This window comes from Haliaeetus leucocephalus, unplaced genomic scaffold (genome assembly GCF_000737465.1).
Source record: "Haliaeetus leucocephalus isolate CR32 unplaced genomic scaffold, Haliaeetus_leucocephalus-4.0 Scaffold668, whole genome shotgun sequence".
Lineage (NCBI taxonomy): Eukaryota > Metazoa > Chordata > Aves > Accipitriformes > Accipitridae > Haliaeetus > Haliaeetus leucocephalus.
In genome coordinates, this window is record NW_010973104.1 from 3,030,985 (window position 1) to 3,098,818 (window position 67,834).

General features: G+C 52.0%; 4 protein-coding genes across 10 annotated transcripts; 3 read left to right on the plus strand and 1 right to left on the minus strand.

Moving 5' to 3' along the window:
• Positions 1-3,937: 3,937 nt before the first annotated feature.
• EMC8 (ER membrane protein complex subunit 8) lies at positions 3,938-14,097 on the minus strand. Of its 3 annotated transcripts, none has more exons than XM_010579629.1 (6): positions 13,790-14,097; positions 8,923-8,999; positions 7,433-7,502; positions 6,815-6,909; positions 5,720-6,521; positions 3,938-4,125 (listed from the first exon to the last, which is right to left on the minus strand). In XM_010579629.1, the coding sequence occupies exons 1-5, from the start codon at positions 13,997-13,999 to the stop codon at positions 6,362-6,364; spliced, it is 612 nt and encodes a 203-aa protein (XP_010577931.1). In that variant the 5' UTR covers positions 14,000-14,097; the 3' UTR covers positions 3,938-4,125; positions 5,720-6,361. The 3 variants fall into 3 exon arrangements, with proteins under 3 accessions (XP_010577931.1, XP_010577930.1, XP_010577932.1); XM_010579628.1 differs by having other exon boundaries at positions 3,938-4,232; XM_010579630.1 differs by lacking the exon at positions 3,938-4,125 and having other exon boundaries at positions 5,821-5,838; positions 6,066-6,521.
• A 65-nt stretch (positions 14,098-14,162) lies between these two features.
• LOC104839358 lies at positions 14,163-18,162 on the plus strand. Of its 4 annotated transcripts, none has more exons than XM_010579625.1 (5): positions 14,163-14,264; positions 15,175-15,254; positions 15,853-16,020; positions 16,981-17,112; positions 17,896-18,162. In XM_010579625.1, the coding sequence occupies exons 2-5, from the start codon at positions 15,176-15,178 to the stop codon at positions 18,030-18,032; spliced, it is 516 nt and encodes a 171-aa protein (XP_010577927.1). In that variant the 5' UTR covers positions 14,163-14,264; position 15,175; the 3' UTR covers positions 18,033-18,162. The 4 variants fall into 4 exon arrangements, with proteins under 4 accessions (XP_010577927.1, XP_010577926.1, XP_010577928.1 ...); XM_010579624.1 differs by having other exon boundaries at positions 14,164-14,303; XM_010579626.1 differs by having other exon boundaries at positions 14,186-14,272.
• A 1,862-nt stretch (positions 18,163-20,024) lies between these two features.
• On the plus strand, positions 20,025-33,666 carry LOC104839357 (dual specificity protein phosphatase 22-A-like). The gene is made up of 7 exons (XM_010579622.1): positions 20,025-20,045; positions 21,683-21,716; positions 22,384-22,466; positions 24,988-25,037; positions 28,203-28,277; positions 28,735-28,906; positions 33,475-33,666. The coding sequence occupies exons 1-7, from the start codon at positions 20,025-20,027 to the stop codon at positions 33,664-33,666; spliced, it is 627 nt and encodes a 208-aa protein (XP_010577924.1).
• A 3,805-nt stretch (positions 33,667-37,471) lies between these two features.
• Positions 37,472-45,941, plus strand: IRF8 (interferon regulatory factor 8). 2 transcript variants are annotated; one of them, XM_010579631.1, is made up of 9 exons: positions 37,472-37,490; positions 39,357-39,531; positions 40,720-40,903; positions 41,928-42,016; positions 42,494-42,605; positions 42,945-42,992; positions 43,519-43,905; positions 44,215-44,330; positions 45,437-45,941. In XM_010579631.1, exons 2-9 carry the CDS (start codon positions 39,358-39,360, stop codon positions 45,611-45,613), a joined length of 1,287 nt encoding a protein of 428 aa, XP_010577933.1. In that variant the 5' UTR covers positions 37,472-37,490; position 39,357; the 3' UTR covers positions 45,614-45,941. The 2 variants fall into 2 exon arrangements, with proteins under 2 accessions (XP_010577933.1, XP_010577934.1); XM_010579632.1 differs by lacking the exon at positions 42,945-42,992.
• Positions 45,942-67,834: the final 21,893 nt, after the last annotated feature.

Here is a 67,834-nt window from a genome sequence, read left to right on the forward strand (position 1 = left end):
GAGGTAAACATAAACATCAGCCTGCTAAAATAACTGTGGTTAGCTCTGCGGGCTGCAGCACTGCTCCAGCTGGTGTGGTGACACCCGATAGGAACAAACACAGCATTGCACACCCCTTCCTCTCCTCCCCACAGCCTGGGAAGCAAAAACACCCTTGGGCAGGTTTCCAGGGGCACTGTGAGACCACCCCCCCACGCAGCCTCGTCTCTGGTCCGCATCCCTCCCAGGAGCTCCCGATGCTTGGGGCTGTGACTTGCCGAGCATCGCGTCAGGGCAACTGGCCAAACCCCGGCAAGAGCCAGATGGCCAGGGGGAGGAAGAGGATGGGCTCACAAAGCTTCCTTGGTGGGTCAGAGACCTCTCCCGGGTGAAGGCTCGTCCCTCCAGCCCAGGCAACCATCCTGGGCGGTCCTTTGATGTGGCCAGTGAACTGGTTTCCAGTTCTGGCCATGGCTCTTCGGCAGCTGGGCTGTTCCTCTCCCCAGGCTCAGCACTCCCCAACCCACCGGCCCCATCCTGCCCTGGTGCGGAGGAAGGCAGAGGTGGCTGAAGGACCGCTGAGGGGGCGAGGATGGAGAGCGGCCTCATAACTTCACTGGAAGGGGACGGGCAGGGCGAGCTCACGGCTTCCCAGATGCCACAGGAACCACAGGGAGGGGGATGTATTTTGCAAACACCGGCCACAAGAATAGCGTCGGATGAGAGCCTGGTGGAGCAGAGCCCGGAGAGGGCTGCTCTGCTGGCTCCCTTCGAAGGAGTTGCTCCTGCAAACACCAGCTGGGCTTGTTTTAGAAAAGAGGGAGGGGAAGCAGCTTTCTGGGTCACGGCGTCCCAGGATCTGCTAACGCAGGGGACACGTCACCCTGGTTCCGTGCTAACGGAGCGAGGAGGCTGCCTGCTCCAGGTCTTTTCTGACCTGTGCAGGGGAAAGGACCGGTCCCAGCCTGGCTCAGAAATTGCCCTAGAAAGGGGGAGCAGGGCCATCGCATGGGACTTGCTGAAGCTGGAGGTGCTGGGAGAGGAAAAGAAACGCTCCCAGCCCCGGAACCCCACGCCGGGGGAGGCTCGCAGCCATCCAGGGCAGGCGAGCAGTACCCGGAGGGGATGCCAGGCGTGGGAAGGGAGGAGGATGTCACGAGGAGGCAGCTGAAGATGCAGGCTCCGGGGAAACTGGAGCAGTTCCAGCATTCCCCAAGCACAGGCTCTTGGCAGGACCGGCAGACCAAACAACCGGCAGGAACCGTGCAGGCAGAAAATACCCCCGGAGAAAATCCACCGGGCTGTGGCAGCAGCTCTCACGAGCAAGCCAGGAGCTGCTGTGGCAGGTCAGGGAGGAAGCAAAGCGGAAAGCGAGCACGTACCTGAAGCACAAAACCAGAGCGTGCCGGGCTCTCCTGCCAGACCTGCATCCAGAGCAAACCACCTCCCTGCCGGGCATGGATTCAGTGGGCGGCTGGGAGGCCGTGGCTGGGAATTGGCTTAGGGACCTGGCCGCGGCTGCTGTGCTTCTCGGCTCGACTGAGCTCCAGGTTAATCTCAGCCCAGCTTTTCCCTTTTATCCCCTGGTACAACTTCAATACATTTTTTCAATTAGGTCCATCTTTTAAGCTCCAGAGCGCATTTCTAGGAAGGGCTGCATTGTTTCTCTTGGCCCTCGTGGGTTGATGCTGCGCAGACCGGGACATGCCTGGCACCGGTCCTGCCCGCATCCAGCTAAAGTGCTGCCACGCTGCAGCCGGTGCGGCGCTGCCTGGAAGCACTCAAGGAGTTACCCGTTACCCCCAGCCCACCTACCGGGTATCTTTAAGAGCAGCGTTGTTCCCTGTCTGCCTCATCACAGCTCCGGCAGGTTGCAAAGCGCCAAGCTCACCGCGCAGCCACGCAGGAGCACGGACCGCTTTCGCCTTTCGTGCGGTCCCGTTATTGGAAAGCCTCACCGGCAACCTGCCTCCGTCCTCTCCCAATCCGCATCTGCCGCCTTTCACAGGGCGACGGCTGAAAACCAAAGGGAAATAAGCTGCTAGGGTGTACTTTTGGATGAGAAGGCTGGGTGAAAATGTGGTCTAAAAGTGACAGTTAAAAAAAAAAAAAAAAAAATCGATAAAGTCCTCAGTGGATACTTCAGCAGTGAAATCGCTGCCTGCTGCGGGAAGACTGGTCGCAGGGCAATGGGTAAAGCAAAGGAGGAGTTTGCAGCGCAGCAGTACGATGCATTGAGATGTTTAACTCAAGTTGGGAGTAACGGAGCCCGGGCAGGATGGGAAGAAAGCAGCTCGCCCAGCCCAGTCTGCCTGATCCGGACCAGCTCACTACAGCTCCTATGGGCAAGGGTGGGCGACCCAGCTCCGCTCCAGGAGCCGAACTAAATCACGAACTAGAAGCACAGCTCACAAATGCATGCTGAGCGCATTTCCCCTTGAGGCCATTTTCCAAGCTGCAGTCAACCGCAAGTCCACCCCACTAACAGCCTCCTCCATTAGCATTCGCGAGCTCTTTCCGTATCGGTAATGCCCTCCACCCGAGCATCTTGAGACATTTTACAAATAGCAGCAGCAGCAGAGTGCAAGCGATTAGGCCTCTAGCCAGGGAGCAAAGAGACCTGGGTTTGCTTCCTGCATCTGTCACTGTCACCTCTCCTCGGTGTGCATCTCTGCCGCTTAGATAAGAAATTCTTGGGGGCAGGGGGTCATCTCTCACAGTGCATCTCTGCAGCGCCGTGCAGAGTGGGGCTGGGCTCTGCACATCTGTCTGCCCCCGGCTCCAGCTGTGCCAGGCGAGGAGGTTGCGGCTCCTCCATCCTGCCAGCTGAACTGCTCGTCTGCTTCCCTCACCCACGTCAGCTCTAATGAGCTGAAACAGGTTACGCGGCCGGTCTTTGCTCGTTTTCACGCTGACATAGGCTAGGGAACATCCCATGAGCGGCTCAGCCGGCAGATGGGAGGAGGGAAGGGGGAAAAACTCCAGTGGCAGACTGCTTCACTTGCTGAATGAAGAACAAAAACAACCCAAAGTCCTCATGTATACACGCAGTGATGAGCTCAGAGAGACCATGGCACCAGCATGTTCCCTGGGAACGGGTATCTCACTTGTGTGCATGAGCAGCTGATCAAAGACACCCCTTGGCTCTTGCCACCCATCTGCTCTTCTCACTCATGACACTGCATAAGCCAGGAGGAGTAGAGACCATTCCCAATGTGCATCTAGCCCCAACCAGCTGCTGATTCTCCAAGCAATTTTAGGGTGGTCTCACTTCTTGGTGAAAATAATGCCTACAGGTCCCCCAGACTCTCTGCTTCCTTCTGGCTTTCTCAAGCTGGATCTGTACATGGAGTTTTTGACCACAGCTGGAAGTGCCCTGGGCCATCAGCTGGTGGTACACCTGGGGCCGTGCCTGGTGGCTGTCTGGGTCTCGGCTCACTCTGATCCTTAATTTCAAACTGAATGGGCACTTGAAGCAATGCATACTTAAAGCTCTTCCTTCTCCCCTTGTGACTAAAGGATTCACAGTTAGTACTCACGTGGATCCAGCAAAGAGTAGTGTGCATCCTCCCACTCAGAAACCCAAGCACTTTATACTGGCATTTTCAGATACTTGCGGGGTCTGTTTATTACTGTTTTGAAATATTAGGGTTGAGAGTGGAAAAAAGAATCCCACGTGGGAATAATTTTGCATTTCCAAGTGCCTGAGGTCCTATGGATGAGGTAAAGAGCTGGGAGTTAAACATCTGGGCAGGCAAATCTCCAAATCTTGGTGAACACCGGTGGGGAAGGGAATAAAAAAAAGCTGCATGTAATTAATTGCTAACAAAACAAAAAAAGAGTAAGACACCCATGCCCAGTGCTGTCTTCCCAGCTATCAGGAGGACTTCAGCAATGGAGATGCAGACACCTTCCCCAAGATTTCTTCCCCAGCAGTTTTAAAAGGAGTTACCTTGAATTCCTCCAATGAATGCAGCTGATCCACCAGCCAGGAAACCAGCATTTGCTCCTGCAGAAAGGTTTGGTACATTAGCAGGAAAGGGGAACACAGCCTTCGCTGAGCCCCGCAGTTTCCTCATTCTTTCACATGAGCCACAGTGGCTGCAGGCTGCCTTGCCTTTATGAAATTGCTGCCTTTTGTCCAGCCTTCAATGCAAATAGGACAGGTGAGATAAGATCTGAGCACAGCAACGCTTGTCCTTTTTGCTTAAAGCCAGCCTGGGCTTCTACTGGTGGCAAAACACTCAAAGGACCTCATTTAAAAGCAAACAGAAGATAAAAAGAGGGAAAGACAAAGCATTAAAAGCTGCTCCCCTTCCAGCAACATGTCTCAACGGTTTGTCACAGGGAGTGTTTCCATCAGGTTACAGACTGATGACATACATTTTGCTTTGTCTTACGAGGGTGAGGGGGGAGTACTGCGAGATTAGACTGTATTAGCATATATACGATCAAAGCTTGATTATGACATCTAGTTACAAAGAATAAGAAATACGTTTCCTGTGGCTCAGGAGACATACCGGCTTATATGGCAGCGTTGGCTGACAATCTCACATAACTAATGGAACCCGTCTTGCTAAGATAACATCTGCCTCTGGAACAATAGGTTAGATTTCATGAGGTGTTTGTACAAAGTAAGACAACAGTCCTCTTCCTGCAGCATGTGCTATTTGTGGAGCCTACTCCAAATATACGTTGCCAGAGCATTGCCATTTCTTTTCATCCAGCTGTGGATGTGTAGTAAACAGCCATGGAACATGTTTATCTCGCTGTTTGTGAGCTAGACACACGTTTTCGCTCAACAAGTGAAAACATTTTCCTTTCCTGCAAGCCTATCTGACTCATGCTTAGGAAAGGCTACTGACTTAAGTGCCAATCCCTTTTGTAATGCCCATCACACCTTACTACTGCATAGTAGGGAGACAAACCGAACCTTTCAGTTCAAACCTTCATCTCCTCCTTGGACAGGAAGCTGAATCTCAGACCTCGCCTCATGGCTTTGTGGAATCTGAACTGCAGGGAACTCCACAGCAGGACCTGACTGGAGGGATCCTGGTTCTATCACTGCCTCAGAACAGGATTTCAGCCTTGCTCCATCTCTTGCTAAGGCCAAGAGTAAAACTTGTGCTTATTTAAATAGAAGCAGAGGTAGACCAAGAGGTTTTGACAATCCCACTCCCCATGTTTTAAAATAAGAACGCAAAGGAAAAAGCAGGAACTTGGAGAGAGGTGGATCATTTGGATCTTCCTTGTAAAAAGATTTTTGGGTAGGAAGAAAAGGAAATGTAGAGAAACTGTTGCAGGTTGAGGCTATGTTTAACTACACTTTCACAAACAACCATGAGGAGCAAGGCAACTTACTTACAAAGAACTGTACTAGCCCGAGATAAAGCTTCACTGTCCAGCAAGCTGCTTCTTAGAAACAAACATTAATTAGAATGACAGACAGAAGCTGAACTAGACTATATCTAGGCTCCTTGATTCGATGTACTTGGATCGCTTGCCTTGAACTTGGAGGGATACATTTTAGACCCACTTAAACGGACACCATAGGAACCAGTTGAAAATGAGATCTGTTTATAAAACCCCAAAAGACTGCATAAAATTAATAATAATAATTAATAATAAAATTAATTTCACTCTTCTTTTGTGGACTCAAACTGGTTTAGAACTGTCATTCAAACTCATTAGTGCACTTCCAGTCCTTTTTACAAATTGTTAGGTGAATATTTGTTTTTACCTTGGGTTTAACATATTCAAGCAATAACTGTGGTTGTATGCCCACGGAGAGCAGGAATCACCATGGCGTTTGGGAATACTGCTTTAACACGTTCTCTGTAGCTGTGTCATGCTAAACCACTGCAAAACAGGTGACACGTGAGCATGGTTCATCGTCCTTAGCAGCTGGCATTTTACTGTGCCGACAGAAATACGTTTCCAAGCCAGGTCAAAAGAAACCGTTAACCTTACATTGTATGTATTTGACCTTAAAATTTCTCATCTGAGGACAAGGTATTTCTGTAAATCATTAAAAAGTAACCTCTCTAAAGATTAGAAAAACTTAGTCAAAACTTTGTAATACGAACAGTAGGGACAAGCAGAAGTAGTTCTGGTTTTGAAGGAATAGCAACATTTGCTACAACTGGGAAGGCATCCACGAGGACAGCTGTAACTGACAGTTTGCAGTTCTTCCAAGGAATCTCACAAAAAAGAGTCAACGGCTTACGGACACATCACTCTGCCATGTGACGTGCCACTCCTTTTTAATCAGTCGGGTTTCCACACAAGGTACTGAATATTATTCTATTTACATTCAAAAATAGCATTTTTGTCTCTTCAGTACATAGTGGGAATGCCCATAAATTAGTCAGTAGAAACCCTTCTAACACAGGTGGAGGACAGCTTTGTTGATCTCTGGGTTTGTCCAGTCGTTCCGGATATCATCCAGGTGATTATCAAAATCTACAAGCGTCTCGTAGGACTTGCTGTCCAAGAGAGATGCAGCGATTCTCTGGGCTTCGGTCCAATCTTCACAAAAATCACTAGGACGTAAAATAACCAGGAATTAAAAGTAATCACAAAGAAAATCTCCACTACCTCCTCCACTCCGGAAATTAAGCCACACTCTCTGACACATGGTCATGGTGGTCATACCACTGCCTAGCTGCACAAGCCTTCCATCTCTTTCACTATAGCAAAAACCAGCTTTAAAAGCACTGTCAGCTACACCCACCGCCCTTACAGTGTCACTGATCACAGTCCAAGTTTTGCCCTTAACCAGGCAACCCCTTTTTCCTTACTACCTGAACACAAACAAACTCTGAAGTTTACTCACACGTGGGGGTCCTTGCACCTCCACTTGTTCTCATGAAGCTCATACACATGAATGGCAGGCTCTACGCACTCCATCGTAAACTTGGTGTTATCAACCTGTTGTGCAACAGGAAAACACCACCTTAGTCTCTTCCTCAAGATCCCAAGTAAAGAGATGATATAAAAAACAAAGTCAGTTTTTACAAACAGGGCACCTTACACTAACTTATCCACTGTTCTACTTTCGAGTGAGCCAAATTTTACATGTTTAAACTGCCAACATCCTTTGTCACTGCAGCAAGGACGCAAAGCACTGTTTGTTTCATAAAAGACCAGAGTTTAAGTCACAGAAGGGGATCTGAAGTCATGAAATACACTGCCTTCCCTCAAGCCTCGCAAGCAGAGAAGGCCTTCACTTCCTTTGAGACAGCAGAGAACTAACCGCAGTCTCTCTGTAGACCAAGAACTTCACTGGCTACAGGTCATTGCATCTCTTCCCCAGAGCATTTGGAGGGAAAGAGGAAATTAGTTACTTCACTATTAGAGGACCCAGAGAAGAGCATTTAAATGGCTAGTCCAACACCACGGTCATAACATTAACAATACAGAAAGGGGGGGGGGGAGCAATGAAGTAATTTACCATTATGAGCGCTGTATCGTTAAAGCCCTCTGCAATTCTGGAGGCCACTTTTTCCGCAACCTGGTTTGGACTGCAGCAGAAGGTAAAAGTAACTGTGTTATGTGAACCATGACATTTCAGCTGACACCAGCAGGAAATATGCTTAAAGAGATGTGAAAACTACACTGCGTGCTTACAAACAGGAACAAGATATCGAGCTGATGCTACACTTGATTGAAGTCAGAAGGCCAAGAAAACCCCAGCTCCTCTCTTCAGCACATGATCTCGATCTCAGCTATGCTTAGGCAAAGGGTTTTTGAACAGCAAAATGCTCACTGCAGACTTAATGTGGAATGAACGTTTTGCGGCCTCCTACCTTCTTCCACCAGACCAAAGACCGCAGCCACTTTTGCCCTTGCAGGCATTTAAAAAAGAAACAGAGTTTGCTCCCCAGTCTGCATTTGAACCCACTCACTGCCCAGCTTCTCTACCAAAATCAGGTAATCTTTTAAAGAAAAACCTTTACCATGTTTCAAAGATGACAGTCTCTGCGTGGTGCCAGTTATCTTCAGAAATGAAATCGGAATTTAAAAAAAAAAGCAACCAAGCCTGTGATATTCTTTCAAACCTCAAACAGAACAGAGAAACTGTATCTTCTCCTTAAAAATGTCTCACGCAGATTTATTTCCCTTGTAAAGAAAGGACAAATAATGCCCTTATCCCTGTTAGATGCCTTAGCAGTCACAAGTATTACTTAAAAAACCATACTTGTGACTGAAGGATATACATTAACAAAATAACCGGAACGTAGCATAATACTTTAAACAAACTCTTCATATTTTCTTTGAGTGCAAGTATGACGTACTCTCATTAGTCCTGATACTGGATTTGTCTAATAGATGCAGGGGAAAATAGTTGATACACATACCTAAAGCTATATTGTGGCTCCACAGGAAGGCCCCTTTATTGCTTATTGAGTAATTTAAGATAGCTAGCAGGGAAAAAAAAAAGACTAATCCTGGGGAAAATAAGTGAAAAGAGGTATTTCTGCTTGACTGACATCATCTTCCACTTCAAGAGCATCCCTTTACCATGTAAGAAAATGCTTCAGTAAAACTCGGAGACTATTAAGTAGTTTAGTAAGAATTAGGTCACTTCTGAAAGACCTTCCAAAAGATACTCAGAGTCATTCAAGTTTACAAGATACGTACTGCACAAGCTAACGCTCCTGCAAATTTTGGCTATTTCCCTGACAACTGTAATTAAACTGGTTGGCAGTCGTTCAAAGACTGGCCTTTTATAGTATCCACTAAAGAGGAGTGATTCTGGAAAGACTGGGGTTTCTGCACCTGAACAAAGGCCATATCCACCAGCACCACGAAGACAATGTGAAACCAGATGACAGTTGTCAAAGTTAATCAACACGCATGATTTATGTTGATGATTTTTGTTGGCAGAGTACAAAGTACAACATAAAAGAGCAAACAGAAGGAAATATTGCACCAACACACCTGGCATCTTTCACGCGTTCATTTGCCTGGTAATATCCAGCTATCACGTAGCTATTCTCTTTGCACCAAGAGTCAATCTGAAAAAGTAATTGGAACAATTAAGCCCAGGAAAAAAAAAAAAAGAAAAAACCCTACAGAACTAAGGACATCTCATGTCTGTCCTGCAAATAAAACAGTAATTGAATGATTACAATATCTTTGCCAACTGCTTCTTTAAATATATACACATTTATATATATTTATGTGTGCACTCACACACAGACTTTGGCTAATTTAGCGAGATCAGAGAAACCAAATTGAACATTCGGAGAATGATGGAAAACATTAACCAAATGGAGCAAAAGAGCAAGAAGTTATCTCAGTCAAAGTCTGGCCTAAATTCAAATGACAAGACTAGTAAAGAGCTTCAGCAATGCTGCCTGGGAAAGGAGTCTAGGTCTTACCTATTGCTGTTTATGGCTATTTTCTGTTAGTGTTCATTTGACAGAGAGAAGTTCGAAAATGTTCAGCATGTAGATGTGTGACTGTACTGTCCTTTCAAAATGAGCCTGTTCATTTTATTTCTAACATAATATTTCTAGGTTAAAGTGTAAGCATTTTTTACCTTAATTAGCAAATAAAGGTTAAAGTGAAAGGTAAATGCGAGGCAGAAAAAGTTTGCCCCATTTATCATTTTTTCAACCTGCTCCGTTACGAAAAGCCTTTTGTGATAAAATTGTTTTCCTTTGAGAGTTCACCTGCAAGGGTAACTAACCGCGGGAGCAACTTATCAAACCATGTGGGTGGATTCTCCACTCTTTTGAAATCTTTCAATCGAAACTGAACACTCTTCTAAAAATACTCTCCAGCTTAGCCACAAGATAAGGGCTCGCTGAAAGAGCTATTGGCATAAATTCTCTCATCTCCATTACAGACATGGTCAGTCCAGGCAGCTCCTCCTCACATAACATCTGTATGTAAATGCAAAAACGTATGCATTTCTTTGCATGTGATTTACACAACTTTTGATTTACACAAGTACAAAAGTTTATGTAGTTTTCTTGTGGCTTTTTTTTTTTTTAAGTGCAGTTTCAGCACGCACACACTGCTGTTCTTTCTGCTTTATGCTGGATCTGAATTCCTCCTGCTGAGTCTGTCTTGCTTTGAAAATACATATATATATATATATGTATGTATGATGTTTCTCCTTATAACTGAGGATATCAATTCAGCATAATAGAGCCCTGAAACACAGAAATGGAGAAAGCAGCTAGAATTTTCCTCTGCAGTCCCTAAAGAGCATGCATCAAAAAACCCTCAATAGCTATATTAAAATGGAGTCCAAAAATATACCTGATGCTGACCTGTCGCATCCTGCAAGTCAAATAAACCTCATATTTAGCAATAATTATAGTATTAGACTGCATAAACAAACAAAAAAAAGCCACGTGAATAATCCCTCCCCTACAAGGGATGACATGGATTTACGTGATTAAAAAAAAAAAAAAAAAAAAGGCTGCGTAGCCCTGCTATAGCTGAGGGCCAACTGCTGTTTCAATTATAAACCCATTTTGAGGGCTTAGGACTACGGTTTTAATTATTAGTGGCTTGAAAGCTTGGCATTAAAGCCAGAAGCCCAGACACTAAAATTAATAATAATTAAAAAAAAGTCCATCAATTTAAAAATAAAAATCCTTAGTTCTAAATTAATTTTTCTTGCGTACTGAAAATGGTCTTAAAAAAAGAGAGTATGATTTTTAAGTTCTCAGTTCCCTAAGTGGTAACTAAAGACTGCTTCCATAAAAAAAAAAAAAAGGAAAAAAATCTTTTTGGAATTAAAGCTGTTTCCACCTGCAATTTCCAAACACTTTCTAACCGCGGCACTGTCACCACAGGTAGCCTCAGCATCAATTAGCCCCTGATATTTTTAGTCATGTCCAGCCCTGAAGAGGGCAAGCCAACGGGACGACAAATTGTATCTTGCTTCCACACGGTGCACGTCACCCCTGAAAAATCAAAAGTGGCCTGCCCTCCGATTTGCTGCAGCCACCAAAGGCTGGTGGCAGGGGGGTTTACGAGAGCCCTGGGAGGAGAAAGGCTGTAACATACTGCCATCAGACCACTGTTTCAGGCAGCAGGGAGCCAGCCATGCGGATGGAGGGGGAAGTGCTGCATGGTTTTTTTTGGGTTTTTTTTTTTTTTTTTTTTTTTGAGAAGGTGCGGTTGCAAAACCACATCAATTAGCTGAGACATTCAAAGGCACAAAAACCCCCCCATGTGAAACTTAATTCACTTTTTCTTTAATGACTCCATTATTGAAAGGGATTTAAAACCGACAAGCCAAAGTGCAAATTAAACACACGCCCTTCTGCTCTCTCCTCCAGAGCTACAAACCTTCAAGCACTGCTGCGTGTTTAATAAAATCCGATTTTGTTGCTTCCTTGTACCTAGGCTGCTACTAAACCACTGCTCGCAATTTTTAGAAGTTACCACATGGACAAGTCCGTTTGAAAGCGTACCCTCTATTTTCAGATTAAATCTGGAGACTATTTCCCCCATTTGATGTTCTGGGATAACTCAGGTCAGAGAAAAGGAGGTGAAGCTCGTGGGGCTAGTTCTAGAAAACCCTCACATGTATGACCAGTCCACAGGCTTGACCAAGAATCAGCAGTAATTGAACTGGAAAAGCAACAGATCCCATCGAAACCTGTCAAAGCTTCAAAATCCTTTAGAAACAGGGGCGCTTCGCTACAAACACTGAGTTGCAACCATGCTAATCTCACTGATTTATTCAGTAACCATGCATTATGTTGTACGGAACAGGCGAGAGCGCCCTCCTTTTAAACCTTACAACAATAAAATCCAATTTTCATAGCTGCCGTGCCAGTATTTATTGACACCTTTGCCTTTGTTTAAACAAAGAACAAGAGCAAAAGGCCTTGGGCTCTTGTCAAGCGCTGTGTTTTAAAGCTGCCAAGTATCACAGAAGTCATCAAATGTGACTGCAAACAACGATGTGACTTAGCAAGTCCTAATTAACGTGGGAAATGCTGGGGGTTTCCGATCTTAAACTTTTTGTATCAAAACCCAAGAGCAAATATGTAAGACAATGCCATTTCTTTGGTTCCATAATGATTTGCTTACTGTAGATGTGGCAAGACATTTCAGATGTTGCAAGAAACAGGATTTATTTCCTAATAATATGATCCTGTAGCAAGATCTACACTAGAAAACTAGAGTGAAGGCCTAAAGTTCACAAAAATTCACTGCCACCGACCCTGTAGAAAGGCATCTAATCCCGATTTAAAGACAAACCCTACACATACTTTAAATATATTATACATGTTACTCTATACTTCATTAGCAACTTCCACTTACTCATTCCCAGAGGAAAAACAAATTACCGTTGTCCAGAAAGGTAAAGTCAAGCCTTGCCTACATTAAAGCAATTATGTACAGTCTTTTTACATTTTCCCAAGCAGTAACATGAGGAAAACCGTAAGCAGATAACGATTACACGACCAGCATACTTTTCTGTGTTACTCCTATACTGTTACACTGGCGTAAACAGACTTAAGACTGACAAATTTTGTGTGCTCCACAGCAGTATGGCAAACCTAAACGGCCAAGGCTCAGGCTCAGCCCCTGTTCCTGTGCCTCTGGCTGCATTTCATCATACCCAGGCTTCAGAAAGATCTCAAAATTCCCATGGCGTCATCTCAACTGGAAAAACCAGGAATTTATTTACAAATGAATATTTTCTGATGAACCAATCTGTTAAACTGAGGGAAATGTTTAGGCCAAGAAGTCTAGAAGAATCAGAAATTAGTTACTTTTACAGAAATCAAAAAGGCATGGATTTTCTCCTGTTAATAATGACAAGTCTTTAAATGGATAGAAAAGTCCAGAGCCCAAATCACACCCAGATCTCACTTCAGTGGTGGCTACGCCTAGAGCAAAGGTGCCAAAATGCTTCTTTGCCTCCAGATTTGCACCAGCCCACCCTGATTCCCCGTTACAATAAAATCCGAGCATGTTTTGCTCCCTCCGTCTTCTGGTTTTGACAAAGGGACTCTCCCCAAATGCCAGGCAGAAAGGAGCTGTGGCCCAATGCAGGATGGCTCCCAGTCTTCATGACCAGGGTGTTTAAACTGGAAAGCGCCAGCCCTACGGTCCTGACATTGTTCTTGTCCTGCCTATGTGACGAAGGGGGGAAAATGGATTATCCCACAATGACTAATTGCTCTTCCACAGTGGCAGGCAAGGTAGGGGATATTGTAACGGGGAGTGCTTGGCTGCCCCAGCCTGTCCCACGGTTAACTAGTCACCAGCTAGCTTGCAAGATACAAAGTGAGATTTCAAACCCAAGCCAGACCTCCAGTATGAAGACACATAAATTTTTTTTTTTCCCTATTTAGGCTAATGGCTTCCATAAATGGGAAAGCACACTAAAATGAATTAAGAAATGCATATATATATGCATCTATACACTCTTACTTGGAGACAAGCATGCCCTTTTCCAATTAGCTGATACTGCTTTGAAGTGCCCTAAAGGTAAGCTGGGAAAAGCTCTTCCTGCTGTAGAATAAGGACATTCCCTCTGGGAGTTATTCGGAGATAATGACACTGACAGAAGTAGCAGTTTCTCTGCACTGGCAAAGAAATTAGACAAAACTACGAGGCTTTGCAGTTTGCTGCTGCTTCCCCAGTGGAGAGCCGTACAGCGGGTGGACCTCGGGTTTGTTTTTTTTTTTCCACTTTACTTTTACCGCTCACCCCACATATTTGGCTATCGCAGGGCTGGCAGAACTACCCCAGCCCCCCAAGTCCCCTCAGCACCGGCCCTTCCTCACCCCCGGCCGCATCCCTCCCAGGCCTAGAGCCTTACCAAGGTGAGGGCCACCTCCAGCATGGGTGCCAGAGCCAGGGTACCGTGAAAGAGCGGGATACAGTCGACGAAAAGCGAGGGAGGCCCGGTCTGGTCGCGACGCGGAGCGCCCGACGGCCGTTCGGCCACCAGCAGCCCGTTAACGGCGCAGTGCGGGTACTTGGCGCCGTGCAGCACCATTTTGCAGTAAGCTTGAGTGGTCAGCTTCATCCTGCCACGGCAGACAGCCCCGACGGCCGCCACCGCTTCACCGGCCCCGCTCCCCGTCCCGCCGCCAAGTGTCGTCAAACGCCGTCAAGCGCTGTCGTAAAAAAGCGAAGGCGGAGGGAATGGGGGGGCGGTCCTCCCGTATCCCATCAACCCCACGGGTTAAAGGGCCGCTCCTTCGCGGCTTCTCGCTCTCCCGCCTACTCCCGGCGTGCACCGCGCTTCCGCTCGGCCGCCTCCTTCCGGTCGCAGCCCCGGGTAGAGGACGGTCGCCAGGTCGTCGGGCCGCGGCGGGGCCGGGAGGGGGGTGACGGGGGCTGCCCGCTCCCCGCCGGTGGTCGGGTGGGCCCTGCCCGCCATATTCAGCCGCCCCGGGGGATGGCGGGTGGCGCAGGCCGGGTTGGCGGCGGGGGAATGAGGGGCGGAGGGCTGCGGCCTTCCCCTTGAAGGAGCCGGGGGGGGGTGTGTCGGTGCGGCGTCATATCGCCGGTGTCACGGCATGTCGGGCGGGTGTCAGGCGTCACTGCCGGGGGTGACACCGTGGACGGGGGGGCGGGGGCCTCGCTTCCCTGTGCCGTGAGGTCCACGCCAAGGTCAGGCGTCGGCCGTGGGCTCCGCGTTCACCTCGTGGGGGGTTCGTGGGTTTTTTTTTTTGTTTGTTTGTTTGCTGAGGCCTGGGGCCTGTGAGAAACCCGTGTCCTGGAGCGGAGGCTTGGGCGGGGAGGCTGTGGGAGAAACCGTTAGCTGGGTGTCTGCCCTTCCCTCGGACATGCCGGTGTTGTTCGCTGCTGGAGTGTTTCCTCAGCGGGTGTGAGATGTGTTTAGACTCGGCTCGCCTGGGGCTCCTGGCTTGTGCTCAGGAACGATTCATTGCTGAGCGAAAGCAAAGCATCCTGGAAGGCTGACTTGAACATGAGAATGCCTTTGAGTTCAAATACAGGAGGCTGTAGGGAAAAAAGAGGGGAGAGGAAGACTCATCCAAGTAGCTCTAGTGGGGGAATGTCCCTGAAAAGCCCGGAGCGGTTCAGTCTGATGTGCTGCTCTTTGGAGAAGGGGCAAGAAGCCTCTAGGCCGGCTTTTCTTTTTTATAGACTATTGGAAAATGGTGTTATTTCACCTGTGTACATTCGATGTCTTTACTTGACGCTGACTTACCTGCTGTTGTTTTGCGCTGACAGGATGTTGGCTTCCAGGGCATTCAGCCTCATTGGGAAGAGAGCCATCTCCACCTCCATCTGTGTGAGAGCGCACGGCCATGGTAGGTGGCAACTGCTTCGCTGTTTTAGTAAGGACGATAAAACAAGAGCTCTAGAGGAAGAACACAAAAAGCTGCTGCTGGGGTTTGGGTAAGGAAAGAATTGGGATAGAGGGGGTTTGGTGAGGCTGGTGCCTTGCCCGGTGGCAGGACAGCTGTCTGAGCAGGTGGTGCCAGCAGATGGCATTGCGGAGGCGTAGGCAGGGCTGCTGGGGAGGAGGCAGGAGCCGAGGGCCAGGCAGAAACTAGGATGGAAAAGGTGGAGGGGGCTTCTAGGTATTTGGTAGGGGAGGTGATCAGTGTGACAGCTGGAAACAGAGATGGCCAAGACATTAATAAAGTCATTTTGGATATTACCTTTTATGTAGATCCTCCTTCTGCTTTATTCTTACACTCTTAAAATAGCACCTGCTTTAAGTACTCTCTCTTTTCCCTCTTCCTCCCCGATGAATGCTTCATCCAGAAGTCTTTTCCCTCCTGTATTCCTTAACTGTCATCACGTTTTTGACTGCTCCGTTGTTTTTTTGTATTGTAACCAGTAAGGGATGTTTGTGCAAGAGTCAGAAGCTTGGATGGGTGTGTATTCTGTTCCCATGTGCAGCTGGTGTTGTCAAAGCAGAGGATTTCAGCCTCCCAGCATATGTTGACCGTCGTGACGTTCCCCTGCCTGAAGTGGCCTTTGTAAGGGATCTCTCTGCTCAGCAGAAGGCGCTGAAAGAGAAGGAAAAGGCGTCTTGGACTGCTCTGTCTGTTGATGAGAAAGTCGAATGTACGTAGCAGGGGCTTTAACCTCACAGCTAGCAACCACGCGATCTGATCTGTTGCGCGTTCATTGTTGACAGCTTTTACTATAAAGTGGCAGGCAGTGCCTGTTGAGGTAGCTGCTAAACCCTGCTCTTTCCAGCGGCTCTGCGAGCAGAGCCGTGAAGGAGCTTTATTAATTATGATGGAGCTCCTTGTGTACGTGCGAGCGGAGATCAGTGGTTTGTGTTCCTGGGATCCTTGGTGCTGTTTCAAAAAGTTAGAAGCGCCTGCCATGGTGTCTGTTAGGTGCTGGAAGTGAAGTTCAGCAATTTCTTCCTCTTCCAGAAAACAAATAATCATTATATTTGTTTCTTGATTCCCGTCGGCTATCGACAAGCCAGAAAAACATCTCTTCGTTGTAATAATATGCAATTCTTAATCTGGCAGAGTAAAATGAACCCTGTGTATTTGAATGTTAATGACCACTGACTGTAGCATTACCAAATTTCAGGTAATTAAAGTGCCAAGCAGGTGTTTTGACTTGCCAATAAAACCGCATCATCTTTTCTAACTGCTGTCATGGTATGCAAGTGAGAGCCTGATCTGTCAACAGTGCTGTGTCCACCTGTGTCCCAGTGAGAAGGTTTAAAACTCTTTTGTGAATCGCTCAAATATTCGTAAGCACTCTCCAAATCTAATGCTGTTTTGAACTTCAAAATATTGTGGGCCTTAGTGGCGAAGCTGAGGGAAGCCTTTTGAGATACCAGTGTTCCCGTTGAAATTATTTGTGCTAGGAAGCTTTGTGGTCAGTAACCGCCCTGGGAATTGGAGGGAGGGAAGGAGAGCCCCGTTTCTCCTGTCAGGCCTTCCTTCCCCTTTCGTTCAGCTTTAGGCTTTGGTCACCTCCCTTTGGAGAGCGACCAGTTGCCTGCAAGTCACAGGAAGAGTAAAAGAAATGATTTGATGCTTTTTAACTTTTTTGCAGTGTATCGTATCAAATTTAACGAGAGCTATGCAGAAATGAACAGAGGATCAAACGAATGGAAGACCGTCCTTGGTGCAGTACTGTTCTTTCTTGGTGTAACTGGTGTCATCCTCATTTGGCAGAAACATTACAGTAAGTAAATGCCATACAGTGTTAAGTCTTAAATGAAGAGCAAGATCAACTGATACCTGATGGGAAATCAGAGAATTCTCCATAAACTACTCCGGGGGGGGTCAGAATGCATGTGTATCGAACAGCCGTTCTGGTGACCTCCTGGCAGTTGCTCTTTGTTAGTCTCTGAAACTCAGTTCTGGAGCTGTAACTTCATGGAGATCACCAGGTACATAGTGTAAATATTCAGGAAGCTGACTTGTATAAAGGTGAAGGTGGTGGAGAGAGTTTTGGTGAGAAGAGGGGAAAGGGAGGGAAAAGAGTGGTGATACAGTAATGATCCCAGAGCTTCCTCCTCCTGTGAAACCTGCTGTCGCAAACGTTTATTGCTGCCTGGGTAGTAAACGCTTGGGTTTCTGCCATGTTTGGCTTCCTTCCCAGCTAACGATCCTACCTCGAGGGAGCCTTCCAGCTGCCGTGAGGCAGAGCACGCAGTTAAATGAGCGGCTCTCTGTCTTGAGGCTTCATCTACTCGCGTTGAAAGTTTAGGAGGAGGCTGTTGTCTTGGTACAAGCCTTTTCTGATGAACAAAACGGCTAGAGAATCAATGTGGGAATCTGGTCTGAGCTGAATCCTTCAGAAATTGGATGTAGGGAACGTAGGTTTGAACAGTGATGGCGTGCATGTAATCAGCACTGATGGCTTCGGGGGGGAAAAAAGCTTTTTGTTAGTGAAACTTGTACCTCGGTTCCCAACTTGCTCGTTTTGTATCACGATGTAATTCTGCCTGCTTTTAAATTGTAGTGTACGGCCCTATTCCGCACACCTTCTCTGACGAGTGGCTGTCAGCGCAGACGAAGAGAATGTTGGACATGCGGGTTAATCCCGTGGAGGGCATCTCTTCCCAGTGGGATTTTGAGAAGAACGAATGGAAGAAATGAAGCAACTCAGTGGAACCTGCTCTGCTTGAATATGAAATGATTCCATCACCTGTGTGTGACCTCGTTGCTTATGTACTGGAACAACCTCTCTGCCTACACAGATGCTAATAAATGTCTGGTTAACTTGAAAGTTTCCTTTTACTGGTCTTCAAATGTGTTTGTTGTGACGGTAATCTGTAGTGCGGGTTGAGGGGCATAGCTTTCCCAGAGAGTCGTGTCATGGTTGGTATATAATCAGTTAAAGGGAATGTTTCTGGGGCACAGCCGGCAGTCCTGCTGTGCAGAAGTCTGAACTACATGTAAGGTAAGCAGATCCCAGCCCCTGCGGAGGCTTGGTGTCCCATAACCGCTCCAAAAATAGCGTGCAGGCGCTCCAAAAGGCAGCGGCATGAGTCAAACTGCCGCAGGTCGTGGGGCGGATCAACGCTGCTGTGTCTGTCTGCCCTGCTTGTGAAGGGAACGTGTTCTTGACAGCATGGGCAGGCTGCGAACCTCGCTCCAGTATCCCATGCGGACTCTAGCGAGGAAGAGAGAGAATTATTAGGTCTAGTTCAGCTAAGGACAGGTTTACGTGAACCCCTGAAGTGTTTCATGCCTTGCCTCTTGAGTGAGGTGACAGTGTGCAGACTGCAGCTGGGGGAGGGAAAGAAATGCATTTAGTGGGAGCATCTCAGAGCTTTTATTAAATGCAGCGTTCTGAATGAGTTCTGGTTCATGGCTTAACGTTTTCAAGGCCTGAGCTAAGAAAGCTGGCACCTCTGCTCTGCCTGTACCTGCCAAATTTCTCCTTTCAGCTGATGTGGTGTGTCCCGTAGGCTTTCTGCAGGCAAACTTCTGCCTTTGGTTTAAAAACACACCTCCGAGGACTGAAACAAGCTTTGACCCAGTTTGCTCTTTTCCTGATTTACAGGACCCTCATGGTTTTAAATCCACACCTGTATGTAGCAGCCGTGGAGGAAAGCATGGGGGGGGTCTCAGCCACTTGTGACAGCCTGCCGTGCTGGGGGCTGGCTAGCCTTTCCCTTCCAGTCAAAGAAATTCGGGGAAGGTTGCTAAGGTGAGATGACTGAGATGATTTGGTGGGAGTTAAGCGAGGAGCTCCTCTTCCTGCACCCTCAGGTGAAATATTTGTCTCTGGGGTGCTGAGGAGGATGTTATAAAGGTGGTGGAATCACAGACTGGCGATGGCTGTGGGGTTTTCCCCACGCTGGTGGTTTGCTTTTCTGTGCTCTTTGTGTTGTTCGTGCCTCTGGCAGGCTGATAGCACTGATCTGGGAGGGGGCTGGTGAGCTGCTAGGCGTATCTGCTTTGAAAATTGATGTTTTGAAGTATATGCTGGAATTGCAGTGCTGTTTTACAGCTCCTCTTATCTCCCTTCCTGGAGGGAGGGGGAGATGGGCTTATCCTCAATGCTCCATTAGCTGCACATCGCTTGCGGCACGCTCTGGTTTTCGAGGTAAGTGCCTTATTCTCAATTCTGCTCTCGTTCCTGTGACTGGGAGGAATTAGCATGAACAGGAGAGAAATCCTGCTGAGCGCAGGACTCGTACCAGCCTGTAGCATCCCAGGATGAAGCCCGACGAGCGTCGCTGGGACGAGGGGGTCATTCCTCCCAGGAACATCTCCTCTTCACCCTCCCCAAAAGGCTGCGAAAGCCCCAGGGAGAGAAACCTGAGCCTTGCCACGGCTCCAGATCCTTATTTCATCCTCCCCTGCCAGGCACCGGCCACTGTCCTCTATCCTCTTCACCCATCAGCACAGCGGCAGAGACCTGCTGGAGCAGCCTGCAGCCGGTAAGTGAGCAGAGTTTGCTGGGGCTCTGTCCACTGCCCTCCTGGCACGTGTTCCCTTTCCTCCTGCTCTTGGGAGAGGGTTCCACTGTTGGAGAAGGGCAGATCTCACCATCCTGTCTGGGGTTTTGGGGTGTTTATTTGCAGATAGCCTTGGATACCGAGAAGCCACCTGAATCCCGATCCTGAGGAGAGGAAAACCATGGGGAGTGGAATGAGCAAGGTACTGGGGGGGGACAGTGGGATGCTGGCCAGCATGTCCTCCTTGGGCAGGATCTTTCTTCTGCAGCCCAGGGGGATGCTTGTTCCCAGGCTACCACGATGCCCTAAATGCAACCACTTCTCATTCCCCTTTGAAACTTCAAGCACTTAAGAAAGGGAATTAAGAAACTAAACAGCGATCCCTGGATTTATATCTGAGGTGATGAGCTAAGTGCCTGCGGGTGTTAGAAAAGTGGCAGCTGGCTTTAAATGTTTGTCCCTTGGGTGGTAAGGCTGTGGCATGAGCATCCTCAGGGCTGACAGGGGTCCCTGCATGAAAATTTCCTCCCCTTGCCCCCCTGGGACGTGTCTGTGCTGGGCAGCCATGTGCTCCAAAGGGGGAAGTGGGGTTTTACTGCTGCTTGTTGCTCAGCTGAACTCCAGGGCTGGCAGAGGGGATTGATTTCTCTCGGTATCCTTAAATAACCGCTTGGTATGTGTGTTCTCCAGTTTAAAATTAGACTCTGAGACAACAACAGAAAGACCAGATCAGGGCAAATTCTCTCTGCGTGGCTCTGGTGCAATTTAACAATGTGGTTTCACCCCCTGCAGAAGCAGCCCGACCTGCAAAGTGGCTTTTACAGCCTCCCTGGTGCCACCAAACCTTCTTGGGGAGCCCCAGCTGCCTTTGCTGGGGGCTGGGTTGGTGCAGACACGTTTGTGTTGTAGGATCTGGCTTTGACTTGATGAGACACAGGGCTCAGCATCGCCCTTCTAGTGGTAACAGCTTGTGCTGTGCTGGGCACAGACATTTGCTGAATCCAGGTGTTTGCACCCCAGGAGCAGGCTGGGGTTCAGCTGAATGGTAGAAATGGGCTGGATGTGGCCCAGTGCTGTTGAAAACCCTCCCTACAGCCTCTCAAACCAGATGTTTTCTGCTAGACAGGTGCAAACAAGTCCAACTGGTAACCAGCTCTTCCTTTCTGTGTCCCTGGAAACTGCTCTGGCGGGCTCTTACCCCGTAAATACGCTGAGCTGCCCCTTTTTTCTCCCTCATAACCCTGCAGCAGCGAGTTGGAGGCCAAATTTGCATACTTGACAGCACTTACTGCAACATCCTGGCCAGAAAAGTATTATAAATAGCCTGTGCCTTTGCCTGTCTATCCCCAGCTGGTGGAGGCAATCTTTGAAACTATTTGCAAGAGGTGGTTGCTAGAGAATAGCAAAACAAAACCGAACTGCAGCAGGGCTGGCCTGCCTCCAGGAGATGGGGAGATGGGGGGAAGTCCCCGCTGGAGCCCCACCTTGAAGGAGGAGGCTGGGATGAGCCGGGCTGTTTTGGGGAATCCAGCCCCCAGCGGTCCCTTTCCGATAGCAATACGACCACAGGCAAGCCCCTTCCATTTCTGTGCTGAGTTTTCCTGAGCTCTGCGCTCCTGGAGGGGTTTGGGTTGGTGGTTCGAGTGGGCTCAGCCTTTGGCGTTCATTAATGAAGATGATTCGTTAATTAGATGCCTGGTTTATCATTGCCTGGAGAGTTTGCTGCCAGATGCCCTGGTCCCGCTGGTACCGTGCATGCAGCTTGATGCTCCCGCCACGTCGGATGCACGTTGTGCCCAGCGCTGTCTGAAATCTCTGTCCTTTTTTGTCACCTCCCAGGTTGTCAAAGGCCTCTACCTCGGGAACATCCGTGGTAAGTGCTTTTCCCTGCTCCACCTCCGCATTGCTGTGGGATCCCTGGGCAGCCAGCGGGGCTGGAGGAGTCCCTCTCCTCGGGATCTCCCTGTGCCTGCTCCCGGCTGGGAACCTCAGCACCTTCTGGAGATCCAAAGCCACCAAAAAGCCCCATCCTAATTGCAAGTGACTCCATGCAGCTCAAGCCCAGGAAAGGGGACATCTGGGGGGAGCTGTGGTCACCAGCTGGGAGCACTGGGGAAACCCTGGCATGGCTGGAAACCTCTCCTGTGTTTGCTGAGACAATATTTACAGTGGGCCAATGCCTGGCTTTCTCGCTGGAGCCTCTGGTCCCGTGGGGAACCAGGTGAAGCTTGGGTTTCACCCAACAGTGAGGACGCGACAGCCTTTTCCAAGTTAGCAGTATAATTTCTGATTCTGGGGGTGGCTTTAGGAGCCTGCTGAATACCCAGTGCATCCGAGGAGGATTTTGCTTTGAAAGAGTTGCATCGCGATACCCCATCTCCTTTCCTGCATCGTGCTGGGTGGGAGGCAGCGGGAAGAGGCTGGCGTGGGGGTCAGGGGGCTGGGGGGGGGAGGATGCGGGTTGCTGGTGAGTGCTTGGTCCAGCGGATTTCCCAGGATGGCAAATGACTGATTGACTGATGTGCTGCTCCTGCTTCCAGACTCTGAGGACCGGGAAAATCTGCTGAAGAACGGGGTGACGCACATCCTCTCCGTCCACAACAGTGCTAAACCGGTGCTGGAGGTGAGTTCCCCAGCTGGGGGGGGAACCTGGGGGACCACCCCGGGGGAGCAGGGGCTGGGAAGATGCAGATGGAACCCATGCCGCCTTCTCCTAGCGTGGGGCAGAGAGGGAAGAAGCACTGGATTTGCACCGGATTTTTTTTTGGCACTGATTTGCGCCGTGCGATGTTGAATTGCACCCAAAGGGGCTTGGCGCTGGCTTTCGGGGGAGAGGGCAGCGGGGTGTTTTAGGGGACACGACCACCTCCCTCCCTGCTCGATGGTTTTGGAGGGTGAAGGTGTACAGCCGCAGCCCCGCTGCGGGGTGCTTGCCGCAGGGAGAACCGCGAGAGGGCGGCGGAGCCCCGCGGATGGCAGCTCCGGGGCCGCATCCAGCCCCGACGGGGCGGTGGGGGCACAGCAGGACCTGGAGGACCCCCCCCACACCCCTACATCCCACCTCTCCTCCCAAAGCCTTGGCTTTGCCTGCTCGGTCCTGTGATCCCCCGTCTGGCTGACCCCCCGGAGCGCTGCGGACCCCTCGGGCTGTGGGTGGGGGAAACTGAGGCAGGAGGGAGCTGCTGGGTGGGTTGATGCCGGAGGTGCCGGCTAGGTCTTTTGGGCACAAATCCTGCTTCTACGGACCGGTGGGCCGGGTGGAGCCTGCAGCAGGAGGAACAACCCCGTGCGGGAGATGCTCGGACCGTGCTGCTCATCCTGCAGCCGATGGCCACGTGCGATTTGCACTTCGGACCCGCTGCCGGCTCCCAAATCCCGGGATGCTGCAGAAGGCGAAGGGGACTGCCAGGACCTCTCGTCCTTCGGGGCCACGATGGGCAGGGAGCCCCAGCAAAACACCAGCTTGAGCTTCTTCCCCGCGAAGGGATTGAGTAACATGGAGGGAAAGGAAGGAGAGAGAGAAGGAAGGAGGCTGCATAAAATCGGTGCAGAGAAACAGCTTGTGCCTGGAGAAGGGGCAGCGGCTGGGGTCTGGCAGGGCTCGGGGCACGGCCAGATGGATAGCAAACCGCATGGTGAGCTTACAACACGGAGCAAGCCAGCGGGCTGATGGAAAGGGGAACTGGAAAGGCATGGTGGGTTGAGCAATGTGTCAATCACAGCCCTGGGTCAGGAACCGCAAACCCCAGCACCATTCCCATGCGTGGCCCAGCTCCCTGAGGTGGGATGGGGGCACCCGGCCCCGTGGGGAAGGGGAAGCCACTGGGACCCTGGCAGTTAATCAGTGATCGGGGTGCGGGTCAGGGTTTGGGGAGGAGCGGGGTCGTTTCGGCTGCTCCGCTGGTTGGCACGGCGGTTCTCCTCGCCGTGGGGAGATCGGGCTGGCACCAGGCACGGCAGGGCACAGCCAGGTTTTGGAAAGCCGCAGCCCATCATGGCTCACCCTGCAAAACCTTGCTGGTCCCCGTGCCCCTGCCCGGTGCGTGGCCCCCTTCCATCCTCTGAGCTCCCGCCTGCACCCACCATCCCCTGCGTGCCGGGGAGCCGCGGTTTGGCCCTGGATGTGGATGAGGAACCCTGTGGCTCTGTTTTTCCCCCTCCTGCCCCAGCCTCTCCGGCAGCTTCTCTGGGTGGGGAGCATCCAGCCGGCATGCCACAGGGAGCTGGCAAAGTGGCACATCGCTGCGGCACCTCGTCCCCGTCCCACGAGAGGCTGTGGGACGGCGGGGGCGAGCGTGGGACGGGGCTGGGGAGGATGAATGGGATGGAGAGGTGATGCATGGGAAAGCCCGCCCGCGCTCATCCTCGAAACGTGGGTCTTTCCAGTGCAGAAATATCCCCGTGCCTCTCCTGCTCTGCTCCTTCCCTCCTTAAATAATTGGCTTTTTCCAGCCTCCCTATTTGCCGTGGGCTGGAGGGAAGTGGCCCGTGGGTTTGGGCTGCGTCAGCCCAGGGGGGACCTTTCGGCAGCGATGCCACAGGGAGCTGATGGAGATGGGGCAATCCCTGGTGCTCAGCCGTTTCGGCTCTGGCTGGCAGGATTTCCATCCGTTTCACTAAGAAAAAAAAAAAAACCCAACCCCCAAAAAACTCAGATGAAAAGGATCTAATTTTAGCTCAGAACAGGGAGGATCAAGGAAGCGAAGTTTTAAAGAAAGGAAAGTAATCTGACCTACGCCAACATGTGGCAGGATGATTTATTCTGTATTAAAAGGACCGGGAGGAAATAACTCATTGATGAGAGTGACTTCATCAGTGCATGTTCATACATGTCTTCCTGATGGGACTCGTCGGTCAGGGCTCCAGGAAAGGGATGGCTGAGTTTTTGGGGCTCCTGAGCATCGTAGCAGTTCCCCACAGCCTGGCCTCTCCTCTGGGCTGAAATGGGGGGGAAATAGCCCAGGGTGGGATGGATGCGACCCGTCACAGCTCTCCCTACCTGTGGGGAGCAGGGCGATGGCACCAAAAGTGGATTGTGGCTTTCCCCTCACCGAAGGTTCAGCTGGGGAGAGGGAAAAGAGAGAAATGGGGCATTTTGTGTTTCTCGGTGGTATCTTATTACTGCAACTGTCTTTATATTGCAGGACATGACCTATCTCTGTATCTCGGCCTCAGATTCATCCAGTCAAAACCTGTAAGTCGTTTGCCATCCTTTTGCCTCCCAGCATTGCGTGTTGATAGTTATTGGTCAATAAAAGCTCAGATTCTGCAGAATGAAGGTTCAGTTCATTCCTGCTGTGAAAACTTCATGTCATTGCTGAGCTTGCCAGAAGCTGCGGTTCATTCTCAGATGGTAAATAGCATTTGTAGGACTTAAAATCTGTTTCTGTGTGTGCTTGCAGTCTGTAAATTTAATTTTCCATCAAATTTCAGAATTCTTCTACTGGGCAGGGTTGAAAATGGGAGCATTTTTTATTGGTTTACAAAGACAGTGATTTGTGTTGGTCTTCCAGACATTCTCCTTGGAAAGAGAAATAAAATATTTATTAAACTCAACATTTTTTTCCCCACACAAAGCTTAGATACTTCTACGTCCTTTAGTGATGTTCTTGAGATGAAGCTGGTGAGACATGCTGCAAGGAAGCCCCAGGCTTTCATGGGGTGCAGTGCTGGGGTGCGATGGGTGCAGGTGTTGCTGGCACTGGGGAGGCTGCAGAACCCCGCTGCTGCTTTGGGTGACAGGCATCCAGAAAATGGGCGATTCCGAGGGATTTTTTTCTCGCCAATCAAACCCTAAAAAGGATCAAAACTTCATGCACAGTGACGAGACTGAGCCCCACTTGCAGAGGTGCTGGTTTTCCAACATCCTTGGGAGCAGCCGTGCCCGCGGGTGTGATTCTGCTTGCTCATGCTCCCGCTGAGCGGAAAGAGAAGCTTTACAAGAAAGCCCTGCCTCAGCAAGAGCTGGGTTTTTTGGTTGTTATTTTTTCTTTTCTCACATTTCTGTGCATTTGTGGCATGTCTACTGAAAGGAGGAAAAAAAAAAAAGGAAAAAAAAAAAAGATAAGGCTGGCTGCCGGAAGGAAGTCTTATTCAAGGAACTATTTTCTGCTTTTTCTGCTTGTCAGTTTATGTCTTGGATTTCAAAATCCTCGTGAACTTTGTGTCCTGCAGAGAAGATGCTTGTGACTCAGGACCTCGGTGGCTCTCAGCATTACCAGGCTCCATGCCCCAATCCCATGCTTTGAGGCTGGAAAAGAACGGGGAGAGCTTTCCTCTGGCTTGGCTACCTGGGAAAAATCCCCCGTGGAGTGGGTGAGGATGGATGGAGTGGCTGAAGTGCTCACTTCTCTCCCTCTGGGATGGGTTGGGAGAGCGATGGAGTGGGCAGGAGGCTGGCAGCAAGCGTGCTGAGGGAGCCGGAGGCGAGAGCATCATGTCCTTGCAAGCAAAGTGCATCCCTCCTGGTCCTAGCCAAGGAGCTGGAATGGAGGACTGGGACCTGGAGAGCCTGGACCTGTGTAGGCAACACGTGCAGGCCCTGGGGGATGCTGCTTGCTCTGCGAAGATGAGTAGGACGAGGAGAAATCCCCCAGGACAAGCTTTAGGCAGGGAAACAGCCTTCCAAATGGCGATGCTCCGTTTGTTATGGTGGTTGGAAGGAGGCACGGCTGTAGCCCACAAGGAGCGATGGACTGACATCATCCAGGGCTGAGAGGCTCAGTATTTTTAGTATGACCACAGCTTCAGAGACTCCTCCATCTCTCCTCCTCGGGCAGCAGAACCCTCTGCTATTTCTGAATACATCCTTGGCTGGTTTCTTAGAAGGCGCCTGAGCCCTGCCCTTCCAGGGAAGTGTGAAAAGTATCATCCCCTTCAATCCCCTCTCCAGGGAAGGGTGAAGAGCATCCCCTTTGATGGGCCAACAGGGGTGGGGGAGGTTTTGGAGGAATTCTGCCTTGTCCCTGCAGGGAAGCCGGCTTTGAGCCCCGCTGGGAGTGAGCCCTCGGCAAGGGGCACGGGGGGGGGCGGGAATAACTCTGCAGTAGTTTGTGCCTTGGCTTCTGAGAAATCAGGAAGGCGCACGCCCACCCCATCACGCGGAGCCAGAGGAAGTCCGGCGCCGGAGCGAAGGCTCTGCCGGCTCCCGCGCTCGCTGCCAGATGGCTCTGGCTCAGCTGTGCCAAAGGGACCCTCTTCTCCTCCCAAAAAAGCCAGAGCTGTGTGGTCAGGGAGTCCACCCGCAGCCCAAGTTACCTAGAATCAAGTTTTCTGCCTCAAACCTGCCTCAAGGGTCAGTGCGGCTGCGAGGGTGAGCAGGAACGGGCAGCGTTTATTGCAAACGTGTGTCAAGGAGCCGAATACCTGGCTCGGTGTGGGCTCTCGGAGATGCTCGCTGTCTTCAGGAGGGATCGGCGGCAGCTTCCAGCATCCCGCACAGTGATGAGCGGGAGGGATGCATTTCACTGGAGCCTGCATAACCCTCCCATGAACACCCACCCCTCTCTCATCAGTATATATGGAGTTATTTACCCTGTTTTCTAGGTCTCCATGCCTCCAAAAAGATGGGTGCTGCTCATATTGCTGAGCATCCAGCTCGGAAGGAGCGAAGCACCATAGCACATTGCAGCTGAGCTGCCAGAAAGCCCTGGCTCCCTGCCCTGCCCTGTTTTGCTGCAAAACTTGCCGGTTAGGGTTAACGTGCTCCCTCTGCCTTGCTGGCAGTTACTGGTTATGCTTTCAGGAATGCAGGCAGCTATTGGGGGACAAGCCTGTGTTGTTGTTGGGAGCCTTACCTCCCTGGCATGGGCACCTCTCCATGCCCTCCCTTGTTTGGGAAGGGGCTGGAGAGGCTGCTTGGGGTGAGGAGGGGAAGGGAGTTGCACCATTTTGGGACCTGCAAGCAAAATGCCATCTTTCCCTTGGAGGAAACTGGGTGTTTTTGGCATCTTTTGGGAATTAGGGGTGAGCCGATGGCTCGGGACAACCTCTGACGTGGGGATGTGCGTGTCCCTTGGGCACAAGATGACACCTTGCCCTAGAGGCTGTCTCCCTGGGGTCCTCCTTGAGCTGGTTTGGCTGATGGCATCGCCCTGCTCCCATCCCAATACCTTGGGACACAGGAAATCCCTGGAAAGTCTCCTAGGTCATTTCCTTCCTGGCAGATGAAGATCAGCCCCGCTGCCTTGGTTTGGCGGAGGAAGGATCTCTGCTCCCACCCCACGCCAGTAGCCCCAGGGTGGTGGGAAGTCCTGGTGGGGAGTGTGTGGGGGGCACGACTCCTGCTGCCGGTGTGGCTGGGTGCCTCGCAGGTGTGGGCAGCCCTCCTGTCCTCACCTCCCTGCCTCTCTCTTTGCAGGCTGCAGCATTTTAAGGAGTGCATCAAGTTCATCCACGAATGCCGGCTCGGTGGTGGAGGCTGCCTCGTCCATTGGTGAGAGCTGTCATAACCATCTTGCGTCCCCGGTTCGCATTGGTCCTCTGGGAGGTGGGGATGGGCTCCCAAAAAGTGTCCTCGATGTCGAATGTCGCTTGTGGTGGGGAGGAAGAAGACAAGGAACAGCAGAAGGGCGACAGGGGAAGGTGTCCGCTGCCGGGACCCATGGGGATGGGTGGTCTGTGCCCTGAAAACCTGAGCATCCAAAGAGGTGGGACAGGCTATAGAAGGGGACAGGAGGAAGCCACTTGCCTGGGACCACCAGTGGTGGCCCCCTGCCCGTGTGGCTCCTTACCCCCACCCAACCCATGGCAGGGGAACCCTTCTAGCACCCCAAGCGAGAGGGGGGTGCCCATGGGAAGATGCATCCCATGGGTGTCCCTTGCCGCGGGGCTGCACCAGCCTCCGTGGTGGGAATATCTTTCCCTGACGCTGCTCCCTTGCACCGTGCCAGCCTGGCTGGGGTCTCCCGCAGCACCACCATCCTGGTGGCTTACCTCATGACGGTGACCGAGCTCGGCTGGGAGAGCTGCCTGGCTGCCACCAAGGCCGTGCGGTCCTACGTCAGCCCCAACTTTGGCTTCCAGCAGCAGCTGCAGGAGTACGAGGTGACCTTGCTGCAGGAGGTACGTCCCGCGCCGACGTCCCCTTATATACGTGTCTGCAGAGTTTGCAAACATGCACCGCTCTTTTGCATGCAGCTCGCGCAGGGGCCAGCTGTTTGCCTGAGCTGGCCTTTTGTGCATGCTATTTATTGCCTGGGGATTTTGGGTTTTGCATGCAAAAAAAAAAAAAAGAAGTGCCTCGACATTATGCGAGTGCACTTAAAAAAGCCCTTTAAAGCCCCAGTGCTTTTCTCGAGAGTTCAGTCAGGACACAGCAGGAGGGACGGGAGAGCAGCAAGTCCCCCCGGGAGCCCTGGGAAGGGCGCTGGGCTCGTTCCCAGGAATGCAGCACGACGCAGCAGGAGCCGGAGGCGGAAAGGGGGAGAGGAGAGGGAGGAAAGCTCTTGCGAGTGGCTTCGGGATGTCTGGGAGTGCTTGGATCTGGCTGGGCTTCCTCTGACGGCAAGTCCTCTGCTTTTAGAGGCAGGCGACAGACAGGAGCAAGTGTCGATGGAGGAATTCTCCTGTTTCCTCCCCAAAATGACACAGAGCAGCAGGTTTTAGGAGAGTAGAGGCTCTGGCTAGGTGGGTTCCCATCCCGCGCAGGGGAGGGAAGGTGTAGCTGAGCCGAGCTGGATGCTGGCAGCTGGGAGTGACAGTGGCATGTTTAATCGGGAGAGCACTAATTGCAGAGAGCAGAGTTGCACTTTTGACCCGGAAAGCCTTCGAAAGCAAAGGGAAAGGCTTTTAAAAGCACAGCTCCCACCTGGCTCCCTGGCTGCCTTCCAGCTTCCCACACCAGACCCTTCTCCTCTGCCCAACCCCGGGTTCCACAGCAAAGGACCGGCATCCAAAACTTCCCCGGAAGGGTACACAGGTCACGGATGGACCTCTGTAAGGAAAGACTAACCCACAACTCGATGCGTACAAGACATCTGGTAGCCCATGTCACCCCTAAACTTGGTCCCATCCCTGGAAGCAAGACCCCAGGCAAAGCCCCCCCAACCACTGCAGCCACAAGCATCGTGCAGTGGCCCCGTGGCAAACGGCGGTGGGGACCCCGTGGTCCCTCTGGCCATGCCAAGCCCTTCGAGGGGATTTCTCTCCTCCCGGGAGAGGCAGGGACAGCATGTGACATTGGCCCAAATGTCAGACCCTTCCCTGCCACCAAGTTCCCTTCCCCGGGTGCCGGACGGAGCGGGCAACCACTGTCACATGAAGGACGTAGCCCTGCCCCGTTATCACCGGCTTGCAAAAACACTCATGAAAGAGGGTGGAAAATGGTCCAAGGGATTACAAAACACGCGCAGTGCTGGAGATTCCCTGTGGGGCTTCCCCCGCCTGGGCCAGCTCGCCCCATCCCTTCCCACGCACTGGCCGTGTCCCAGCACGGACCGTGATGTGGGGTTTGCTGTCCACCCCCCCTCCATCCGAGCTATTCCTCCAGCTCCCCAAAATCCAGGCTGGGCTCAGCAGGCACCAGGCTTTCCTCCCTTTCCCTTAGGTGCTGCTTTTTCATCACCTCAGGAGTTTTGCTGGGGGCTTTGCAAGCATTTCCCTGAAAATACGAAAAGCAGAGCCAAGGGTGGAGGTGCTTGGATGTGTTTTTCTGAGCTGCGGGGTTTAGCAAGAGCTGCCTTTTACTTGAAACACCCTGCGTTCCCCACGATCGCAGCATCGGGGAGGGAAGCTGTGGATATCTCTTGTGGGCGGACTGCTGCTAGCATGGCTCCGGGGGCGAAGGCTGGGTGCTGGGAGTGCTCTGCCATTACTCACCCACAGCTGCATTTGAAGAAGGGGAAGAGCCAGGATGGATGCTCCAACCCAACCAGCGATGCTCTGCTCCCAGCTCGCTCCTGCATCCTCTGCCTTTGCAAGAGGAATGGAATTGCGGGCAGGTCAGATGGCTGGGGGTCCCACAGGGTGGTGGGCACCATAGGCATTCACCTGTGCGGCCAGAAACCCGTGGGACCCGATGGCACATGGGTCCTGCACCTTGCTTCGTGCCAAGCAGCAGTTGGCTTGCTTACCTTGGCTGCGGGAGGTCGCACCTTGTTCCTGTTTGTGGCTTTGGGGTGGTTTTCCGTGTGTGTAGGTTGGATGCAGGAACAAGGGTATGGTGACTTGAGCTTCAGCTCTTGCCGAGGATAGAAAAGATGCTAAATTTCCCCATTTAGCCCAGCTGTCATCCCAGCAGGCAGCAATCCAGAAACGCAGTGCTTGGGAGCAGACATGGATAAGGGCTGGGCAGGCTGCTCAGGAGGAAAAGTCTCATTTCTTGTTGGTTAAAACCTGGGAAGAACAGGTCAGTCCTTCTGGGGACCTCCTGGGGACATCCTCCCCCGGCTGCGGGTGCCTTAGTTTCCTTGAACTGGAGCAGGGACCTCGGATGGGACCCTGGGAGGTAGAAATGGGGAAGATGCTCTGTGAGACTGGCCAGCCAGCCCCTTGCCTCAAGAACAACGCATCAAGTGTGCAGCTGGGGTTTTGAGCTGGCAAATGGTGCTTAGCAGGGCTAGATGGATAAAGAAGGAAGGAAAAGACCAAGAGCAGCAGCAGGATGACGGGTAAGGTTAGAAAAGGAAGTAAGTGAGTGCAGAAAAGACAGCGTGGATGTGAGAGAGGGCACAGATGGGCATTCAGGTGATGGACCTGTCCCTCCCTGCCCCAAGGTCCCCCCCCCGGGTGCTGGCACACTCGGGCCAGGCTTCCTTTCTCCTGCCCCGGTGCCGTCCCAGATGGGATGGATGCTCCTGACCCCAGGAGAGAGGAGGAGGGTAGTGGGTTAGTGGTCAGCACTGGAGGAAATGGGCTGTAACCACTTCTTGCTCTGGCTTTAAAAGGAAACGCCTGGCAGCAGCAGAAGGATGCTTCCCCCAGCCTCCCGCCGGCTCCTTTCCTCCTTTGCTGGATGGTGGGAGCCAGCTCCGAGGCTGGGTGGTGGGTGCCGAGCCTCGGTGGGTGCTGAGCCTGGGTGGCCAGGCTGGTCTCCCCATGGACCTTCATCCCTCCGGATGGTTTGCATGGAAGGGATGCTCTCCCCATGAGCAGCAGGCATGGATGCTTGCCCTAAATCCTATCCCAAATCCTTTGGAAGTCACTACCCAAGGGTTGTTTTCTTAGCAAGGAAATCAGGCTTGGTTCTTGGGGTCCACCCTGAACAAGGGGTCTTCATTCTTGCAGGCGGTGAGCGCACAGCAGCTGTGGTCAGTCCTGCTGTCTGAGGCAGTGGATTTGGGAAATCCAGACATTCCCGGTGGAAATCCCCTCTGCCCGAGCTGACTTTCCCTGGCTGCAGGAAGGAGGGGGGGGGATGCCACCAGGGTCAGTCTCAGGTTTTCTCCTCTTGCTCCTCATGGTCCCCGTGCCTGTGGCAGCCCCGGCAGGACAGGGCTGAGCTGCCCGTCCCGCTGTCGCGCATCCTGCACCTTTGGGGTGAGCTCGGTGGCTCCTGGAGGGAGGCATCTCACTCTGGGGATGCCGAGGCTGGGCAGCTCGTGGGGGGGGGACTGCCTGCCCTCTCCTGGTTCCCCCAGCTGCACCCCATGCCTGTCCCAGTGCTACCCCGTGCCGGGACTCCGATGCTCGGTCCCTCTCCGGACCCTTCGAACCCACAGGTTTCGCATTTCCAACTCCGTGCCCTCCATCCTTTTTGTAAGGTGTTTGGTACTGCTGGGCATGCTCCTACCACTTATCCTAGTAAGTCCTACTTGCTGGAGCAGCTGGTTCCCGGCTACTTTGGAAGACGGCAAAACCCTGCCAGCTCCCCGTGAGTGCCGGGCAGCTGGCACGGTGGGTCCCGGCAGAGCTGCCTATTCCTGCCCACACTTTCAGGCGCTGCAGTCTGAGCCTGTCTGGCCGTTTCTCATCCCAGCAGTAGCGGGAAGCATTTTTACGGACTGTCTCTCGCTTCCCAGCCATCTCCAGACCTCAGCCTGCTGCCAGCTGGCCCGCGGCCTCTGGCACGCTCCTGCCACCAGAGCAGCCTTCGGAACTGGCTGCAGCGATGTGGGGGCATCGAGAGGCACCCCCCAACTGCCCAACGGCGAGGAAGATGCTCTGCAAACAAACCTGCCTCAGCATGCAAGAGCCGACTTGGCCGTGCAGCTTGTGGCAACGAGCGCAGCCTGTCCCCCGCGCTGCCACGGTGGGGAGAAAGCACGGGAAAGTTTTTCTTACAGGAATTTGGGCACACAAGGAAAAAACAGCAGCTTCCTGGCAATGGAAAGTAAATAAAGCTGCTGTCCCGGCTGCAGCCGGCATGAGAAGCTGAGGATGCTGCCAGCTTGCTGGGTCCATCTGTGCTGGGCTGGGGATGCGGGGAGCGCTCGGTTGGGGGGAAACCGTCGCATCTCTCGTATGACGTGATCGTGTTGCGTGGCACGTGGGGCTCCTGTGAAACTGGGACCTTTCTGCTTGCTGCCTGTGGCTGGGGACCCCCCGGCCTCGGCTGTGGCTGGGATGCAGCGGGCATTGCCCCCGCTCAGCTCGCTGCTTTCCACCGGCGCTGGTGCGAGCCCCGGCTCTCAAGTTGGGGGTGTCTCAGCCCCCGCTGACCCTGACAACCTCTTTTGGCTTTGTCCTGGCAGTACCGCGCCTGGATCCGCCGCGACTACGGCAGGAACCCGTTCAAGGACCAGGAGGAGCTGCAGTGCTTGCTAGCCCAGAAGGAGCAGCAGCTGGGGAGCAGGGATTGCTCCTGGCTCCGGTCTCCAGCTCCCACCTACCCGCTCCCCTACCACGCAGGTGGCACCAGCAGAAGCAGATGGATGAACAGATAAGCAGCCGGCTGCTCGCAGGCAGACATTGGCCCTGGGGCTTGGAAAATTCAGTCTTCCCTTTGCCAAGCGCCCGCGGGGATTCATGTCTAGGGCAGCGAGCAGCCAGCACCGGCCTCGGCTGTGGGCTCAAGGGTTGGAGCGGGGGGGGTGTCAGGACTCGCAGACCCTCCCTTTGGCTGCTGGCTCTGTATATACCTCTGGGCAAGCCAGTTAATTGATGACAGTGTCTTGCTCTGCCCCGTTCCCCCATTCCCCAGTGGATCGCAGCCACTTTTCCATCACCCAGAGCAGCATCAAGCCCCGTCCCTCTCTCCAGCAGCACGGTACCCAGGCGCTCCTCCAGCAGGGCATGGGGATGCCAACGCAGCCCTTGGAAAGCCAGAGCAGGGCGAGATGGGGAGAAAAGCCACCTTGTCTCCTGCTTTGAGGTGAAGCTGGGGGCCGATGCAGCCTGCGAGGCTGCCCCGAGGAGGGAGAGACGGGTCCTGGGGGTGCGGGTGTGCTGCCGAACCCGGCTGTCACCCCGTGGGATGGGGAGAGAGGGGCCAGAGGCTGAGCTGCTCCGGGGGCTGCAGATGCCCCTCGCTGTGTTTGGACTTTCCTGGTCCAGCCTGTCCTTGGCAGATGTCTGTCTGGCATTTTTCTTAACCGCCTCCCCCCTCCCAGGGAGGGGGAAATCCAGCAGTGCCAGAGGCTGCCTGTCCCCACTGCCTCCATCCCCAGAGCTGGAGCGGTTTTGGGTTTCCCCTGCTGCCCGATCTGAATGTCCCCGGTTGCAAAAGAAGCCAATTGCTCGATTGGACTCAGTCGACCCACAGACCAATTTAACGTTGTCCCTCTCCAACAGCCATTTTAAGACTGAAAGACCGTGACGGTGCCCCTTTTTTCATCCCAAATCATACACCGTGTTTCCAAAGCGTGGACTCACTGCCTTCCTTTGCCAGGACTCCACACATCCATCCTACGAGGGGGGGAGTCCCAACCCATTGACACAGCCCTTCTACATTTAAACCTTTAAATCTTCCATGCAAGCTTGGCCTTTTACCATAAATACCTTGCTTGGCTTCTCAAAAATATCTGTTCTGAGAGAAAAAAAAAAAGAGGCATTTAAAATATTTCTAGGAATTCCCTTAATGAAAATTTCTGGGTACTTGGTGTGTGACAGCGCTGGGGGTGACTCGCCCAACTCCTAATAAAGAGGAGAGTGATTAAAACCATGAGGATGGCTGGTCTTGATTTGCGGTGTTCCTGATGGGAATGGAGGGATGGACTGACATGACCGCTCCACTGCTATATCCTGTTTCCTATTTTCTTGATGAGAACCACCAGCAAAATTAAAAGTTTTAAAGACTCAATGTTCAGCCATAATGTACAGGATTCCGGGAAAAAACTTACGGGGGCTTTTCCCTGTCTTTTTAGGTTGAGAAAAGGGTCCCTTTGGCTGTTATTCTACATGGAGATATGCTGTGGTTTGTGCCTGCAGCATGCTCTGCATGGGAAAGTGCCCTGAACAATTAATGAGCTCAAGGACCGTAAATGCTGTTGATGGAGTGGACTGAAGGGAAATTGAACAAACTGGGTCAATATTGGTTTTAATGCATCTGTTATCACTTTAGGAAGCAGAAAAATGGAAGTTGTGCACAAGAAAAAAAGAGAAGAAAGTTGGTTTCTGGTGTTAATAGGAAGTTATAGGAGATAAGTGATAAGCAGAGATTAGATCTGCAGTAGGTGTGATAACCTCTGTGGAGCGCTGCCGTCCCGTCGCCTGCGCCAGCCTGGATGGCCGTGCCCCTTCCCGTCCCTCGACCGGCTATCCCGGGACTCAAACATTCCCCAAGGAACTGCAGCACCAAAGCAGCTCTTACCCCTGGAAAAAATCCCCCTGAATTTGGGAATCACAAGGGATGCTCCCTGTAAGCTGCAGTGTCACCCATGCCTGGCATCACAGCAACAACCGTTGCCCAAATAGCATCTCCTAAGCCAAAGTTCCCCCAAATTTGAGGGCTGTCCCAGGCAAATATATGTATTTTTCCACTCTGGCCTACATCAATGGGACTGTGGTGGCTTTAGGACTTCTGGGCACTGGAAGGCAAGCCCTGAAGCGGGTAAAACCGGGCTGATTTCCACTTCTTTCTACATTGCGAAGAGCACTGCAAGCTTCACTGCTCAGCTCTCCTGTGCCACATCAGCCCTCCCGAAAGCCCGGTGCCTCCAGCGTGGGGAAAAAAATCTCTCTGCTGAAGTGTGAATGAGTTTCCCGGCGTGTTGCTCGAACACAGGGAAATAGTTTGCAAGAAATTCCCGGTCGTGCTGCCTGCCCCAGGGTATGTTTTGCATTTTCCCTTGCCAGCCACTGGCAGGGCTATGAGGCGTCTCGCTTCCTTCCAGCCTGCCGCAGTTGGCACCGTGAGCGGCTGAAAACCCCATTTTAAGGGGGTTATTATTTTCTCCTCCTCCCGCTGGGATCCCCTTCACTCCAGGGAATTAAGGTTTTGCCTTACCAGGCTGCCCATGAAGTCGTGGAGCCAAAACGAAGCCAGAGGTGATGGCATCACCCCGCTGGTAGCAGGGTTGCAATTAGTCTCCGGCTCGCTGGGCTCCAGCGATTATACTTGATTATACGAAGTCCCTTTAAAATATCCTGAATTTGCCAGAATTTTTACAAAAGAAACAATTTTTTACTGGGGGGGCAGGGTGTCTCCATCTGGTGCAGGGAAACAGGACCGGTGTCGCAGGGGATGGTGATGCAAACCCCAGCTGCAAAGCTTAGCTTCTTTCTTGGTAAAGCAAAGAAATAACCCTCCTAGCCGTATCTGATTGCAAAAGGGGTTTTTGGCTCTCCCCAAATCTCACAGGGGGGATCGGATTGGGATCAGTCGGGTGTTTAAAAACAAGGGCTATTACAACCACTATTTATTAGAAATGACAGTAAAGGTTGTGTACCTTAGATCATTATTTTTATTATACCATCTGTGCAGCTCCTTACATTTCCCATTTCTCTATAGTACCCACATGGGAGTAATTACAGTTTTCTTCCAAGAAATGTGCGTGTAATCTGGTAATCCCAAAAACCCCCTTTGAAATCAGGCTGCAAATGGTCCCTTAACCTCTGCTGTGGCCAGCGGCCCTGGCTGGGTACGGCCGGGCTGGGCTGGGGCTGCCGGGCACTGCCAGGGCAGCGAGGGAGGGACTGATCCGGGACCTGGGGCTGATCTGGGATGGAACTTGGGACTGCCTGGGGACGGACTGGTCTGGGACTGGGGACACCCATCTGGGACTGGGGATGGACTGGGCTGGGGCTGGGGATGGACTGATCTGGGGCTGGGGAGACTGGTCTGGGACTGGGGATGGACTGGTCTGGGACTGGTATGGACTGGTCTGGGTCTGTGGAGACTGGTGTGGGACTGGGGAGACTGGTGTGGGGCCGGACCGATCTTGGGGAGGCTGAGCTCAGCCCGAGAGCCGGCTCCGGGGACGGACCCTCCCGAGGCGGAGGGGTCCCGGTCCCCCCCCCGACACCCACCGGCCCGGGAGAGACCCCAAGTGGGCGGGTCCGCCCCGCCCCCCGCCCCGCCCCCGCTCCCTGATTTCTCGGAAAGGCGCGCTCTTCAGAGAAAGTGGCGCCGGCCGCTAGCCCCCCACTGGCCGCCTTCCCATTGGATCGCCGGAGACAGCGACGGCCCTCCATTGGGCAGGGAGCGGCTAGCTATTGGCTTAGCGGCCCGAGGGGGCGTGGGCGTGAATTGGCCCGCCCCCTCCCGGCTATAAAAGGCGGGGGGCGGTGGAGCGACGCGGGAGCCGGCGCGGAGCGATCGTGAGCGCAGGTACCGGCGTCCCCCCCTCCCCGTTTAGCTCCACGGGTGTCCTTGGGCAGGGGGGTTATGGGGTGCTGGGACTGAACCCAACCCCATATATCTACAGCCCCCGTGCGTGCGGCGGGCGGGCAGCAGGGAGTGAGCCCGCTTGATGCTGCTTGATGCTGAGCGGTGCTGAGCTGGTGGGAGATGGTGCTGCTGTCCTTATTCCAGGGCAAAGCCCGGGATGGGTTGGGGGGTTTGGGGAGAGTTTGGTGGTGGTTTGGAGCTGGCATGGGGAGGGTGATGGGCTGCGGTGGTGCCTCTGCCAGCCAGTTGTTTTGGTTTTTTTTTTGGCTGCTTGTCCCTCCTGGCGTGGGGTGGGCGCGCAGCTTCGGTGCGTGGGGATGAATTCTTGGCCGTGTCCTGTATGTGGTGGCTCGTGTGGCTAGTGGGAGCGTAAAGGGCTTGCCCAGCCTTTTGTGGAGGGGAAATGGAGCTCTGGCCTCTGCCAGTGATGGAACAATCCTAGAAAATGGGCTGATTTGGAAGAGAACCATTTATGAGGCTTTTTGTCTTGGCATAGCTCAGGTGCAAGGTGTTTGCAAGGTGCAAGGGAGCCTGAAGGGAGGCTGTGTGTACCGCCGGCCCTCCAGGGATGAGCTGTGGCATGTACATTGGGGCATCCAGCTCTGGAGGGGCAGCTGAGATCGAGTGCTGTGCCCTTGGGGTTGTTTTGGCTGGTGGTGTTAGCTATCACCATCCCTGAAAAAGGAAGCTGTGCTGGGCTTGGCCGGGGAAGTCTGTGTGTCCTGCTGGGCGTCAGTAGGGCAATGGAGAAGGGACAGAATTTGGTGGCACTGAGCTGCTGTGAGCCCATGGCAAAGCAGGGACCGCCAGCTCTCAGACTGTGCTGGGAGCATCCTCATCGTCTCCCCAAAACTTTCCCATGGGGCAGTAAATAAAAAAAGAACGAGGGAGAGGCAGTCCTGTAAAATTTGGAGGAGGGCTGTGAGCCCCAAAGGCCTGGAGGGCTGATATTGGGGCTGCTGGTCACTTCTGCCAGGCCACCAACTCCTGAAGTCTCCGTGGGTCTTGCTGTGGAGATGATGGGGGATGCCAGGAGGGTTGAGCTTGGCACTTTGCTTCCAGCTGGGCAGGGGAAGTTTTTTCCTGGGTCTTCCATGAAGTTACCCGGTGGTTTTGGCCAAAAATGACTGGAGGTCCCCAGCAAGGGTGGCTTGACTTCACCCCGCTCCATCCTGGCATTGGTCCCCTGTTTGAGAGGATTGGTTGTGCGACTGCCATCCCTGCGGTGACTCCGGGTGCTGCCTGGAACCAAATGTCTGCCCCCCAAATAGGCAGTGCCCGGCGAGAGGGGCTACCGTCTCCTCCGGGGCAAACCCTTGTGCCAAGACCAGACAGGGACAGCAGTTGTCTCCCGTCTCCTGCAGACACTAATGGGTGTCTGCCCTGGGATGGCCTGTCCCAATGTCACTTGTTCAGGTGACAGCACAACCGGGCGCTTAATCCCCATCCATCTGCTTCCTATGTAACTTATCCCGCAGCAAAAAAAGGAGTAAGCAGATCACCAAACCAGCCTACTTCTGTGAGCAAGAGCTTTGATTCATTGAGCTGGAGGAAGAATTTGTAGTAACTCACAGAAAATTGCCTTGATTTTTTTTATTATAAAAGAAGCAGGAGGGGATTTTCATGTACAGAGATTTGCATGTGGGACCTGCAGAGCTGCTGAGAGCTGCTCGTCTCTGCGGGCAGTGCCACTACCAGCTGTGCGTGTGGCAAACCACAGCAATGGCATGATCCCTCCTTGTACCCCAGCTGTGGTGGGACGGTACTGGGGGAGCTAACGGGGCTCGGACCTCTTGCTCCGTCCAGGATGTGCGACCGCAATGGTGGGAGACGGCTCCGGCAGTGGCTGATTGAGCAGATTGACAGCGAGCTGTACCCTGGGCTCATCTGGGAGAATGAGGAGAAAACCATGTTCCGCATCCCGTGGAAACACGCTGGGAAGCAGGACTACAACCAGGAGGTGGATGCTTCTATTTTCAAGGTAGGGACAGATGGTTAATGCCTTTTCTCGACAGTTCGGTGGCTCTGTGGTGCTGTTTTTTTCCCTTGTTGGCAGCCCCATTGGTGGGAGATGTCCATGCAGTCTCTGGGTTTTGCATCTCTAACCCTTGTAGGAGATGTTTCACCCTGCAGTTGGTCTCCCAGGCTCTTTTGGGGGTATTTGTTTCTTTTTGCCAAATGTTGGTACCGGTTTTAGGTTTGTTTTCAGCATGTTTGAATCCTGGTCTGACATGAGAAGGAGCTGGATTTGCTCCTTTTGACCTGCTCCAAACTTCTTACCAGGCTATTCTTGATAAAAGGCTGGATTTACCAAAAAAACCAAAAAGACTTTGCAGGAGGGAAGGAGGTTTTGGATTTCACTGAAGGGGGGGATTTCCAGTTTTGGGGAGAAAATGGAAAATTCCATCCCAAACTGAAAAGGTCAGGCTATTGCCCAGGAATTCCCTTCCCTCTGTCCCCACTTCCAAATATCTGTACTGGTGAGCGAGTTCACTTTCAGGGCAGTGACCGCTGGTTAGCAGCTGGTTCAGGAGCACTGAGTTATGAGGATGGCATTGAATTCAGCCTTCTGAAAATATATAAATATCTATAACATATGTATATTTACAAAACAATACGTATTTTGCAGTCTCCCTTCAGTGGTAAAATGTATTCTCCCACCAAAAGCACAAATGATGTTCTGATCTTAAAAAGAAACCAGCTTTTGTTTATTAGTCAGGAGCTGGAAAACGAGGTTTATTTTGACTTTTAATTGAGGTGTTACCAGGTCACTAGGAACACCACCGCTTCAGCAGTGATTTCCTTGCATCTCCAGCAGCTCCTGACATGTCGGTGCAGAGATGAAGCCACGTATTAGGACCTTGACCTCTGCTTTTTAAAACTTGGGTGCTGCAGCCCTTCCTGCACCTGGGTGCATCACTGGGGCAGGTGGTGCTGCCCTGCACCCAGATACCCGTTCCCATGTGTGGCAGCCGTGCACGTGTCCGCAGTCTAGGAGCGAAACGGCGAATACGCATGGGGTGGTTGAGAGGGTGCAAGGGGCAGAGAGGCGAGGAGAGCGAGATGCAAAATGCTCTCTGCAGCCCCAGCTCCTTCGCCCTTGGGGTTGAGGGGATTTGCAGAGCTCACGTGAATGATTATTAGTTTTATTTTTGTTGCTTTGTTTTAGGCCTGGGCTATTTTCAAAGGCAAGTTCAAAGAAGGTGACAAAGCTGAGCCAGCTACGTGGAAGACGAGGCTGCGCTGTGCTTTGAACAAGAGCCCCGACTTCGAGGAGGTGACAGACAGGTCCCAGCTGGACATCTCTGAGCCCTACAAGGTCTACAGGATCGTGCCGGAGGAGGAACAGAAATGTGAGTGCCCCGATAAAGGGCTGACCCCCGGCGCAGGTCAGTCCTGTGAGTAACCACAGACTTGTGTTGCTGACCTACATCTGAGCAGAGCTTCCTGGCCAGACTCTGCTCTTCTGCTGTGATGCTTTGCTTGTCCTGCTTTGCAGAAGATGTCCCCTGTGTCACTGTGGTGGCAGGGAGGGGAAGGAAGGACAGGCTTTTTTTTTTTGCCTTTTTTTTATCTAGCCCCTTAACCCCCTAAACAGCTGCTTAGGAAACGTAAACTTCCGTCCTGTAAGGATGGTGTAGGGGCAAATCCAAAATCTGTCTCCACTTGGTGGGTACTTGAGCCCCAACCCCTTGTCCTCCCAGTGCCTGCCCTGGGTGGATGGCAGGGAGCTGCAATAAATCCCTTCTCTCTTACCAGCAGTGATTAGAGTAGCGGTAGTTTCACAGAGAGCAGTTGCTGCTGCGATGTCCGGTGTGGCACAGGTCGTGCTAAGTATATCTCTATTTGTGGTTAGGCGTGTGTGTGCTTTTTCCTATTTTTTAAAGTAAAAAAACTTGTGAAAAAAAAGAAATCTCGTTGTCAGGAAATCTGCCTTTAGCATCTTGGTCTCCTCCAGCCGTGTTCACACGGGGGGCTTGCTGCTGCTATGCAAATGGCACTGCAGGTTCCCACCAGCAGCATGACTGTGCTTGGGGTGGCTGGCAGAAAAAGGAGAAGCAGCAGCAGCCCTGGTCTCTGGGGTGCTCAGAAAAACCCCAATCTTCTCTGCTCTAGGTCTGTCTCTGCTAGCGGCCGAATTTTTTATTTGCCTTGCTGCTGGTCACTGTGCACTGGGGCAGTGGGTTTCAGATGGGTTTTTGGTCCTGAAAAGCAGCTCTGGATGGGGCTGCCAGCCCCGCCTGAGGTGCTGTTCACCATGCTGTGGTTCTCGGTTTCATAACTTTCACGGGGTGAAGGGTTTCTAAAACCCAGTGGCGAGATGAGCCGAGGCTGGGGTGCTGTGTATCCTCACTGCATCCTGGCCTCTCCTTCCAGGCAAAGCGAGCATTGCCAACGGGAGCAGCCTGAATGACGTCACGGAGATGGACTGCGGTTCCTCTGCAATCGATGACCTCATCAAAGAGGTAAGCCCTCGCTGTAGCTGCAGGTCGCCTTGGCTGGAGGTGGACTGATGGCATCGGGTTGCCTGATAGCAATGCCTTCCTAAAATTCAATCTGCAAAGCTTTGGGGATCAGCCTGGTGAGCAATGCTGGGTTTCGCAGCTCATTCGCGTGAGCCAGCGCCGGCACGTGGTTGCGATGAACAGCTCACTTTCCGGGCAGGCGAGACCTTTGCTGGGGGACGGAGGCTGTTTTGCAGCTCTATTCCCCTTCTTGGTGGTGTCACCTTGGGCTGCTTCTGCTCGGTAGCTCTTGAGGGTGTTATTTGAGCCTACGGCCCGGGGAACGCCAAACTTAATCTTTCTAACCAAAAAAATTCATTGGCATCCCGTTGGCATTGCCATTCGGATCCTCTCCGAGTGCTGCAAGTGTCTCGGTGCAGGGCAGTGGCCGCCCAAGGCGTTGAAACTGCTCTGATCTTGGTGTCTGGTCTTGCACAGTCCCCCTGCGTAGATGAATACCTGGGGATGATCAAGAGAAGCCCCTCACCCCTCCAGGAGACCTGCAGAAACCCCCCAATACCCGACTGGTGGGTGCAGCAGCCCAGCCCTGGTAAGTAGCTGACAGTGTGTGTGGTGTTTAATGGGACAGGGTTTTTTATTCAGGGCAGAAAAAAACTTACTGTACAGCAATGGTTAATGGGCAACAGTTGTATTTTGTCTTCCTTATTAAGAATGCTTAAAGTACTCATTATGAGCACTGTGCTTGGTACCAAGCACCTGACAGTGTGCATTGCACAAGATTAAATCCACCTGGGAGTATTTGCTGGCATCTTCTGTGTGGGACCTGGGAGAGAAAACTGGGGGGGCTGCTGGTGGAGGGGAGACAGTGCGGGATCGGAGTTTGGGAGCTGGGCATGCAGGCACAGCTCAGCTTTCTGTCTGCCCACAGCATTGCCCCTGATGAACGGATACTCCAGCTACGAGCAGCATCATTCAGGTAAGGCAGCTCCCCTGCTTGGTTCTAGATTGTGGCCATCGAATGCCTTTTTGGGGCTCAGCTTCGTGTGTGTTGTGTCAGAAGGCAGCTCTGGCTCTGCTCCCCACCTTGGGGGGAGGCTTTGCTCTGGGTTTGGGAGGTCCTGTGCCCTCCTGAGCATCCACAGGGTTTGCACGCTGAGCGGGGACACATTCTGCCTGTTGTCCTGTGGCCGTGGTCCTGGCACAGGGAGCTGCCCTGGGATGCTGGGATCAGCTGTGACTTTAGCGTGGGGAAATCTGCCCCCAGCAAGGGAAGTGTGGAGGAAAGGCAGGAGGAGGGGGGTTCAGTATCAGGAGCTCTCACTTGCTGATCAGCACTGGCTGAGTGCTGGAGAAGATGTCCTCTAGCAAGTAGGAGGTCTCCTCCATCAAGTGAGGCTTGCTCCCAGGGAATCTTGCTACTCATGGAGTTTGGGCATTGCAGGGAAGAGCAGGCAGGGTTTGTCTTCTCCCGACGGGTGGTGTATGTGCCCATCTCCTCCCAGGTTACTCCCAGATGGTGATCAGCTTCTACTACGGTGGGAGGCTGGTGGGTCACATCACCACCTCGTGCACCGAGGGCTGCCGGATCTCGCTCAGCCAGCCCTCCGGCCACGGCGAGAAGCTGTACGCCCCAGATGCCCTGGAGCATGTGCGGTTCCCCTCGGCCGATGCCATCCAGAATGACCGCCAGAAGCAGATCACTAGGAAGCTCTTTGGGCACCTGGAGAGGGGTGTCCTGCTGCACAGCAACAAGCAGGGCATCTTCATCAAGAGGCTGTGCCAGGGCAGGGTCTTCTGGAGCGGGAACACTGTGGTCTACAAGGACAGGCCCAACAAACTGGACCGGGATGAGGTGGTGAAGATATTTGACACCAACTTGTTCTTCAGAGGTTTGTAGGAGCGTTTTCCTCTTTCTCTTTGTCTGCTTGGTGGGGTTGAAAGGGTGCAGGCGTTGGCCTTGGAGCACTTGGGAGTTATCCCTGTCCATCACCGATGCTCTGGATGAGTAGCTGATGCTACTAGATCTAGGAAGGAATAACCTGGTGTCTTGTGTCACCAGCAAACTCCTCCTGCTTGGAGGCTTTGCATAGCAAAGCTGGCTTCTCTTGAGCCCACAGCTTTCTTCCGCGGCAGGGTGCTTGGTCCTGAAGCTGTGTAGTAAAGGCAGGCAGCCTCCAGCTGTGCCCTTCTCCTTGCAGAGCTGCAGCAGTATTATAATAACCAGGGCCGCTTCCCAGACAGCAGGGTCATGCTGTGCTTCGGAGAGGAGTTCCCAGATGCGGTGCCACTGCGGTGTAAACTCATCCTTGTCCAGGTATGAAGGGATGCCCTTTGGAGCTCTGCTGCTGAATTTCCCACCTTGTCTGGACCATATTGTCTGTGTCCCCTGCCCCAAGCAGGGCTCTAGCTTCAACCCTTGGAGCCACAGGTCATTTGGGTGCTTGAATTAGTCAGGAGGCAGGTGTGGCATGAGTATTGGCTTATTCACAACCTCCTGAGAGGTGTTTGGGCTGCTGCTTGTCAGGGGCTCCTTCATCTGGGTAGATCATGCTTGCAAACAAAGCTCCCGAATGCCAAAAGTTTTTCTAAGCTGCTAGGAAATTTGTTCTTTTTCCTCCTGTTCCTTGGCACTGGGACCTCAGCCCCCTCCTGTGGGAAAGGGGAATAAATCCCTGGAATGGTTGAGTTAAGGGACAGCCTCAAGCTGAACAGCCAACAGATGTAGTGAACAACCGTAGTGGACAGCAGTGGGGTTGGGAAACCTTCAGGAGGGTGAAGGATGGGATGAGAGGGGCAGTCCCTGTGACTCTGGACAGAAGCTTTTCCCTGGAGAAGCTAAAGCAATTTGGGGATCTCAAAGCCTTGGGGCAATGAGTAGGGTGTTTCTGGAGCCTGCAGCCAGTGTGGGACCTCCTTGGGCCAACAAGGCTATGGCAGCAGGGACACGGCATGGAGGGTGCAGGGAGGGTGTTGCATCCGCTCTTGAGCAAGCAGAGACCCACCAAGTCTGTGAGGTCCTGGAGGGGATTTTACAAGTTCGGAGACTGGTCCTATGCCTCCCTGCACAACTTTCTGACCTGGTCACCTCTTCTTGCCTGGGGTGTCTGCACCAGAGGATCACTCTGCGTGTGCTGGGACGTCCCCCAGCCTGTCCTCTCCTCCATATAGCTCTGCTGGGAGAGGAGCTCTTGTGGCTACTCCTTTTCTCCTAGAGGTGCTTGTGCCAGGGTGGCTTGTGGCATTGGACCTGTTGGCCTGGCTGGCCCTGGTCACCCGTGTCTGTTTGGCAAACTGGTCTGCTACGTCTCTCCCACTCCATACCCTGCTGCCTGGGCTGGTGGGGGTGGATGGCAGTAGTGGGAGATGCCCGAAGAGGTTCCTCTTCGTTCAGTCTCTTCATGACTTTGTCTTTTTGCATAGGTGGAGCAGCTGTGTCTCAGGCAGGTGGTGGAGGAGGCTGGGAAGACCTGCAGCAGCAGCCCCATGCTCCCCATCGCCGATGAGACGCAGCATGACCAGGTGTACAGGATCTTCCAGGACATCTGTGGGACGCACCAGCGGCCACTCTTCAGAGAAAACCAACAGATTGCTGTCTGAGCCTCCTTCTCCGCGGACATAGCACAGTGGTTTGGGTTGATTTAGACCCAGTTTGGTTCCATTAGTGCCTAAATTCTCCTTTTGGAAAGTTGGTTCTTGTTCTTTGCTGTTTCCAGTCTGGAGGCTGTATAAATACAGCAGTAAAAATTGCTGAGAAATTAGGTTGAATGCTCAGTGTCTGTCCCATAGACACCAAACTGATAAAAATGACTTTTGTACCAAGCAGGGTAGTCTGTGTACTGTTGTCTGTAGCTAATGGCAGGGGGAGGAGGGAGCATCTGAGCTGTGCGGGAAGGTTAGGGCTGGGAGTGCTTTGCGTTGCCTTTGTTAATGGCCAGTCAAGCAGAACTGAAAATCAACAGCTATAACGACCTGCCCCAGTGGTCTGCAACTTGGACCTTGCTCAGAATAGCAATTGGGTAGGAGGTGACTCTTGGAAAAACCTTAAAATGCTCAAATGTAGGAAATTCTTTCCAGAAATCAGATTGGTTTCCCCCCCTCCCCTGCCCCCAAAGAGTCCTGCTGATGGAGGATAGGGTATGCCTTCCAAGGAGAACCTTCTCAAATTCTTTATTTTTGCTGAGAGGTTTATATGTTTATTTGTAATACCAAAGTATTCTGAAATTTGGAAACCAATGCAGAGATTATATATGTAAATGTTGAATATAAGAACTTAGGAATCTTAATTTTTCCTAACCAGAGACAGAGTTTATATAAATATATAATATCTTTAATTTTAAAGATTGCAGCGTAGTGTGACTAGTTTGGCTTCACCCTCCCAAACGCATGTGTTGGTCTCTCCCAAGCGTGACCAGGCAGCGGCATCCATGTGTAAATCCTCATTAACACGCTTTGTGTGTGCACCCAGCACAGGGGAGCTGCTTGGGCATGGGGCTTGTGCCTTGCAGCGGACACGAACCAGGACTGTACATGTGTGTGTGCTACTAAGCTGCCTATTTATTTCATGCCTGTAGTTTATGAAATTTTTTAAATTTTTTTATCTTCCTGCAATTAAAGTGCTATATTTTGTATTTTCCCTTGCAATGTGGTTTTTGGTTGCGATGAGTGGGGTGTTGTATCTTTGGTGGTGGTGGGGGAAGGAGCCTGGTATCTCTGACTTGCTCCGGCGGTGGGGTCTGTGTTAAGCCTCTGCTGTCACCTCTCTCCTGCTCCGTATCTGCCCGGCTTCATCTCTGGGGCAGGAGAGATATGAGCCAAAATGCTGTAATGCAATGAAGTGAGGAAAAGGGTATTGCTTGTTGGGCCTCGATTCAAGGGAACATGAGGATGGGTCCCTGCCCATCTACCACAGCGCTGATGGGGGCTGTGATGCTCCAAGGTCATGGGATGGGGGTCACTTATTTATGGTCCTGCTCAAAGACATACTGTAGTCCCTTCCTCCTTCATTGCCTGGTGGAGCTGTTCCCTGCTGTATTCTCTGTCCACCTTTCTCATGGGGCATGGTTAGTGGTGGTGGGCGTTGTTTGGGGAGAGCCAAGGGCAAAAAGGGAGCATCTGCCTTGATCAAACAACAAAGTCAATGTTGCAGCAGGGGAGACAGAGCATCTGCATCCTTACCTGCCTTCACTTCAAGCCTGTGTTTGGGGCAGCACCTCAAGAGGTTCTGGAAGGGTGTGAAGACCATGTTTTGATGTCACCTTGCCCCCTGTGATGGAAAACCACCACCCGCTCCTTCCCCACAGCAGGCTCTGCCATGTGCCAAGGGGTGCCTTCATGGGGTGACCCTGGTACCCAAGGTACTGGGGGATGTAGGCGCTTGTGAAGGGGATGCCTGGAGATCCAGTCTCCTTAGGAGATGCTGAGGAGGTGGATGCAAAGCTCTTATCCCTGCTTGGATATCAAAGTAGATGGCCTGGTTTTGGCTGGAATGAAGTTAATTTTCTTAGTACCTGGTGTAGTGCTGTGTTTTGGATTTAGGATGATAACATGCTAATGTTTTAGTTATTGCTAAGCAGTGTTTATACTAAGCCAAGGATTTCTCAGCTTTTCATACTGCCCTGCCAGCGGAGGTTGGGAATGCACAAGAAGCTGGGAGGGGACACAGCCAGGACAGTGGAGCCAAAGGGGTATTCCGTACCATATTATGTCATGCCCAATATATAAACTGGGGGGAGATGGTCAGGGCACCATGGCTCAGGGGTTTGGCTGGGCATTGGTCATCAGGTGGTGAGCAATTGTATGGTGCATTACTTGTTTGGTATATTCTATTATTATTATTTTCCCTTTCTTTTCTCTCCTATTAAACTGTCTTTATCTTAACCTACAAGTTTTACTTTTTTTCCCTGATTCTCTTCCCCCATCCCACTGAAGGGGAGGGAGTGAGTGAGTGGTTGTGTCGTGCTTAACTGTTGGCAGGGGTTAAACCATGACAGCAGATAAGCCCTTTTTTGCTGCTCTACCTTTTTCTATTAATGACAGAGGCCTCCCAAAGCATGAGTGTGTGGTGAGGGCACAGTTAAGACCTGAGGACCCTGAGCCGGAGTGGGTTGACTGGGTCCTTCCAAAGGTAAGCGGTAGGTGCACAGTGCACAACACACAACTTACATCACCTAAAAAGTGCTCTGAGATGGGAGACCTAGCTGAAACTTTGTGGTTATACACTAGGATTAAGGGAGGCACAAGTTATTTATGCTATGAGCACCCCACTCTCTGGCTAAGCTGTTCTCCATGCCCCAGCCGTGTTGGTGGGATGCTCGTAGTCCTGCCCGTGCCTTGTGCGTGTCCCTTGTGGGCTTTGCAGCACGTGGCTTCGGCGCTTCTGAGCGGAGACGGCTGCAGACCAAGATTTTTGAGGATGCACCAGGATCCTACGTGCAATGAAGTCCCCCAACTCCTGTAAGCTCTTACGGGATGCTTGGTCGCGGAGGTGGGGATTGCACCTTGTAGGTGCACCGGCAGCGTTCGTCCCCAGCCTTTCCCTGCTCCTCCTGAGGACCATTGCGGTGTCCCCCGTGGGGTTTAATCCTGTCCTTTGTGCTCCTTGAGAGCCTGAGGAAGACTCACCTCCCTGTGGGTGAGGTGCCTGGTGTGGGAGGGGGAGGCGGGAGGTGGGAGCGAGGCACCCACTGCGGTTTGCGCTGGAACAACCTGTGCCCACTTGTGAAACACATGATGGGCTGCAGGCTGGGACGCCATTAACACCGCTTGCGGTTTCCCCAGATGTCCTGGTGCAAGTCCTTCCTCAGAAACCACCATCTTGTGCTTGCCTGGAGCCACCTGCTACGTATTCAGGGCTCTTTCAATTTCCACCCCAAGACCGCGGAAGAGCGGTGGGGAGCAGAGGTACCTTTTGTTGGGCCCGGCTGCACTGTTTATTTTTAGTGCTACCATCATGCCTCAGAGCCCAGAGCTCGGTTTGGGACCTTGCTGTGTAAAACCAGCAGCACGGCTCCCATTCCTAATGGCTTTCAAGCCATGTCCAAGAGGGGACAACTGGTAGGCGTGGAGGGACTGGGAAGGAAACCGTGGGACAGGGTCTTATGGCAGAGGTGGGATGCAAGAAGGATAACATGGTGGGGTGCATGACTGCAGCCAGGGTCCCCTTTTTTGCTCAGGTCTCGGGTAGGACTTGCAGTAGTGTTGGGTTCGTGCTTAATGCTTGGCCCAAGCTGGACTTCCCCATCCCGAAATCCAACACGGGAGAAGCCTCCGAGGCTGATGCTGACTCACAAAGGACCAGCAGACAGGAGCAGGTTTTGAGGTAACTACACCAGATTGCACTAAGGGATGCTCTGGCCCAGACTTGCGGTAACCTTTGTAAAAGCCAGGAGGAATTTCTGCACATCTCATACCTTTTCCCCAAACCTCTTGGCCAGGCAGGCAGGGCACTGCCGTCCCCATCACCCTGGCTGGGGAGCTGGTGCTGGTGGTGTCCAGGAATGCCCCGACCAGAGGCAGCACCTGCATCCCAAGCACCCGTCCCTGCACCTCGCCTGATCCCCGGCAGCTCCGGTGAGCTGCTCAGTGCAGCTGCGCCGAATCTTAGTGGTTTTGGGTGACCGGAGACTCAAATACTTTCGTTGGTTTCTGTTCACTTGGGTTCTTCTCTATGGCCTCACTGAAGTGAAACCTCAGTGCCTGGTGTCTGCTCTTCTTCGTCAATGGCTCATCTGTTGGCAAGTCCCAACAGTGACCCACGTCTTCAGGTGAGGGTCCCATCCCCAAATCCTGGGGATGCAGCACCCACTGCATACAGCATCTGTAGCACAGGCTGCATCCTCTCCACTGAATGATTCTCACTGGTGTAGCAGGATCATGGGTAGCATGAATGAGAAGCTCAAAGGCTGTCATCTCCCAAATGCTTGCTGCTTGTCCAAATGGGATTTCCTCCACCTTGAGCATGTGTTTGAGTTGGAGCAGTAATGTCATCAAACTCCTACCTGATGTGGAAATATTTCCTTGCTTCCTGGGAAGGCCAACCCAGGTACCAGGTCCTGCTGCTCCTCTGGAGAGGGCTGCAATCCCTGAGGACATGGGAAGGTACTTTCTGGGAGATGCCCACGCTAAACTCCTGCCTTCAGGAGCAGAAGGGGAGAGTGAAAATTTCACATGGGAAAGAGAGAGAAGCTTGGTTTCCAGGGAGGAAGACTGACCTTTGCTTGCAAGAATTACATGGTTCTCCTTAAGCATGTTTGGGAAGGAGCAATGTGCTTACCCACTCCTCCTATCAGCCAGCAGAGAAGGGTGGAGCAGGGCAGACAATGTGAGGGAATTTTCTACTGACCCCTTCTCTAAGGTCTTCCAACATAAAGACGTCTACTCTGTGGTGTACACTGGAGTACTTTGATTTCTCGGTGCTGCAAAGGACTTGATAAATCTGATGCTTTGCTCGCTGACTTGGGGTGTTATTTGGGTTTAAAGCCAACCTTACTGCTGAGATTTGTCATGGCTGGAAGGTGGTTGTGCCACTGGGGAAGCATTTTCCATGGGAGAAAATGAGCCTGCTTATATCCTGCAACGTTCTCAGTCTTGTTCCTTAATGTGCTTCAGTAGTTTCCCACGACGTGCCCTTCAACAAATGCAAAAAGGACCGTGGCATGTGGCTTCAGGAGCAGAATTCAGTCTCTGCGAGGACAACCCGCTTCTACCCATCCCTCCTACACGCTTGAAATGCATGGCGAGGAGTTACCTGGTGACAAGTCTCCTGCATGGAGAACAAGCTTGCTGGACTGGGGAGAAGGAAGGTGAGGTTTGGTCCTGCTAAAGCTCCTAAGATTTAGCCCATCTCATCCTGGAGAAAGAGCAAAAGCTCTGCAGCCATCTCCATCCAGCTCTGGAGGCCAAAAGTGCTCTGTGCAGAGAGACGACCACAATTCAATCGTAGGTCCCAGCTCACAGTTGAACTGCTCAGGAATACAACGTAAACCAGCTACAGCTGCTTCCTCCAACCTGCTGCTGCTGCTTGGCATGGGCCCCCACCGGCCCCTATAGGCGTTAGAAAAGAAACAGTCACTTTTTATTTCTAGACACCAGGGTTTCCAACTGGTTTGATTGCTCAATGCCCCCATTTCAGCACAGCAGCCTGTCCACGACGAGCATCTCTGGGCTCTTCCTGCGAGCGTGTTGTAATATGGGAAGCACCCTCCTTCGCATGGTCACCAGCGGCAGGATATGTCCTCCCTGCCCTCGGGAAGGCAGGAGAGCTGCGTGGGGGCTCGTACGTCCCTCTCCAAGGGGTTTGTACCCCCTTGGGTGATCTTATCGCCAAGGACATCTCAGTGATGCCTTGTGAAGGAAGGCTGGCAGGTCAACCCACCTGGAGTTGTCCTTGGTGGGACTCAGAGGACTTGCATCGTTGTGTGACTGCTCAGTGCTCACACTGGCATTATGTGGCACTCCCAATTCACCCTTGCTTTGGATGGTCACCCTACGTGGCCGGTGGGACTCGGTTCATGTGTCAAAGCACAGCTCTCCTAAAGTCAGACCTGTGCAGGCAACGGAAGGGGAGCGATGGTCTGAAGGCACCTCGACAGCTCTGGGCATCTCAGCTTCGTCGGGGCTGGCTGAGAAGGGAGATGAGGCGGTCGGTAGAGCTGAGGGTGCGAAGGCTGAAGTTGCAGGATCTGAGCCTGCGGAGACAGCCAGCCTGCTGATTTCCTCAAGCGAGGCTTGGCTGCAGAAAGGTCTCACGCAGAGGAAAGGAGATCCCAAACTCCAGCAAGCATGACAGCCACTTATTTTTCTGAATCCTTTTTTGACTGATGACCTCTTCCTCCTGCAAGTCTTTGCCGTAACACCAGATACAAGGTCATGAAAACAGGCTCCACCCAACCCACAGCTGCAAAAATACACAGGGGCGAGAAGAAATAGGATGATACTTGCTTTGTTTTGTCAGACTTTTGGGTTTATTATGAGACCAAGTCTGCGAAACCAAGGTCCAGGCTGAAATCCCCTCCCTTCCCCTCGAGTTTGCATGAGCCTAGATGTTGTGTCCTGCTCTGAGCCTATTTTTAGTGCATGCAATTTGCTTGCAATAACACAAACACCCTGATGCATCGAAGTATCTGGCACCATAAAATACAGTCAGACAGTTTTATGTATGAGTCACAACCCACCCAGATACCAGGTAACCTGGGCCTCTCTTGCTTTTTGGAAGAGTAATATGGAAGGACTTCAACTCAGCCCTAAAACACTCATGAAAATGGGAAGAAGCGAAAGGGCATTTCAGGCTGTTGCACAAAGAGATCTTTGAATTGTGGCAATTAAAAAAATACTCCAAGCTGGAGAAACATTCCTTTTCCTTCTCCCCCCCGCAATGTGTGAGAGTAGCTGGGTGTTCAGAAGACTTTCTCCAGCTATCGATGAGAGTGTAACTCACATGGGTTATGTAAAGTTTCCTTACTTTTGCTGGATGTTTTACAGGGAAAGGCTGAGAACCACGAATGATAGCATGATTTTGAATTTTGGAGCAAGTAGGCTGTAGATTTCAATAATATCGATTGCCGACATGCTACGGTTCCTGATTCTTCTTCTGACGGGCTTCAAAGGGAGTTTTGCCCCAGTTCATCTCCTGCATCTCCACTGCAATGAGCCAAGAAAAAAAGTGCTGGAGGATGGTGCATGGGTGTTGGAGCAGCTGCCGTGAATCTGCACTGCTTTCACCTATCTGCTGTTTTCTGCTGCAAGACTCGGTGTTGCTGAGCCAGACTGTGAGCTTAAGCTGCCTTAAGAAAGAAATGTAGCCTGTATCTTGTAACTTGAGGCTGAGGGAGAGCAGATGGCAGTGACAGTCTCCGTCGCACTGGAAAGCAAAGCGTGCGGACGGGACTTATCCTGTTTGCCCTCGCCCACGAGCTGAGTGCTGCGAGAGGCGGCTGTGCCGTGCGGACGCTTGCAGGGCTGTTGTATTTGGACAGGGAGAGGTGTGTGGAGCAATTTCTATCACCCCAACTGGAGGACGAGGTCAGGGATGACCCTGAAACAGCAGCAGCTGGGCAGCCTCTGGCTGTTCTGAATGTGGCGCTTGGATCTGGCTGTGATCGGGAATTGCATCTACCTCTTAGCTTGGTGCTGAGCTCCGGCTCAGAAACTGGAATTGTAATTCAGTGATGGCCCATTTGCTCACCGAGGCCGTAAAGGAAACACACATTTCCTTGACGTCAGATGCCTTGGTGCACCAGAGCCAGGTCTCCACCCATGCCATGCTGCAGCGGCTGTGTCCAGGGGCCACCAAACATCACCTTGGTCTCTCCATGCCAGCAAAGTCACCTCCACCGGTTAATCCAACACTTCTCATTCAACCCCGGTCTCCTCCCACACCAAACAGCCCCATTCCCTGCCTAGCCTTGCACCTTAGGCCAATACCGTGCAAATCCACCCTGGGACCCGAAACTTCTTGAGGCTCCTGGTGAGGTTCCTACCAAAACCAGCGTTTCCCCATTTTTTTGCACAGCAATGGCAGAGCAGGTCTCCATCAGCTGGGTGCTGCAGCTCCTGGGGGAGGCATGGGGTGGGGGGACCGAGGTATGTGGAAGCAGCACGGTGGTTCGAAACAAGTGATTCCCTCGTCTGGATCTTTCTGTTCTGTATTTCTCTTGAGAAGTAACCACTTCTCCCCGAGATAAATCTGGCTCATGGACACATCCGCAGGACGCAAAAGGCAGTGCGTCTGCAGGTTGGTCTTCCCAGTGAGCACAGCTAGAAAAATAGAGGGATCGGTCTAGGGAATGTTTTTATACCTCTGCCCCAGAAAAAATAGTCTCTTTTTATTTTGGAGGAGAGTCTGGACACCTCTTTTGTAAGAATCCCAAATATTTAGAAATTGCCAGTTTGCTTTGCTGCGTCTACCCACGTTCCTGCTCTGGGGTTTTCTCTGTTTGCTCCTAAATGCTCACCACTACTGCGACCTCCCCTCCTTCCCTGGGATGCTGCTGAGGTCCGAAGGAGACCCACTCCATGAGGAGATAGGCAAAGCCTCACAGCTCTGTCTCCTGGGGCGGTGAGTTTTCAGGTGGAGAAGGGAAGGGGTGACTTGATTGCACTTCATGCAAGGAAGAAAAAGGCAATAGCAATTGTTTCCTCATGGTGTCACCAGCAAGGGCAAGGAGAGCCTGGAGGAAGGAGCCTTACGGTTGGGAAGCTGGGGAAGGTGGGCTGTGGTGTTCACCACCAAGTGGGAGATCAAAAAGGGGGGGAAAAGTGAGGGATGAGGGTGGATAGAGGGAAAGATTCATTACTGTTGCGGTGAAGGAGGAGCTGGTGGAAGGAAGTCAACAGAGAAAGGTGAACATCTGCTGTACCAAGGCCTGCCAAATGTCCACCCAGCCCAGATCCTACACCCAACATCAGTCAATAGATCTCTGGAAGAGGAAGGAGCAAGCCTAGTAGATGCATCTTGCTGTGCTGAACCCAAAAACCAGTGGCTGAGGGACAGCCTGGACCACAGGTTGTGCCTGCGACGTGCTGAGTTATAGCCTCCAGCGCAGCTCTTCTCCATGGACGTCTTTAATGCCCTTAAGCTGTTCATGACTGTGGTGGCCAGCCCCTATGAAGTGGTGGCCAAGAGGTGGACTATGTGGAGAGGGAAGGAGAGAGGAGAGAAGGGATTATCCCTGTTGGCCAGGATACAGCGCTGATCGCTCCTGGAAAAGGGGGAATCTTCTGGGTTCCTCCTGATGAGCCCAAGAGCATCTCTGGTGCACGGCACTGCCCCGGTTCCTCTTTCCTGGCCACAGCAAGCAACAGTGCTGAATCTCCTCTCCTGGGGCTGAGATGAGGCAGGAGGCCAGCATCAGGCCAAGCACGGGGGGGAAAATGAACCTGTTGCGCCCAGCCTGTATGGCTCTGCCCTCGGGGTGGATGTGGGAAACTCTTGGTCTTTACAAGAGACTGGAAATTCTGGTATAATTATAGCCTCGCCGTGGGTTGTGAGAAACCAAGGGGCTTTACAGGTTGCCGTGCTGGGCAGTCAAAGTCACGGTATGCAACTCCCCCAGGAGAAATATCGAGCCCCAGCTGAGCCGTGGTGTGGAGCGGGGCAGGATCGGTGCGAGCCCTCCGGGACTGCCCTCAGCCACCCCCTGGAACCCTTTTCACTGTGCAGCCCTTCTGCCTGGGGGTTGTGTCCTCTGATGAAATACATAGTAGTGATGGCTCAGGGAGAAACTGGTTTTCAAGGAGGGCAATGATTTGGGGTGTTTAGAAAAAGCACTGGAAGATGTGCTCCAGGGTGGTTGTGGATGAGGAGCCCATCTTCTTAATTTTCCCCCTGTCAGCCTTTCTGGGTGAAGCTTCTTCTCACCCTGAGGATGCCAAGAGATGCCATCATAGATGGGTTTTAAGTAGCAAGCAGGCAGGCGTCTGTCTGGGCTGGTTTGCTAGCGCCCATCCTAGCCTGGAGCTCTTATTGCCGTGAGTCTGAAACTGCATTTCAATGTAGGGGTCTAACGCTGCAGGTTTGCAGCCCTTGGCGTGAAAGCAGGAGCATGAAAGCAAAACCTTGCCTTGGTTTTGCCTTGTTCAGAAATTATTTCAGGTTTCTAGTAAAGTGACAACATCAGTTAGAGTTGCTGGAGGAAAAGGGGTTGCTGTATTCGTCACTGCATGGGCTGCCGTGTCTTTTCTGGTGTCGTCTGTCCCCCCTCCCAACTTTGGCTCTCGAGTAGTTTAAACACTTAAGTACGATAGTGGAAAACTGAGGTTTTTCACCCTAATTTTTATGAAACTGATATAGCTTATAGCAGCCTATTTCTAAAGTGAGAAATGCTAGAAATGCTAGAAATGATGACTGCAGCCTACGGAGCATTTTCTTGCACAGCAGCATCAACCCCAAGTGCAGGACCGACAAAAGCCTTGCCTGCTCTTGAAGGTTTATTTGCCAAAAGCTGCATCATCCAGGGCCGCTCATGCCGGTTATTGCCTTGCACCACCACGATTCATTCATCTCCAAACAACCAGGAGTCATTTAGCAGGAGCTGATGCATCGCGACCCGGTCCTTGAGATATCATACGCCTTCTCATCCCTGGAGGACGGTCGGTGGAGGTAAGGCTGGAAACGAGCAGGGTGAATTTAATAATTCACTCTCAATTTGCGTGGCCGTCACTGATGGATGCTGAGGTCTTGCCAGAGACGTGATCTGATATTCAGGGCAGGGCCAGATCTTAAAATAGGAGGACGGGAATGAATCGTAATGTTTGTTTTCTCTTTTATTGGCATGTTGTAAAGGTTCACATCCAGTTTGAGCCATCAGCTGGGCATGATGTGGTAATCCTGGCTTTCTGGGAATCGCGCCCGCGGTGGCATGTGGACTCGCTGCTTTTCCCTTCCCCCCAAGCTGAGCTGACTTTAGCACACCTCTGGTTTTCCTAAGATAAGAAATATTTGTAAGTCGATTATATCTCTCCTATTCCTTTCTTTTCTGCAATTTTAACCCCTTTATTATTTTTGGGGCCCAGAAAAGGAGGCCGGCAGGGTCAGAGCTGCTTTAGGTCAGCCCTGCTGCGCTGTATGTTCAACCAGCTTTTCTCAGGGTGGATTTGGGACAGACCCAGTTCTCCCCAAACCCACCATCTTTCCATCACACACTTCAGCTTCTGAGGCTGCAGGTGCAGCTATTTCAGCTGGCTCCAAAATAGCCCTGCTGCCTATGAAAGATGAGTGCTTAAGCTTTGAAAATCCACAAAGCTGCAAAAAAAAATCCCCAGCCCCTTCCTCCTGACACGAGAGCTGCTCTCAGTTTTATACGCTGGCAAAACCTGGAGTTTCACTGAAACGAGCTGCAAAAATGCCTCGCCGTCCTGTAACCCCTGCCCTTTTGGCAGCTATTTATTGTGTGGGTTTGTTACAGCCTCCTCCTGTATTTTGAATTAAAGAGGGATTGTGGCTCATGACCAAGTTTGGAAAAGCAAACAGATAAAAATTAAACAAACGAGCGCTGGTGCACAAAGGCCGTGCGCACAGAAAAGCAAAATTCACTAAACAAATGTTTATTCTGCTCGACTGAGCTCTCGTCCTGCTCCCTAAAGAGGCAAGGAGGACTTTTCCTGCTGGCATGAGCCACATCCCTGGGATGAGATCCATTCCCTCTGATGACAAACCAAGCCTTGGGTCTGAATTTGCACTTTGGCCTCTGCTGGGAATTAATTAGTCTGCATCACGCTGCTCTTACTGAGATTTCAGCTCTTTGGTTTCCTGCCGTGAGATGCCGAGCGCGGGGGTGCCCCTGCTTTAAAAATGAGAATTTCCTCCTGAAAACTCTGGCCGAAAAAGTGACTTGATGAGACCTGGTGACTGACGGTGACGGGGTCAGTCCCGGGCTGGCAGCCTCGGGGCTCATTTACATCTTGTCGAGTGCGAAGTCAGGCGTGAGCTGCTTTCCTGTCAGTGCCCGGCTTGACCCAAACCCCCCCTGTTTGCTTCATCTTTCTCAGGGCTGGCAGTGAGACCTTGGAGGACAAAAAGCCCTGCGAGCTGTCAAGCCTCTTTTCCTAGTGGGTGGATTCACTGGTGCCTGGTATTGGGGTTGAGCATGTGCTTTGGCCTCTCCTTCATCGCCTCTATTGTTATATTTGCTGTTTCCAGGAGGTTTGCAGGAACTGGGTGTTTTTGAGGCTGCTGAAATCAGGTAGAGCTGAGGCACGGAGGCAGATGCACAGATGCCATCGTACGCATCCCCTTCCCTTAAGAAACGGAGCTGCAAACCCCCAGGGCTCACTGTGCAGACACCGCTCCTCTTTCTTTCCCCGGGCTGTCTCCCAGCCTGATGCCGACGCTTGCAGCTCGTACCTGTCCCGCTGTGATTTCTGGCCGCTGAGCCACCACGGCTTTCGAGAGGCTCCCGGTGCTGCGGGTGGCATGACGGCGAGGAAACACCTGCAAACCCTCCGCTCAGGAAGCCGACAGCGTCCCACGGCCCCGGTGTACACCAGGTTCTCGCATGTGCCGTCCCCTGCCCCGGGGCTCCGTGCACCCCAAAAGGACCCCCATCATCCTTGCTCAGCCCTTCACGTTGCCTGGAGCTCTCCTTTCTCCTGGGAAGCTGCCTGGTTTTGGGACACCTCCAGCAGCAGGTCACCTTCTCCCTGGTGGTAACCTCAAAAGAATCGAACAGCAATTAAGTGTTCGATGGCCATTGCCAATGATAAGGGCACCCCTGGGACACCAGGGGGGCTCTGGGGACCTCTTCAGGGCTGGCCGGATAAATTGTCCCCACTCAGTTGGGTTGGTGCAATGCATCAGCTGTGCCAGGCTGTACCCGTCGTGGTGTCCTGCTGCAGGTCCCTCTCCTCCCAAGGGAATTAGAGAAGCTCTGAGAAGAGAGACGTCCGCCCGGGCATCAGGGTTGCAATGCCATCAGCTTGCCGCAAAACTCCTTAGTGTGTGGCTCCATGGATCCTGGGTTTTGAGGGAACATTGTAGGTCGCTCCATGCCATTGCATGCAGCGGGGATGCCTGCAAAATAATTGCATTGCACCCGGAGGAGGCTGGTTGCTTAGCTCTGCTGGGATTAGGGCTGCTTTTTCATCATTGTCTCTCCCCCACCGAGGGCTATGGATTGTTCAGAAGTGGCAAAAATGTAGCTGGAGAGGAAACTGAGTGTTTGCAGCCTCATCTGTCCACCTGCATGCATAGCACCCCTGTTTGCACTGGTGAGATGGGAGGCAAGAGGAGGTATTAGAAAGGGAAACTGGCTATCGGCTCCAGGACATACCCTCCCATCAGATGCAAGCTAAGAGCGATCAAAGGGTTTATGCATCTTTGTCCATTTGAAATTCAGAATAAAAAGCGAAGATAACTTTCTCCCCTGATTTCTCTTCAATCCTGCCATTTTCAAACTCTTCCCATCCCCAACAAAACTCAAAAAAGCACTTTGCCCAAACACTGATCTTTGGGCCTGAAGGGAATAAAAGCGCTCTGATGGAGGGGAGCTAGTATTCCAGCTGTGATGCTACTTGCTTGGAGCATGGATTCCCTTGGCCTGACCCTGGGATGCTGCGGGTGGCCGTGCCCCACGCTTCTGCAGCCCCGACCTGGGGGGCACGGGTGTGGGAGATGAGCTTGGGGACAGCAGGACCCATCTATGTGCTTAATAGAGTTAGCAGTTAATGAAGGAGCTTCCCTTGCATCCCACACTTTGTTTATTCAATAAATACTGCACCAGACAAGCTGCAGGGCTGAGGAGGAGGGTTTTTTTCTACCGTATTGAGTACACCAGTCAATGAGAGAGATATTTCCTTTTTGCTGCTGTTATTAATGCCTTCTCATCTTTTTTTCCCCACCGTTTATGGTGCAGGAGTTTGCAGGGTGGGATGATTCATTAACTCTTTTGCTCCTGACCTGTCCTTGTACCTATGTCAGGGTGGTGAGTCAGGACTGGCTGTCCAGGCAGGCATTCCCTTAGGGCAAAAGGAGGAGTTTGAGAGGGAAGCAATAAAAAGAAGGAGAAAATCAGGTCAGAGATAAATCCAGGCCTCAGGGGGTTTGCAAAATAGCTGGAAATCTCACAAGGCCAAGCCGCCTCTCATGAGATTTCTGATACTTCCCACTTCTGGCTGGGCCAGAAATATTGCAAGAACAACGCTGCGTCATCATTCTCGGCACTGGCTTTGCTCTTCCTACACTCCCAGCAGGGATTATTCTCCCAAACATCCTCCGGGCTACGGATCCGCCGGCGCTGTCTGCAGCTCCCAAGGCAGCACCGCTGAACAGCGCCCGGCGCAGATGCCGTCCAGCTCTTCCTATTAAGACCCATGCATCGAGATGGAAGATATTTTTGGTCAAGAAATCAAATGACTCATTTGTGGATCCAAAGAACTATTTCGGGACAGAGCGCGTACCTCCCCCGGCGCAGTCCCATGCCGACGCTTGCAGCCGACGGCTTGCTGGGGACCTTAAACTACGCCGGGTAGGTGGGTGCAGAAGGGACATTGCACCCCCAGCCTCCCGCATCCCCCCAAATTATGAACCCCAGAGACCGCCGGTGGCCAGGGATGTTGTGCAATCCCGCTGTACACGTTTCAGTTTGGTCCTTACCCTTTCCGCCCTCGGGCCGGGTTTGTTATACAGAGGAAGCTTGTTAGGAGCCTCGACGAACAGACAGGAAACCGAGTCTTTCACTGCGCATACACATTGTCTGCCTGGGGCTAATTTTGAACAGAAAAAGACCTTATTTATTTCTTTTATTTATAAATCCTGAGCCTTGCGCTTTGAAGGCAAGCACACACTCTTGTTGGGCTAGGAAGCGTGCGGGAGAGGGCAAGGGGGAGGGCAGCCGTCGTGGCACGGACCAGCCATACGAAAACCCAACTCTGATGTGTGCGGTGGGGTCATGGCAGGCTCGGACGCTGTGTGATATGACATGGGGTGATGTCCACGGGGCAATGGCCAGCAGGGATGGTGCAAACACCGGGGCTCGGGTGGCTCTGAGTGACCAGTCTTGGGCTGGAGACTCCACCGAGGACCTCATGGGCATCCCCTAGGTCAATGATGGTGAAGGTGATACTGGGCTGCAACCCACATCACCCGGTGGGGGCTGAAGTCCCGGGCGGCTCCATGTCCCCACAGAGGTTTGGGTGATGGGGAAGCGGCATCGGCAAGGTCGGGTGGCCACTGCTCACGTCCATACCTAAAGGCATCATCGGTGGCCTTGGCCATGACCATTGGAGAAGTCGCTCAGGTCCCTGCCAGCATCAGAGGGCTGCCTCACACCCACCCTGTGGGCTCCCAGCCCCGCTGGTCCCTGGGGACTCTGGTGAGGCCTTCAGAGAAATCAGAGACTCCTTTGGAGATGTTTTTTTTTTTAATTTTCCGTGTACCGGTGGGTATTTCCAGGGCAAGGTAGTGTGATACGGGCAGGCAGATATTAGTCACCACAGCAGACTTTAAAAAGTGAAAACATGAACTTGAAAGCTACCAAACCTGCAGCAACTTCCCAAATCCCACCCGAAAAGTAGCAAAACTCACCTAAAAAGGCGAAAAAAAAGTAAAAGTTCCAGCATGGCTTTTTTGGGCTTTGTTTTCTTTTTTGTTGTTGTTGCTCCTGTTGTTTTTGGAGAAACATCACGCTTTATTCCGAGAAAGGGGAAGCGTTGGGGCCATCCGCTCTGCGGGGTTGTGCATCTCCCATGGATGCCCCCCAGGAGAGCAAAGATGGGGGTGAGCCGCAGCACCCTGGGTTGCATCAGGGCTTGGGCAATGTAACAGCGATGCTGAGGTTTCTGTGGCAGATCCGGGAGGTGCAGGATGAGATACATACGGGCGATAGCGAAGAGGAGAAGCCTCCCCTTATCCTCACCCTCTGCCCCGTTAGGGCTTTGCACAGATGGGTTTGGGCACGGGGCTGCTCTGTTGGTCCCCCTCCAACATAGCCACATCCCACCAGCAAGCTCAGTCTCAGCTGCACCCAAAAAGACACACCGGCCATAGTGGCTCTTTTCTTTATTTAACCCTCCCCGACCCCAGGATCGAGGAGCCACTTCCACATTTTCTGCCGGCCACGGCCAAAAAGCCCTGGAGCCGTTTCTGCTCCTCCTGCCTGGCCGGTCTCGCTTGCAGATGCTCAAACCACACTTGCCTTTGCCCAGCCTGGCCCGTCGCAGATGGACATGGCTAGAAATACCTAAAAATACCTTCTGGCCGCAGGCATCCTGCGAGGGTCTCACAGCCAGAGCAGCTGGGACTCAGAGGACGGGCTAAAAATAGGGGTGCGGTGCGAGTTTCAGAAGATCCTGAAACATAAGGTGAAACTCGGTCCGGGTTAACGGAAGAGCTGAGCGTGTCAAAGGGCTTATTTCTGCTCGGGAAGGCTCAGCAGGAGAAATGTGGGAGCCTGGCAGCTCTTGTGCATGGATTTAGTGGGGCATCACCATCACCTCTGTGCATCACCCATATTTGCTTTTTTGGGGCTTACCACCCAGGCAAGGGGCCGCCCTCTTGGGGACCAGAGGTATGCCGTACCCACAAGTGTCCTTTTGGGGATGAAAACCTCATGGTCTGGCCTCCTCACCTCATGCAGCAGGTCTGGCTTGCATCCAGCCCGGCATCCCCCTGTAATTGCACGCATGCCTGATAGCATCCGTGCAAATCGGCTGAGCCCCATCCTCCCCGAGAGGATGCTCAAGCCCTCCAGGTTTTTATAAGGACGGCAGCTGGGGCAGAGGGAAATCTCTCTCTGATGTTTCGAGCCGTGAACCATGAGCTAATGCCATGCCAGAAGGTGTGCGGTCCCGTCTGGGTCCCCTTGACCCACCACCGAGCCCAGGGGAGCCCATCGCAGCCCCGTCCTCCCCACCTTGCACAACCCGCCGGTCCTTCTCCTTCCTTGTGCTGGGTGAAATCAGAGCTGTTATTTCAAAGAGCAGCTTGTGATTTATCGCTGTAATCTCAACCACAAGTTGAGCTGGCAGTAGTTAGGGGAGCCACGAGGAATAAGCGAAGGGTTGGCTATTAATTTCTGCATCCTCTATGCTCTTGAGGTTTTTATTTCTTCAATACAAGAGCAAGGAAATATGGGTTTCTGCTGAGTAAAGAGGAGAAAATGAAAAGGGAAAAAACCAATTGCCCAGGATTTGTGCTGAAGTAGCTCATGTTAGGCCATTTCTTTGCATACTGTTAAAAAAAAAAAGCAGCTTTCTGAACTTTGAAAGCCGAGGTCATTACAGAAACCGGGGGCACCGGCTCCTTTCTCAGAAGGGCAAGACACTGGGAAGGAGAGCGGGGTTGTGCTGGTGGGTCCCTGGGCAGAATTGCGTGGGGTTTCTTCTCTCATCCTCCCTTTTCCCCTTCTCCATAAGTCACTTTTACAGCTCTCAGCAGTCAGTCTGGAAAGCGCAGCTTTGCACTGATGTTAATGAGTCTTTAAATCAAAGGGGCAGCTGAAGGGCTGTGTTGGCTAAATCAAATGTCACGTCTCCTTCCAGAAAGCGCTGGGCTGGGGTTGCACAGCCTGGGGTGTCAGAGATGCAGAAAACTCCCAAACCCTGACCGTCTGTGAAGTAACAGAATTTTCCTTTTTATTATTTGATTTTTTCATATTTTGATCTTAATTTATATATGATTCTATGGTTTATTTAAGGCTTTAAATTCTATTTTCCCCAGCTTTGCCTTGCTTTGAGCGGACCTGGAAGCTTATTTTATGCTAAACATCAGCGAGATGCACATTATCTTGTATAATTTTAGACTCTGGAGGGCTAATAAAGCCCCCAAATTTCCCAACACTGGAGCCTGGTAGAGCCCTTTGCATCCAGGACTCTGAGCTCCTGATGTGCTCAGAAAGAAAAACCAAACATTTTTTTTACTTCTTATCCTTGTCTTACAGACGAAAAAGCTATTTTCCAGGCTTGCTGCAGACTGCAGAGGAGTCAGACAGTATTTTAACCCAGTCTGAGGAAATGACAAAGCATTAACTCCCCTGCAAGGTACTGGAATAGTTTTCATTAAATACAATCTTTGCAAGAACCCCGCAGTTATTTTCCAAGCCAAAAAAAAAAAGTTGTTCTTTCTTGTCCTTTCTGGTTTGCTAATCTATTTTGACATTTATTAGCAATTATTTATTTCCTTCCCTGTTGGCTGTTTATGGTGCAATTTTTCAACAAAATAGGCATTACTCAATAATAACCTCTGCAAAAAGGCAATTAGGAAATGCGAAGAAGTGTATTGCAGGGATGGCTTACAGAGATTGTGGGCCTTTTCCCATGTACAAAACCTCATTTTCTGGCCCAGATGGAGCTGAAGACGCTGCTTTGGGCAGCAGACCCTGGCCGTGCTCTGGGACTGGAGTATCACAGCCTTCACCCCATCCTTTCTGCAAAGGACCCAGGGGCTTGTCCCTGCTGTTTGTAGCCTTTGCAAGGAGCGGCAAGCTGAGAAACACATATTTAGGAAGACCTGCTGTTGCCGTCTCCTGGGTAATAATTTTCTTTCTTCCCTTTGGTTTTGGTGGTGAGGAAGGTCTGTAAGAAAACAGGATTCTTGTTCCTTAATGAAAACGCTACGTGCCGAAAGACTCCCACGAGTTCCCATAAAGCCACAAGGCAGTGCAAAACTGAAAAAAAAATTTAAAAAAATTTTAAAAAATAGCTCAGCCTCTCAGTGCAGCATCTTGGGAGTGTTTCGCCATTCCCCCTCTCCATGGGGAGAGCTCTGTGTTGTCTGCGTGCCCTGCAAAATTCCCCCAGGGCGGCGGCTTTCCCGAGAAACGGCTTCACTATGGCTTCTTGCATGAGGGAATCCACAGTGGGGGAAAGGAAAAGCTTTGCATTGAAATAGCGGAGCTTGTAAGAAAATAAAGCCCTTTTCTAGCTATGCTTGCATGCAGTGCCTTGTACGGATCACCCCGCATCCTTCCTGGTGGGTGCTGATGGGGACTTGGGGCATGACGTTGGGTGCTAGTGGGGGGTTGTTTGGGCACAAATTTGGCCCCTTTCTCATCCCACCCAGCTGGAGATTAACTGCAAAAACCATCCCAGAAATCGCCGGGGCTGGGTGACGGCAGGAAACACGCTAGAGAGGGGTGAGAGAACAGCGGGTACTGCTTGAAGGCGGGGGACAGCCCAGTCCTGGTTCTGCTTGGCTGGAGCTATCGCCAAAAATAATCAACCTCACTGCAGTATTTTTGCTGGTTAGGGAAACTTAATTTTCATTTTCCGACCGGTTTCCCAGCTGGGACACAGGCGAGGGCCGCTCACAGTGGCGGTGCCGGTTCAGTGGGTGGATGGTGGTGAGAGCGTGGGGTTATTCGGCACCGAATTCCACTGAGCTGTGATTTGGGTTTGCTTTGCGTGTTTTTTTTCCCTCGCCCGTGGCACCAGGGAGGGCAGCGTGGGAGCACGGTGGAGGGGAGATGCAGCCAGAGGAGCATCGGGAGCTGTGCCGCTCCCCGATAATGCGGGCTGCGGGGCTGCGGTAGGGTGCAAATCCCATGGATGGTGTGGGGTCCCTGCCAGGGTGTCCGTCTGTCTGTCCAGAGCAGCTCCCCGACACCGCATCCCGACGCTGGTCCCGACAGAGCCAGCCCGGAGCCAAAGCTGGAGGCTGTTATATCGTCTCTGCTCGCGGCTCTGGCAGACCCATAAAGATCAGAGATTGAACATCGTGCCGCTCGCTCGGCAATGGTCGTTTTGCACCATCACGACCTGTCTGTTGGTCTTGCCGTGGGACCCGGACTGCTGAGCAGTGGGGCTGTATATCCAGCAATAGCACAGTATCAATTATATAAGAAACCTCCCTCTAGGTTATGATAAGCTTGTTAAATCATCTGCGCTCTAATAGGCAATATACATAAACCTTCCGTAGACACCAAACACTCCTTGAGACAAGATTAAGTTCACCAATAACAAATCCAGTGGAGTTTCATCTATTTATATGAACCATTAAGGCATACGGACAATCAACCGTGCGTTCTTTACGTCTGCCATGAATCGCGCATTCCCTGGTGCTGTGCACTTACCCAGCCAAACCGCTCCCTCTGCTTATATTCAATATTTCCTCTGCACTTCAAGGGGCTGAAACCATTTCTCTTTGTGGATTCTTTTAAATTCCAGCCCTGCAAACAACCCTCTGGATCATTTAAAGTGTGAATGCTTGTACTGAGGATCCTATAGGGAGCCTGGGAATTATTTTACTGCTACGAACTTTTCTCATGTCTTACCAAAATTCAAATATCCTAATCCCCATGTTACTAAAATACAGAGCTAAGATAAGAGTGGCTTGTTCAGTGTACGGATTTCTTTTTAGCTGCTTATTCTTAGTACTTGCCATTGAAAAACATGCTTTTCTGTTTGTAATAAATATAACAGCATGGCTCACAAAAAGAAAAGACAATCCCTGAAATTAGGAGTTTCAAATCCTTCTGGAAAATGTGTATGAGGATCATAGGGGAAAATATCTCACTAGAAATAACAACCACAGCCTGGAAAGTGAACAGTGGAAATATTCTTATGTATGAACAGGAAGAATCCACAGCAATTGAAAACCATTACCGTCAATGTTAATTAGCGCTGATTGACTAAAAACAGAGTCCGACATGAGCTCGGCTCTGCTTGCAGGGCTGCTCAGAGCCTGTACTGAGTCACTGTGAAAACCACATGCTAAGTTGTTAGAGGAAAAAAAAAAAAAAAAAAAAATATATATGAGCAGGTGGGATTTTCCATGGCCCTGAGTGATGGAGGAGCCCAGTATTGGGCATCAGCCCCAATTAATGGAGGTGGTGCCGCCTGCTCCCCAGCACCAGCCCCGTTTTACAGCTTGGGAGAGCGATGGTGGATGCTCTCCAGGGTGGGAGCGAGCGAGACCTCATGTCCCTACCAGGGATGTGCATCCCAGGAAAAGTGAAGGCAGGAAGATGGATGAAGAAGCTGCACTCCCTGTGGAGCCCGTGTCCTCAAAAGGTGGAAAACAGGGAATTTAGAAGCTCTCCTGCTGCAGACAGAGCTGCCATGGCTGGGTCCAGCCTCACCAGCAGTGCAGGGATGACAGCCAGGAGCCCTGCCTCAGGGTGCTCCTGTCTCCAGAGAAAGTTTTAGGGCTGTGAAAAACCACTTCCCCAAAATCCTCGCTGCTCTTTCACCATTGGAAGGGCTGAAGGCCCTGCAAAACATAGACAGGCACATCGTCTCGAGGGCTTAGTGCAACCCCTGCTCTGCGAGGAGGGGCTGGTCCCCCGAGACCCATCTCCCTGCCCCTTGCTCTGAAACCTGAAACTTGTGATTTCATGATTTGTCTGTAAGTTATTTTGCTGTCATAAATTCATATGGCTTTAACAACCTTGCCCGCAAGATAAGTGCACGACCCTGGCTGGGGCTCGCAGTGTCTGCTGCCTCCTACAGCAACAGAAGCAGAGCTGGAGCATGCACTGTGCAAGAGCATCTCCATCGCTGGCTCAATTTGGGGCTGGGAGATGGAGAAAACAAGCCCCCCCACCTCTCACTACAGGGTTTTTTGCATAGTTTGGGGCTGGTTTGGCTCTGTCCCTCCTCCCTGCACACCTCGATCCCCTTCCCCACGTGCTCCAGCCATAAATGTAATGGCATGGTCAGAGTCTCGCAATTATTCACCATCCTGTTTCTTATACAACCGAGCAAGCTGTTTGCTCTTTTGACTCACCGGCTGCTCCCTCCACGCAGGGTTTGCAGCAGGAACTGTGCTGTAAATCAATATGGTTAATTCAGAAACTAGTCACTGGCATGAATAATTTAGAATATTCTCTGGAGCGGGCTGGTTTGCGCCTGTGTCTGTAGGGCACAGACTCAGGTCCGTTCTCTGCGGAGGGCTTTCATTGCGCTGCCAGGTGGATGCTTCCTGCTTTGGGATTTTTTTCCCTTAGAAAAACAGCAGAACAAAAATCCAACTCTTGCTCCTGGGAGTTGGCAGGAGAGGCGAGGGGAATGGGACCCATCGCTGCCCACCGGCGCCAAGAGCCTTGGAGAAAGCATCTGAGCGCGCATCCGAGCTCAGCAGCTCCGAATGGAGCACTGTGGGGAATTGCTGCTGCAGTCTCATCCCAATGAGGTGCCTGATCGACTGTTTAATGACCTGTTTTACAGTGATGCCTCTAACTGTCTTCACACTGGGTTTTAAAGCTCTCTGTGCCACCTGGCTCTGGGTATATTCCTGGGAGCAAGGAGGAGGGGACATGGGTGCCATCCCTTTTGCCCCCAATTTGGTGTCCCCTGCAGCAGCTACGTGGCCACCCTGCAGTCCCTGGGGCCAAGAGTGGACAACTTTGGCCAGAAGACCATGGCCAGATCCAGGCGTGCACTAAAGCA

Excerpts from the sequence above, each read along its gene's own strand:
- EMC8 (XM_010579629.1), bottom strand. The coding sequence starts at position 13,999 with ATGAAGCTGACCACTCAAGCTTACTGCAAAATGGTGCTGCACGGCGCC. Across the intron at positions 6,910-7,432 it reads ACGATACAGCGCTCATAATG|GTTGATAACACCAAGTTTAC; the intron begins GTAAATTACTTC and ends GTTGCACAACAG. Across the intron at positions 6,522-6,814 it reads AGGTGCAAGGACCCCCACGT|TGATTTTTGTGAAGATTGGA; the intron begins GTGAGTAAACTT and ends TTTACGTCCTAG.
- LOC104839358 (XM_010579625.1), top strand. The coding sequence starts at position 15,176 with ATGTTGGCTTCCAGGGCATTCAGCCTCATTGGGAAGAGAGCCATCTCC. Across the intron at positions 15,255-15,852 it reads TGTGAGAGCGCACGGCCATG|CTGGTGTTGTCAAAGCAGAG; the intron begins GTAGGTGGCAAC and ends TCCCATGTGCAG. Across the intron at positions 16,021-16,980 it reads TGTTGATGAGAAAGTCGAAT|TGTATCGTATCAAATTTAAC; the intron begins GTACGTAGCAGG and ends ACTTTTTTGCAG.
- LOC104839357 (XM_010579622.1), top strand. The coding sequence starts at position 20,025 with ATGGGGAGTGGAATGAGCAAG. Across the intron at positions 20,046-21,682 it reads TGGGGAGTGGAATGAGCAAG|GTTGTCAAAGGCCTCTACCT; the intron begins GTACTGGGGGGG and ends GTCACCTCCCAG. Across the intron at positions 21,717-22,383 it reads CTACCTCGGGAACATCCGTG|ACTCTGAGGACCGGGAAAAT; the intron begins GTAAGTGCTTTT and ends TCCTGCTTCCAG.
- IRF8 (XM_010579631.1), top strand. The coding sequence starts at position 39,358 with ATGTGCGACCGCAATGGTGGGAGACGGCTCCGGCAGTGGCTGATTGAG. Across the intron at positions 42,017-42,493 it reads TCGATGACCTCATCAAAGAG|TCCCCCTGCGTAGATGAATA; the intron begins GTAAGCCCTCGC and ends GGTCTTGCACAG. Across the intron at positions 42,606-42,944 it reads GGTGCAGCAGCCCAGCCCTG|CATTGCCCCTGATGAACGGA; the intron begins GTAAGTAGCTGA and ends GTCTGCCCACAG.